Source organism: Anabrus simplex, chromosome X (genome assembly GCF_040414725.1).
Source record: "Anabrus simplex isolate iqAnaSimp1 chromosome X, ASM4041472v1, whole genome shotgun sequence".
Lineage (NCBI taxonomy): Eukaryota > Metazoa > Arthropoda > Insecta > Orthoptera > Tettigoniidae > Anabrus > Anabrus simplex.
This window is the reverse complement of record NC_090279.1, coordinates 130,856,756-130,928,844: the sequence shown is the minus strand read 5'-3', so window position 1 is coordinate 130,928,844 and position 72,089 is coordinate 130,856,756. Positions and strand designations below refer to the sequence as shown.

At 40.7% G+C, this 72,089-nt stretch overlaps 1 protein-coding gene across 1 annotated transcript; it reads left to right on the top strand.

Annotated features, from left to right (window-relative positions):
* Positions 1-43,434: 43,434 nt before the first annotated feature.
* On the top strand, positions 43,435-67,513 carry LOC137503351 (zinc finger protein 418-like; the record flags this gene model as incomplete). The annotated part of the gene is made up of 2 exons (XM_068230908.1): positions 43,435-44,004; positions 67,277-67,513. Coding segments are annotated over 2 exons (807 nt in total), but the record flags the coding sequence as incomplete, so codon positions are not given.
* Between the last annotated feature and the right edge of the window lie 4,576 nt (positions 67,514-72,089).

Below are 72,089 nucleotides of genomic sequence, written 5' to 3'. Positions count from 1 at the left end.
ACAAGGACAGATAGGTAAGGATTTGCCGATAGCTTACGCTAGCAGGACTTTAAATAAGGCCGAAAAGAATTATTCTGTGACAGAGAAAGAATTACTAGCAATTGTTTGGAGTGTGAAGTATTTTAGGCCGTATTTGTTCGGCAGGCATTTTACGGTAGTAACAGATCATAAGCCTTTGAAATGGGTATTTAATGTCCAAGACCCATCCTCTAGATTAATTAAATTCCGATTGAAATTAGCAGAGTACGACTTTGAGATAGTGTACAAGGAAGGCAAACGTAACTGCAACGCAGATGCCTTAAGTAGAATTCCAGTTAGGAACGAAGAGCCTGATCAAAAGGTGCGAGTAGTTAAATCTAGTAATAATAACCAAGAGACTAGTAATGAGGAGCGTGAAGCTAATGACCCCTTAGGAGCACCTGTTAGCTCAGATAATAATGTGCAACCACGGAGACTCAGCTCTGAATCCGAGGACGCCACGGCGGAGGTGACAGAGCCTGAGAGTGGAAGCGAAGAAGGTAGTGATAGGGAGGATGTAACCGGAGAGGCTAGGAACACTAGCCCGGAGCTAACAGAACAAGAGAAATTAGAGATTATTAAGGAATGTCATGAGTCATTAGTATCAGGCCATCAGGGCATATCCAGAACGTATGCCCGGATAAAAGACCACTATCAATGGGAAGGGATGCAAAAGGATGTAGAAAGGTATATACGCTCATGCCCATCGTGTCAAAAGAATAAGATTACTGGGCCTGAAGTAAAGGCAAAAATGGAGATCACAGATACTCCGAAAGCAGTCTTTGAGAAAATAGCACTAGATGTGGTAGGACCTTTAAATGTAACGGAAGCAGGAAACAGGTACATACTCACCTGTCAAGACCAGCTGTCTAAGTATTTAATTGCGAGTGCTATGCCGGACCAAAGTGCAGAAACCATAGCGCGAACTCTGATTAATAGAGTAATTAGTATATTCGGTATACCAAATATCATACTGACAGATCAGGGTGCAAATTTTATGTCAGAAGTTTTTAAGAAGTTATGCAGAATATTGCGAATCAAGAAGGTCCATACAGCGGCATTTCGACCGCAATCTAACGGTAGTTTGGAACGCTCTCATAGGGTGCTGTCAGAATATTTAAGACATTATGTATGCAGTTCACAAGATGACTGGGATAGTTATCTTCCTATGGCAATGTTTGTGTATAACACGACCAAGCACACTAGCACAGGTAATACACCATTCGAGTTAATATTTGGGCGAAAGGCAAATATTCCTGGTGTTCTCCAAACGAAACCAGAACCAAATTATAATGAATGCCAGAATGTCTTGGAGCAGTTATCCAGGCAACTGCAAGAGAGCCATGAGATAGCTAGAAAAACGTTAATTAAAACCAAGGAACGAGATAAGGAATACTATGATAAGGCTAAGAATGAAGTTTCATTCAAAGTAGGAGATCTCGTGTTGTTACGTAACGATGTCCTACGAAGGGGACGTTCAAGGAAACTTTCTCCACCATATCAAGGTCCTTATAAGATTACTAAGGTATCGGGAGTGAATTGCACGTTACAGGTAAACAAGCGTGGTAGACAAATTATAGTTCACCAGAATAGACTAAAAATGTACATTAATTGGAGAAGAATGTAAGGTAATGGTTCCTATTTAGGTCGCAGTGAGTTACACTTCCCTCACTCCAACGGCATTGTGGATTATCGTGTACCGCTGATAGAGTTAGTTGAAATACTCTGTCAGGTCGCGTCGAAATCAGGAAAGTACTAGAAATTTAAACCTAAGTAAGAGAGGAACCTAGGAATTTTGGTACGGGAGTACCATTGTGAGTACGTCCTAAGTACCCGTCAGAAAGACTACAGGTGACGAGACTGTATGTCCAGATATCAACTCGTCAAAAAGGGAACCGCAGGGTTCGAACTGAGTATAGAGAGAATTTGAGTTCATAATGAGGATTAAAATTATCTACACTTGCTATGTACACGTTCTGAAAAAGCCTTCACTTACTGTCACTAGAAATTAAATGAGTAAATTAGGTAGCGTTGTATGTAAAAATAAATGAGATCTGCTTGTAAATATTAAAATCAGAAGGGGCGTGATGAGTAGTATAATTGGATGGTTCGGCGGCCTCCTCCTCCTCCGGCTCTCGGGAGAGGCCTCCTCCTCCCGCGGGAAATTTGAATTTTGGCGGGAAATTTGAATTTTGGCGGGAAATTTGAATTTTGGCGGGAGATTTGAATTTGTAAACAAAGCCACGTGCTTTTTGACAGCTGTCATCGACAACAACGCATCGCTAACCTCAGTACTGCCATCTTGACGGGCCTAAACCTCACTAGTGCCAACTTAACCTAACTAGCATGAGGTAAACAAACCCACGTGTTTTTTGACAGCCACGTGCTTTTTGACAGACAACAACGCATCGCTAACCTCAGTACTGCCATCTTGACGGGCCTAAACCTTAGTGGTACCAACTTAACCTCACTAGCGCGAGGTAAACAAAGCCACGTGCTTTTTGACAGCCACGTGCTTTTGACAGATTTGTAAACAAAGCCACGTGCTTTTTGACAGACAACAACGCATCGCTAACCTCAGTACTGCCATCTTGACGGACCTAAACCTTAGTGGTACCAACTTAACCTCACTAGCATGAGGTAAACAAAGCCACGTGTTTTTTTGACAGCCACGTGCTTTTGACAGATTTGTAAACAAAGCCACGTGCTTTTTGACAGACAACAACGCATCGCTAATCTCAGTACTGCCATCTTGACGGGCCTAAACTTTAGTGGTACCACTTTACCTAACTAGCGCGAGGTAAACAAAGCCACGTGCTTTTTGACAGCCACGTGCTTTTTTGACAGCTGTCATCCGCCATCTTTGAGCACTGTGCTGCCCTCTTTCGTCACCTGTCATCGGCAGTGCTGCCATCTTGACGGGTCTAAACCTTAGTGCTACCAACTTAACCTAACTAGCGCGAGGTAAACAAAGCCACGTGCAGCTGTCATCCGCCATCTTTGAGCACAGTGCTGCCCTCTTTAGCTACTTACCTTTGAAATGTGGTGGCGGATAATTTGAAAAATGCTTTTTTTTTTTGACAGCAGCCATCTTGCATCGCAAACCTCAGTGCTGCCCTCTTTAGCTAGTTACCTGTGGTGGCAGGCAATTCCACGTGACAGCAGCCATCTTTGAGCACCGTGCTGCCCTCTATGTGGTGGCGGCAAATTCCACGTGCTCTTGTTTGGAAACAAACTCACGTGCTTTTTTTGACAGCTGTCATCTGCCATCTTTAATCAACAGAGCACAGTGCTGCCCTCTTTAGCGATTCCACATGACAGCAGCCATCTTTAATCAAGAGAGCACTGTGCTGTCATCTTTAGCTAGATACCTTTGAAATGTGGTGGCGGCAAATTGAAAAATTCCGCGTGCTCTTGTTTGAAAACAAACTCACGTGCTTTTTTGACAGCTGTCGTGCAGCTGTCATCCGCCATCTTTGAGCATAGTGCTGCCCTCTTTAGCTACTTACCTTTGAAATGTGGTACGTCATCCGCCATCTTGCATCGCAAACCTCAGTGCCGCCCTCTATGTGGTGGCAGACAATTCCACGTGACAGCAGCCATCTTTGAGCACAGCGCTACCCCTCTTTGTGGCGGCGGGAAATTCCACGTGCTTTACAAACCTATATGCTTTTCTGACAGCTGTCATCCGCCATCTTTAATCCAGAGAGAACAGTGCTGCCCTCTATTGGTGGCGGTAAATTCCACGTGCTTTACAAACCTATATGATTTTCTGACAGCTGTCATCCGCCATCTTTAATCCGGAGAGAAGAGTGCTGCCCTCTATGTGGTGACGGCAAATTCCACGTGCTCTTGTTTGGAAACAAAGCTATGTGCTTTTTTGACAGCTGTCATCCGCTATCTTTAATCACCGCGCTGCCCTCTATGTGGTGACGGCAAATTCCACGTGCTTTACAAACCCATGTGCTTTTTTGACAGCTGTCATCCGCCATCTTTAATCCAGAGAGAACAGTGCTGCCCTCTATGTGGTGACGGCAAATTCCACGTGCTTTACAAACCTATGTGCTTTTTTGACAGCTGTCATCCGCCATCTTTAATCACCGCGCTGCCCTCTATGTGGTGACGGCAAATTCCACGTGCTTTACAAACCTATGCGCTTTTCTGACAGCCGTCATCCGCCATCTTTGAGAACAGTGCTGCCCTCTATGTGGTGGTGGTAAATTCCACGTGCTTTACAAACCTATGCGCTTTTCTGACAGCTGTCATCCGCCATCTTTAATCACCGTGCTGCCGGGTGACGGCAAATTCCACGTGCTCTTGTTGGGAACTTGCGTCAGGAAGGGCATCCGGCCGTAAAACAATAGTTCGTGATTTAAAATCTAAGAAGTGGATCTAGCTGTAAATCCCCGATTCTCGACAGATTCTTAATCCGAGTTGTCAGGAAGGGCAACCGGTCGTAAAACTATGAGGTTAGATACTGCTAGTTTTGCATCAGGAAGGACAACTCAACACATTCATGTGATTTAAACACATTTTTATCCCCAAGAGAATCGAACCCGAGACTACCGGGTGAGAGGCATGCATACTGTAGGCTATAGATTTGTTCTACAGTCCTCGAAGTATCGGCACAGTCATTCTGAGCGAGTTGTGTGGAATGCATGTGTTAGCTGAAATTGTATACGTATCTTCCGGCTCGACCTTGAGCGAGGACACTGATAAGCGGCTTGTAACTCGCGAACGTCTTCTTATGTGAGTACCATTCAAGCTCTTAAAACACAGTACTAATTAAGGTTGTAAAATATTCTGAAATAGTCCTCCTCTGTAGTGCAGTAGTTAGCTGCTACCCTCGGAGGTCCGAGTTCGATTCCTGGCTCTGCCACGGAATGTGTAGCATTTAGCCTATGTAAGTTCCTAACGTAAAATATCATGATTGTACGGAGAGGTTAAAACACACACAGTGCCTACTCCTATCGAAAGAACCAGCACGGTACCGGCATGTAGGCTTCTCCTGGTGAAGGAGCCTGCACATAGTTTAACGCCTCCTATCAACAGCCCTTACTTAATGCTGGCTTTTTTTTCGCACACCCCGCCTCACACCATAGTTTTATACGACCGGCTGCCCTTCCTGACTAGGATTTTAAATCGCAGTATACGTGATAAATTTGTTGTAGCGGGTTTTATAACTAGATATCCCGGTACCGACACATAGCCTACTCCCGACTAGAAGAAGCCTGCACAAGGCTTATTGCCTCCATCCGACAAATGAATCACCGTCAAGTCATGTACTCAAAAAATCATTTTCGAAGGAGTCTGCACAAGGTTTAACGTCCCCATCAACAGCACTTACTTATTGCTAGCTTTTTTGCACACCCCGCCTCACACCATAGTTTTATACGACCGGCTGCCCTTCCTGACTAGGATTTTAAATCGCAGTATACGTGATAAATTTGTTGTAGCGGGTTTTATAACTAGATATCCCGGTACCGACACATACCCTACTCCCGACTAGAAGAAGCCTGCACAAGGCTTATTGCCTCCATCCGACAAATGAATCGGCATCAACACTCTTGTACTCAAAAAATCATTTTCGAAGGAGTCTGCACAAGGTTTAACGCCCCCATCAACAGCCCTTACTTAATGCTAGCTTTCTTGCACACCCCGCCTCACACTATAGTTTTACGACCGGCTGCCCTTCCTGACTAGGATTTTAAATCGCAGTATACGTGATAAATTTGTTGTAGCGGGTTTTATAACTAGATATCCCGGTACCGACACATAGCCTACTCCCGACTAGAAGAAGCCTGCACAAGGCTTATTGCCTCCATCCGACAAATGAATCAGCATCAACACTCTTGTACTCAAAAAAAATCATTTTCGAAGGAGTCTGCACAAGGTTTAACGTCCCCATCAACAGCCCTTACTTATTGCTAGCTTTTTTGCACACCCCGCCTCACACCATAGTTTTATACGACCGGCTGCCCTTCCCGACTAGGATTTTAAATCGATATCCCGACATAGCCTACTCCTACCGAAGAAGGCAGCTTAACGCCTCCATCCAACAAATGAATCACACTCAAACACTCTTCAATCATTCTCGCTACTTCGGAAGATAGCGGGTTCGAACTGGAAGCCGTAAATGCTAGGCGAGGGGCCTGCGCGATCGTCATAACATGATCTAGCTAGATGCCCTTCCCGACGGCATAAGTTACCAGGATTTGAATCGCGTACCCCGACTAGAAGAAGCCTGCGCATAGCTTAACGCCTCCATCCGACGAATGAATCACCCTCAACACTCTCCAATCATTCTCGCTACTTCAGAAGATAGCGGGTTCGAACTAGAAGCCGTAAATGCTAGGCGAGGGGTCTGCGCGATCGTCATTACATGATCTAACTTTAGCTCAATACCTACAGGTAAGGAATACCGCGTATGTACCCTCGAGAAGTCGAGGATCACACGCTAACTTTCCAAGGCTCGAACTCTTAAATTCTGACACCTCGGCATCAACAGGAGTTTCGAATACGTCAGCCTGCAGGTAGGAGCTCTTGTTTGCATTCGTCCCGACTGTACCCGCAGTTTGTCAGCGATTTTTTCACATCCGGTTGGTAACAAGCAGAATATTTAGCCGCAGCAGTCTGCGCGAAGTGCTCACAGTTCTCTGTATGCGTTTATTACATGCACACATCTCCCGTCTGCAGTGAATATTATTCTTCAGCCTTTATCTTAAGGTAAGCTAGAACTGTTAGTTACTTTTTTTATTTGCAAAGCAACTTCTACGCTAGACATCTACATTCATATATGTTTGTTCTTTTTTAGGTACCGTTCGAAAGTACGCAATTTTATTCATCCGAGTAACAGTCTGCAGCACGTGCATTTTTTTTAAAGGTATGTTTTCGAACTTTGAGTTGTAAAGATAATTAGGTTAGATGATGCACCCTACACTACATTCATATATGTTTCTTCTTTTTTTTTAGGTACGACCAGAATATTATCATTCGAGTTTCAGGCTTGAACGCACGCATTTTATACATCCGAGTAACAGTTTGCAGCGCGAAGATTTTAAGGTATGTCTGACCTCTATTCGTTGAAACTTGGTTTCTTCTAAAACATCGTAACTTTAGTCTATTGATAAATAGTTGTTCTCTTTAATCTACATACTATAGACGAGGTGCGTACATAGCTATGTCTGCCCTCAACAGGCTTAAACTTGGTTTCTTCTATAACTTTAAGCTATTCATAAATAATTGTTCTCTTCAACCTACATACTATAGACGTGGTATAATTTCAAACACGCACACATAGCTATGTCCGTCCTCAACAGGCTTAAACTTGGTTTCTTCCGAACATCGTAACTTTAAGCTAATCATAAATAGTTGTTCTCTTTAATCAACATACCATAGACGTGGTATGATTTCAAACACGTACACATAGCTATGTCTGCCCTCAACGGGCTGAAAGTTGGTTTCTTCTGTAACTTTAAGCTAATCATAAATAGTTGTTCTCTTTAATCTACATACTATAGACGTGGTATAATTTCAAACACGTACACATAGCTATGTCCGTCCTCAACAGGCTTAAACTTGGTTTCTTCTGTAACTTTAAGCTAATCATAAATAGTTGTTCTCTTTAATCTACATACTATAGACGTAGTATAATTTCAAACACGCACACATAGCTATGTCCGTCCTCAACAGGCTTAAACTTGGTTTCTTCCGTAACTTTAAGCTATTCATAAATAATTGTTCTCTTCAACCTACATACTATAGACGAGGTGCGTACATAGCTATGTCCGTCCTCAACAGGCTTAAACTTGGTTTCTTCCGAACATCGTAACTTTAGTCTATTGATAAATAGTTGTTCTCTTTAATCTACATACTATAGACGTAGTATAATTTCAAACACGCACACATAGCTATGTCCGCCCTCAACAGGTTGAAAGTTGGTTTCTTCCGAACATCGTAACTTTAAGCTAATCATAAATAGTTGTTCTCTTTAATCAACATACTATAGACGTGGTATGATTTCAAACACGAAAACATCGACATTAACTTTGAGAAAAATAAGTTTGGGATGCTCTATGACTCGTGTCAAGGTTAAGTATGACAAACCTACCTACGTCGGCTTCACAGTACTTGAATTGGCTAAAACACTCATGTATGAATTCTATTACGATTATATGATGAAGAAGTACGCGCTTAAGCTAATCATAAATAGTTGTTCTCTTTAATCTACATACTATAGACGAGGTGCGTACATAGCTATGTCCGTCCTCAACAGGCTTAAACTTGGTTTCTTCCGAACATCGTAACTTTAGTCTATTGATAAATAGTTGTTCTCTTTAATCTACATACTATAGACGTGGTATAATTTCAAACACACACACATAGCTATGTCTGTCCTCAACAGGCTTAAACTTGGTTTCTTCTGTAACTTTAAGCTAATCATAAATAGTTGTTCTCTTTAATCTACATACTATAGACGTGGTATAATTTCAAACACGTGCACATAGCTATATCCGTCCTCAACAGGCTGAAACTTGGTTTCTTCTGTAACTTTAAGCTAATCATAAATAGTTGTTCTCTTTAATCTACATACTATAGACGTGGTATAATTTCAAACACACACACACATAGCTATGTCCGTCCTCAACAGGCTTAAACTTGGTTTCTTCTGTAACTTTAAGCTAATCATAAATAGTTGTTCTCTTTAATCTACATACTATAGACGTAGTATAATTTCAAACACGCACACATAGCTATGTCTGCCCTCAACAGGTTGAAAGTTGGTTTCTTCCGAACATCGTAACTTTAAGCTAATCATAAATAGTTGTTCTCTTCAATCCTCATACTATAGACGTGGTATAATTTCAAACACGCACACGTAGCTATGTCTATCCTCAACAGGCTTAAACTTGGTTTCTTCCGAACATCGTAACTTTAGTCTATTGATAAATAGTTGTTCTCTTTAATCCTCGCGCTATAGACGTGGTATAATTTCAAACACATGCACATAGCTATGTCTGCCCTCAACAGGCTGAAACTTGGTTTCTTCTAAAACATCGTAACTTTAAGCAATTGATAAATAGTTGTTCTCTTTAATCCACATACTATAGACGTGGTATAATTTCAAACACATGCACATAGCTATGTCTGCCCTCAACAGGCTTAAACTTGGTTTCTTCCGAACATCGTAACTTTAGTCTATTGATAAATAGTTGTTCTCTTTAATCCTCGCGCTATAGACGTGGTATAACTTCAAACACATGCACATAGCTATGTCTACCCTCAACAGGCTGAAACTTGGTTTCTTCTAAAACATCGTAACTTTAAGCAAATCATAAATAATTTTTCTCTTTAATCCACATACTATAGACGTGGTATAATTTCAAACACGCACACGTAGCTATGTCTATCCTCAACAGGCTTAAACTTGGTTTCTTCCGAACATCGTAACTTTAAGCAATTGATAAATAGTTGTTCTCTTTAATCCACATACTATAGACGAGGTATAATTTCAAACACGCGCACATAGCTATGTCTGTCCTCAACAGGCTGAAACTTGGTTTCATCTAAAACATCGTAACTTTAAGCTAATCATAAATAGTTGTTCTCTTTAATCCACATACTATAGACGGGGTATAATTTCAAACACGCACACGTAGCTATGTCTATCCTCAACAGGTTGAAACTTGGTTTCTTCCGAACATCGTAACTTTAGAGTATTGATAAATAGTTGTTCTCTTTCAATCTTTCATGCTGTAGATGAGGTTAATCTTATAATTTCAAACTCACAGCAATGTCTGACCTGTACAGGTTCAAACTTGGTTTCTTCCGAACATAGCAACTTTAGTCTATAGATAAATAGTTATTCTCTTCAATCTTTCACGCTGTAGAAGAGGTTAATCTTATAATTTCAAACTCACAGCCATGTCTGACCTCTATAGGTTGAAACTTGCTTTCTTCCGAACATAGCAACTTTAGTCTATAGATAAATAGTTATTCTCTTCAATCTTTCATGCTGTAGAAGAGGTTAATCTTATAATTTCAAACTCACAGCCATGTCTGACCTCTATAGGTTGAAACTTGCTTTCTTCCGAACATCGTAACTCTAGGCTAGCACACTTACCCTTTTATATCCTATTATTACTATGTGTGATGCAAGTGCTAACGCTACATTTATTCTTTTTAGAAAAACCATGGAGAAGATTAACCAGCTAGGTCATATTTCAACTCCAACTACCAAGCCGTTAACAAGTCTACCGCTAAATGAGCAATTTAAAGTAATTTCACTACGAAGATTAAAAACGAAATTTGGAGAAAGGATTTTATGTGTCTGCGAAGACTTTCAAGTTTTTTTACCTCATAGATTTAGCATGCTAACTGATTTAGAAATAGAAGAACTAAATCAACGTTCTATTTTCATTATATATCACGGCATAGAGAACAAATCTTGTGTTATTAGTTTTACTGATGCGTAAAAGCATGTGCATACAAGAATTACATCGAGAAAGCAAAAGTATGCAAACATCACTACAAGTAAAATCATTCATGATAAAACTAGTACATACAAGATGTGAATAAATACTGTAGAATTGGCATATTCTTTTATTTTAGATTAGGTATTACCTTCTCCTCCTACTCCTTCCTCTCGAAGAAGAATAAGAGCAAGAAAGAAGATGTTGATTAAATTCGTAAGTATGTTATCGTCTAGCACAGTAAGTATGTTGAGAAGAGATTTTTTTCCTAAACTGTGCTTGATTCTAGTCTTGTAATATAGTGTACTACAACATCGCACTATAGTATGTGTATATATGTTTTTTGAACAGTGGTATGTATTCAAGTCTAAACTTGCACACTCTCGCTTTGCGATGCATGTTCGATAAAGATGTACCTTGACAGAGTAAGTAAAGGTAAAGGAAGTTATACACATCAATTAATGTTCTGATCACATGTTAAGGTTAACGACATCGAGTGCAGTGTTCGATTCTAGTCTTGATCACTTATCTAGTGTTTTGAGCACATCAATTAATGTTCTGATTACATGTTAAGGTTAACAACATCGAGTACAATGTTCGATTCTAGTCTTGCTATGTTTTAATCTCATTTCATATTCTAATCACATGTTGAAGTTAACAACATCGAGTGCAGTGTTTGATTCTAGTCTTGTTATGTTTTACAATCTTGTTTCTTTTTTGCAATGCATGTTCGATAGAGGTGTACCTTGAAAGAGTAGGAAGAGTTCGATTCTAGTCCTGCTATGTTTGAACCTGATTTAATGTTCTAATCACGTGTTGAAGTTAACATCAAGTGCAGTGTTCGATTCTAGTCTTGTTATGTTTTACAATCTTGCTTTTGCAATGCACGTTCGATAGAGATGTACCTTCACTGAGCAGGAAGAGCAGCTCAGTAAGTATGTTGAGAAGAGAATTTTTTGTTTTTCTAAACAGTGCTTGATTCTAGTCTCGCAATGCTGTGTTCTGCAACATCGAGCACTAGTATGCAGTTCAAGTTGTAATAAGTTTTGAACAGTAGTATGTGTGTGTTCAAGTCTAAACATGTGTCACTGCGGGTATGTGAGCGGATAACAGCTGACGAAATTGCCCCGCATAGGGCAGCACGGTGCTCTGTTCATTAAAAGATAGCAGATGACAGCTAACGAAATTGCCTGCATGATAGCAGCATAGTGCTCTGTTGGTTAAAGATGGCAGATGTCACCTGTCAAAAAGCACATAGGTTTGTAAAGCACGTGTAATTTGCCGTCACTACATAGAGGGCAGCACGGTGATTAAAGATGGCGGATGACAGCTGTCAAAAAAAGCACATAGCTTTGTTTCCAAACAAGAGCACGTGGAATTTGCCGTCACCACATAGAGGGCAGCGCGGTGATTAAAGATGGCGGATGACAGCTGTCAAAAAAGCACATGGGTTTGTAAAGCACGTGGAATTTGCCGTCACCACATAGAGGGCAGCACTGTTCTCTCTGGATTAAAGATGGCGGATGACAGCTGTCAAAAAAGCACATGGGTTTGTAAAGCACGTGGAATTTGCCGTCACCACATAGAGGGCAGCGCGGTGATTAAAGATAGCGGATGACAGCTGTCAAAAAAGCACATAGCTTTGTTTCCAAACAACAGCACGTGGAATTTGCCGTCACCACATAGAGGGCAGCGCGGTGATTAAAGATGGCGGATGACAGCTGCACATAGCTTTGTTTCCAAACAAGAGCACGTGGAATTTACCGCCACCACATAGAGGGCAGCACTGTTCTCTCTGGATTAAAGATGGCGGATGACAGCTGTCAAAAAAGCACGTGAGTATGTTTTCAAACAAGAGCACGTGGAATTTGCCGCCACCACATAGAGGGCAGCACTGTTCTCTTTGGATTAAAGATGGCGGATGACAGCTGTCAAAAAAAGCACGTGAGTATGTTTTCAAACAAGAGCACGTGGAATTTGCCGCCACCACATAGAGGGCAGCACTGTTCTCTCTGGATTAAAGATGGCGGATGACAGCTGTCAAAAAAAGCACGTGAGTATGTTTTCAAACAAGAGCACGTGGAATTTGCCGCCACCACATAGAGGGCAGCACTGTTCTCTCTGGATTAAAGATGGCTGCATGTCGAAAAGCATTTTTTCAAATTATCCGCCACCACATTTCAAAGGTAAGTAGCTAAAGAGGGCAGCACTGTGCTCAAAGATGGCAGATGACAGCTATCAAAAAAGCACGTGGCTGTCAAAAAGCATGTGGATTTGTTTATCTCGAGCTAGTGAGGTTAAGTTGGTACCACTAAGGTTTATTCCCGTCAAGATGGCAGTACTGAGGTTTGCGATGCGTTGTTGTCTGTCAAAAAGCACGTGGCTTTGTTTACAAATCTGTCAAAAGCATGTGGCTGTCAAAAAGCACGTGGCTTTGTTTACCTCGCGCTAGTGAGGTTAAGTTGGTACCACTAAGGTTTAGGCCCGTCAAGATGGCAGTACTGAGGTTAGCGATGCGTTGTTGTCTGTCAAAAAGCACGTGGCTGTCAAAAAACACGTGGGTTTGTTTACCTCATGCTAGTTAGGTTAAGTTGGCACTAGTGAGGTTTAGGCCCGTCAAGATGGCAGTACTGAGGTTAGCGATGCGTTGTTGTCGATGACAGCTGTCAAAAAGCACGTGGCTTTGTTTACAAATTCAAATCTCCCGCCAAAATTCAAATTTCCCGCCAAAATTCAAATTTCCCGCGGGAGGAGGAGGCCTCTCCCGAGAGCCGGAGGAGGAGGAGGCCGCCGAACCATCCAATTATACTACTGTGATGCCAAGCCTAGTTCCACTGAAACGAAATTCATTCATGGTACAGAAAAATATCACATTTAAATGTTGTACGTAATCCATATGATATCTAAATAAAGGTCGTTATCATGAGGGTAACCCCGTGTGGTGTCGGGGATTTACGCAAACAACACTCTACACTTTGGTACTCTTCTTCCCATACAGTTACACAGCCAGAATAACACCACGATTCGAACCTGTCTGTCGTAGGAGGCGACTAAATGTTCCACTTAGGGAATGGCCTTGTATTTAGTCCTTTATGCACGAATACGGGCGTCCTGAGTGAGGCATGGAACTCAGTGAGGCGGGTCCTGCCTGGGAAATATCGCCATTAGGCCGGTGATTTTCCACAACAGTGTGATTCTCCTGGGAACAGAATCCACTGAAGGGAATTTCTCACCACGTTGAGAACCATCCCGTGAGATGTGACTCCAAGGGTACGGAGTACAATCCCATAAAGATCACTTCGATAGGTTCATACCTGTATTTAACTTTAACTTCTGTAACCATTCCTGGAGGTAAATCCTCTGCAGTCTTTAACAGACGTTATTCAAATTTCTTAATTGCCAATGATGTCTTTCACATGTCCGTAAGGATAAGGAGAAGTAACGCAGGTACGTCAAACAGGGAGAGAATTTTTGAAATGGGCTAATGATGGCTCTAAAATTTTGTTAGAGCTGCCCAAGAGTGAAGTTTCACAGAGATATCAGTTACGAAAAGGAATTCGTAGATTTTATTAAAATTGCTCACGAGTATACTAGTAGACTAGTACAGAGCATAATTATGAGAAGACAAACGTTACAGTAAGACAGTCAGTCACATTAAGTGTGTATTCAGGTACAGATAAACAGTTGAGGGTAGGTTCCACAACACCTAACAGTATAGTGTGTAAGGTAGAGTAACAAAGAAAGTGAAAGTCGTGTTTACCTTGCAGGGAGGTGAGCGAACCAGGCACATGGAAGGGATGACAGGCCGCACGACCTGGAGAATACTGGTCGTCACAGTTATGTTGCTAGGGCTGTCCATACCCACCAGTCAATTGGATTTCAAGATGAAACGGTACCAGAATACAGCCGGAGTCTATTTTGATTATCAAGGAGAAGTACAATTATACACTGTAGAATGGAAACTGGTTACTTATATTAACCTTACACGTTTGGCAGATCTATTTGTGATAGCCCGTAGAAATTTACAGAAGACTAAAACCCTCTGTATTCAGATAGAAAAGGAAGTACATATTAAGTGCGAACATGAGATAATGTTAGTAGAGCAACAAATTCAAAGGATTCAAGGGATTAAGGACTTAATTAGGAAAATTACTAGGATCGAAACACCGGAAGGCAACGGGAAACGAAGCAAGCGCGGGTTAATTAATGCAATCGGTACCATTGCGAAGACGTTATTCGGAACGATGGATGAAGGCGACGCTATTTACTACGAAGGCAAGATTAAGAAACTAGAACAGGAACAATTGTCCATGATACAAGTAGCAAAAAGTCAAATGTTAGTTGTAAAGTCAACTTTGCAATCTGTCAATAATACTCTGTATGACATCACAGCAAACGAACTCAAGCTAAGTGAAAATTTTGAGCAACTTAAGAGTTTCATTCAGAATGAAACAACGGGTATAAATGAGGCTTTTAGACAATCAGAAATGCAAATATCATTCAATAAACACTTAATAGAATTGCAAGGATTTCTGATGCAATTGCATGAACATTATCAGATCTTATTAGATAGTATTGTAAGTTCTCAGACAGGCACGGTGAGAGTCCAAGTGTTAAGTCCCGATGATCTAGTAAGGGCATATAAGCAGGCCCAAAGAGATTTCCCTAAGGGTTATGATCTGCCATATGATTTGCAAGTCACTTTTGGGTACTTGATTCTGAAAATATCATCAGTGAGTATATATATAACTCGAGATACTTTGGTGTATATTTTACGCACCCCTCTTACTAACAAAATAAAGTACAATTTGTACCATTGTGTACCTTTCCCCTCTCCCATGAAGAGTAATCCAAACCATTTTGTGTATATATCTAATGAAAAACAGTATGTATTAGTTGATCAAGAAAGACAGACATATGTAGAATTAAGTGATGAACAAGTGAAACAATGCAAGTGGACTGACAATGGACAGAGATTATGCAAGGCAAATTTTCCTATTAATAATGTAATGTCAAAGGGTAGTTGTATTGTCAAGTTGTTAACTGGTGTTAGTTTTATTCCAGAAGACTGCAAGAAAAGTGTGATGTCGATTTATGAACTCATATGGATACCTATTGATGATAATATGTATATTTTTGTATCGCCTCATGAAACAAAGGTCACCAGTGTTTGTCAGGATATTACCAGTGATATAAGTTTAAATGGTGTGGGAATAATAAAATTCACAGACTTGTGTACAGTTTACAGTCCCACAAGTAAAATTCAGAGTGCAGGTTCAGTGAATACTACAACAAAGAAGGACTTAGTGCCAGAAGTAATGTTAATATATGATTGTTGTGAACAATTAGACAGTGATATCAAATTAGAAGATGTACCAGAATTAAATAGGGTTACAGTAGGAAGCTTACTAAATCATATAAGTGACCTAAGGTTAGCCACTCATAAGACTGAGGATGTAGAAGCACTGGTAATGCAGAAAGAAAAGGAATTTAAAATGCAAATGACACAACAGTACACAAGTGTATATCAAATTGTAACTGGTATTATTTTGTTTGCAGTACATATAATAGTCTGTTGCTGCTACTGTTACTGTTGTGGTTGCTGTAGAAGGTGTAGATCTTTAAGCAAATGCATAGAAGACAGTAGAGAGCGCTGTCCCAACTTATGTATTTTCCAAAATGTGATCGCTAATGACCACAGAGATAAGGTCTCTGATGAGGACATTACTGTCCATTTTCAGCATCCTCGACTGACTGAAAGGGCCCTCAGCCACTAAGGATCGCTGCCGGGATTAGAGTTACATGAACGCCCTAATACGGGTAGAGCAATTATCAGAGATAACTTGGCACAGCGCACCCACGAACAAGAGCATGGAGACTCTAACAGGATGTAAGAGTAAGAGTAAAAATGAATGCAGAGGTATTGCATTCATTTTTCCCCGAAGGGGGGAGGTGTCGTGTCGACCCCAGTTGGAGCTCAGGACTCATTCTTCCGAGGATCGAACCCTTGACCGGGAACGTAGGAGGAATGGTGTCGCTGAGACATACATTAATATTATGGGGAAATTATAAGCTAATAACTAATGATTATGTAATGGCAGTAAGGCCAAGGAATCATAATTATAATGCTGGGAGAAGGATATGAGTAAATTAAGAATCATTTAAGATTTAAGAGTTTGAAGGCACACCAAAAGCTGTAAGCAACAAGTTGTGTAATTAGAAGTAAGGCTTGGTCGAAGTAGGTGAATCACATGCTGCACCCTGGTATAGGTGCGTAGTATATCTTCAGAAAAGGTGGGTAGAGAGTGAACGGAAGGAGGCAATTCCGTTTTTGTGTGTCTGTGGACAGTCTCCATAGGATGAGAACTTCGATGGCCTTCTCGAAGGGAGGCGAATGTTAGTGAAGGTATAAAACAGGGGTACACACCCTGATCGAGGCTTTTTTGGAACAAGTCGACTAAAAGTGTGGGCGGAAGCCCTGTCAGTCAGGTCTCCGATAATAATAATAAAGTCCAAGTGTGGACTTAGAGTATTCACTTCAATACTTCGACCACGCCAAGTCTTCTATGTCAGCGTCATTTGAAGTTAGGAGAGAGATTGTAAATACTGTATATAATCATACATACTCATCAGTCTACTATTAAAGGAAGGTTATGGGAAACAGAGGACTTCGTCTCTTCACACGTAACAAATCCCCCAGGCCCATTGAACAATCCCTCATTACCGCTCGGAGGAAGTCAATCTGATTATTCATCATTTCTCGTCGTGGCAAAGCCTGTGTCACGACAAGTTCTTTGACAACACACAGAGCCACTAGTAAATCAATTACGCATACACTTCTGATTATATGAAGTTATTTACGATACGGACAATCTCTGTTATATACCGTATTGCTCCTTCTGTAATGGCTTGACCTTTATACAATCATAAGCATATCACCGTTATTTTAGGCCAGGTGCATTCGCTTAACTGCATATACATATCCCCTAATAACTTCCTTTTGCATACAATTTCTAATTTTTACGTATCATTTCCATACTACCATCACATTGACATTAACCATGAACAAGAATACTTTTAACGTTTTACACAAGTCATAGAATAACAAAATTAGATACTAGATGTGGAACTCTATCTTAGGTGTTTACTTACATCAACTGACACCTAGATGTCGCTACCGTTATTATTAACAAATATCGATATTTTATACTCCGTAACATTACCCTATGTGTTCAATCTTTGGTTTCGTCTTGTTTTCATACATTCTACATTTTACATTTGATTTAATTCTAACAATATTTACACATATATACATGTTTTCTCCGCTTAGAGATGAAAGTAAAGTCCTTTCTTCACAATCACTTCATTGCGTATTCGACATTTATAAACCAGTCCTCGTCTAAACTGCTCCGGCGCCATGTTTCCGGACCTCGTGCTAGTTTGTTTTGTTTGCGCTGTAGCATATGTCACACATGAATACGGCACACTAGAAGCCATAAGCTAATGATCTTCCCAGCATGGACTTATTTTAAACCCAAAACATCCCAAACCATAGCAGTTGCCCACTCAAGACTTATTTCCACTAATTACTGCATGTCCACTCCTCATGTATGACTTCAAAAGCAAGCTTTACTCTAAAAAGTCTCGGAGTGGTCATTGAACAGCACTTCTCGTGGACGGATCAGACAATATCTGTGAGTAGACGATTTTTCGCGATGCTGCTCCTATTGAACAATTTCAAATTTACTTTCCCCATTCAGTTTAAGGAAGAAACTAGTTGAAACCCTCGTTCTTCCAATATTCGATTATTGTGACGTAGTTTACAAAGGCATGAAAACCGAGCTTCGGGATAAACTACGATGTGCACAGAATGCCTGTGTAAGATTTATATTTAATCTGAAATTTTCAGATCATTTTACCCAGTCTTATGTCGACCTCGGATGGCCACGCCTTGAAGACATACGCAGGCTGCATGCCCTAACTTCATTGTATCAAATCCTTACCTTACAATCCCCATCTTACTTGTATCAACAATTTCATAGCCTTTCTGAACACCATGATAAAAACACCAGAGCGCTGAGCTCGACATTGCTCGCTATTCCTAAGCAAAAATCATTTTCCTACAATAATTCCTTCACTGTTGTGGCCAGCCGTGAATGGAAATTCCTTCTGCAGGAGGTCAGAGGGATATCAAACTGAGGAAGATTTAAAAGTGTATGCTCAAAATATCTGTATGAAACGAGCTTGTAGAGCGACAGATTTCTTCTTATTCACCTTCTTCTCCTCATCCTGGCCTTTCCTCCTCCTCTTCTTCTTCTCCTTTTATCATTCATCAGTACTGTTAGAGAGTACTCAGCTGTGGTTCCCTGCATAGTTCACCTTATCCCGATCCTCATTTTGAAATGCTTTTCGCCAACAATAAAAACACGAAAACTGTAACATTTGTTTGTGGGTAGGATTCTCCAAATTATTATTATTATTATCATCATTATTAGTGTGTGTTTTTTATGGTACTTAATAATTGAATAGCCGAGCTGAGTAGCTCAAACGGTTAAGGCGCTAGCCTTCTAACCCCAACTTGGCAGGTTTTATTCTAGCTCAGCCCAATGGTATTTGAAAGTGTTCAAATACGTCTGCCTTGTTTCGTTAGATTTACTGGCACATGAAGGAAAGCTTGCAGGACTAAATTCTGGCACATTGGCATCTTGAAAAATTGTTTAAAGCGGGGACTGAAATTTCTGCACTTAGCAAATTCATTGCGGAGCTGAGTAGCTCAAGAGGTTAAAGTTTCTTATTGTGCGTGAACGTTGACTATTCAGCATGAAAGCAGTTTTGTTCTTCAAAATTATTATTGCAAACTTTTCAAACTTTCGAGTGTAGTTAGTAAGAAGTAAAGATAATATTATTATTGCCCCCCCCCCCGTGAAAGGAACTCGAATTTGATGTGTTTCAATTAAACAAACAAGCTTTTAATGTACAGTCCTTTAGTTAGCATTCTTGTTTCTTGCCAATGTAAAGAAGCCACTGGTTCGATTCCTAGTTTGGTCCGTGATTTTTAATTTATTTTAGCTCGATGGTTGTGTGTATTGAATCCTTTTGCTATTATGATAGTCAACAGTCCAAGGGAAAGTGTGCTGAATTTGATTACCAGGTGGCCTGGGGATTTTTTAATTGCTCCCTGCTCTAATGTCAGGTGCCATGTGATGTAAACATTTCATCAGGAAATTACACATCTCCAGGTTTCAAATCTGCAGCCCACAGTTCGATGCGCGAACAATAAACTTTGTATTCCCTGTCTTAGCAATTAAGTTACTTCCAAGTCTGGTCAACTTGCTCGTACCGCCAATGTTCTTTTTCTAAGATGTGCATGCTAGGCTAATTGCAAAAACAATGAACTTTGTATTTCATGTCCACAGCAAATATTTCCAAGTCTAATCAGAATATTCCTACAATCAATTTCATTTTTGCTGAGACGTACATGTGTCACGACCTTACTTAATACAAGATTTGTTGCATTCTCTTTCCACATTCAGTTAACATAGTTTGTGCCAATCGTTCACACTTAGTCTTCAGTGAAAGAAAAGCTTGTCATCGACTCCGGGTCAGGTTGAGGTTTTTCAACATCTTTTCTTCTTATGAACTTAAGACCTTTAGTTCTGAGTCGAAGTTAGCTCCAGGTTTGAGAACCCAAATCAGCGATTGTTTTCTTTGCTCAGAATTAGAAGTTTGAATTTTTGGAGTTAGATATTTGAATAGCACTTCAGCTTTGGGTCCAAGCGTGCTCCATGTTCAAATCCTAGTATTGCTAGTGATTTTTCCTTTGAATCTTGTAACGCTAAACTAGGTGCTTCAGTGAAACACATAAGCTGTTAATGTACAGTCATTTAGTTAGCATGGTTGTTTGTTTCCCAAGTCAATGAGTCCCGGGTTCAAATCCTAGTCGGGTCGGCGAAATTTTCATTTCTTGTAGCTCAAAAGTTGGGTGTTTCTGTACTTAACACACAATAATTTAGTTACTATGGAAGACAGCAGTCCAACGGAAAGATTGCTGAGTTAGATTTCCAGTCGGTGTGGGGAATTTTTTAATTTGACGCAGCTCAAATGTTAGGTGTTTAGAATTAAATAGAAACTTTCAGCGTGCAGTCATTTACTTAGCATGATACTCAGCAGTCCCAGTCACATGTAGTGAACATTTTTTGATGTTCTGAACGCTTAAGTTTTAATCTCTTAAGTGATATCAACAGTATTATATTTCTAGAATTCTAGAAAATGGTTTTCCGTGGTTTTCCATTTTCACGCCAGGCAAATGCCTTCCCACTCCTAGCTCTTTCCTGTCCCATCGTCGCCATAAGACCTATCTGTGTCGGTGCGACGTAAAACAACTAGCAAAAGAAAGGAATTCTAGAATAATTCTAAAATTCAAATTTCTGAGCTCGAATTGTTACAATAAACATTTAGAGTTCCAAACACTAAAAACCAGCAGTACATTACGCAACAACATCTGTGACTCTGCAGCCGCTCAGCTTGAGGACCTTGAAATAGCTTTATAGAGGTATGTCCCTATGAATAGTCCACATGTGTTAAACCTTTCACCATCTCCACAGTCCCATACCATCATCTTGTTCCACATTCAGATCTGAGCCCTAGACCATACCTCATTCCCTTTTGCCCTTTAGTTTGTAGCCCTTTTGGCCTTTTGCAGTCACTCAGCTCCATGACCTGATGTCACCTTTCCGCGTTATGCCCCCATGAATAAAGCACATGTATTAAGCTTTACACCATCTGTCTTGTCTTATTAAAATAATGTGAATGGCCGCCATGCACTACGAAGCTCAGCTCCTAAAGCCCATGCACCATGTCTCATCTTGTCTAGTTACGTTAAGCCTGGGGTTGAATGTCAAACTCGAGTCTGTAACGCCCTTGTAAGGTTAAGCCGGGCAGCAAATCCGTGCTTGATAGCTTAAGCCAGCACTCTTGGACATCAAACTTGAGTCTGTAAAGCTAATGACCTTGTAAGGTTTAGCCTAGGGTTGAGTCCATGGCCTGTGATGTTAGGCCTCGAGTCGAATGCATGCATGTTAGGTTAAGTTTGCATTCTTGGCTAAGCCCTACTTTTCAAATACACCCACCCTCCAAAAGTTAGGTCATGCGAGGTTAATCATTTTAGTTAGGCATGATTATTACATTACGTGTGTTCTTCATCATTTATTGAACATTCGAGAACTTATGTCTATCTCGCTATAAGAATCATGATCGAATAACTAGAAGAATGATCACTTTAGCACATTAAGATGATTTATCAATCTATCTTCCCACATTATAGAAGATAGCCTAATAATGGTTTAATATTTGCATTAATTAGATACGTTTCCTTAATTAGACAAGCTTGGTGTTGTTGAGTGAGCACAGAGAGTGATTTATTACCTTGAACTGTGCTCTTCGCTTCATATGCTCAATAATATACTCTCCATAATGCAATATTGGTTGCTACTTCCTCACTGTTCATAAATATGAGCTATCATTCCATTGTGTCACTTAAGAAATCTAGGCTATTTCAATTGAGCACTAACCGCCTTCTTAAATAGAGCATCGTATGTTATTAAAGCCTATTATTAACACTCCTTCATTTACATCCACGTTCATTACTTTTAACATAACTTACCTTTATATCATAAGTTTAGTTCCTAATGTACATAAGTAACATTTGGGTGACAATTTATACTTCATTGATGAAATTATGCAAGATGAGGTGTAATATTATGTAAAAAATTCACAAAGGAATGCACCGTATCCATCCCTGTTAGTGTTTTAGGTTCTAAGTTAAACAAATTGGTCTGTGATTTTTAACACTTAATTTTTAGTGCACTACGTTGTTAATGAAATTCAAACAATAGAACTATTACAATATCAACACATTTCAACTCTTAGAAGTACACTCATCTTCATAAACAACAGAATACCTTGAAAGACTAGAGGTAGGAAGTTCATATTCACAGGACATGTTCATTGGTATTTTCTGCAGAAACGATTAGCATTTCAGTACCCCAGGTTCGGCATGTACCCCGTTGCCTAGTAGGCGCTGAGTCCTCCAGGGGCACTGATAACTTATTCCATGTGTCATGGCATCAACACGTATAAAGCACAGATGGTGTCCTGGGTTATAGTCATCCATGCTGCATTCACCTGGCTCCACAGTTCATCTTTGGTGGTTGGCATTGGGTCAGAGCTCCACACCCGTCCTTTCACCATATCTCACACATTTTCAGTTAGCGCCAAGTCCGATGATCAGGTGGGCCAGGGCAACCGTCTGACATTCTGTGACAACAAGAAAGCACGTGTTCATGCAGCGACATGTGGTCGCGCATTGACCTGCTGAAATAAGGCGTCTCGGGTGTTGTGCAGAAAGGGTGTGGCTAAATTCGCAGGATGTCATTCACGTAGGTCAAACTGGTAACATTGACCTGGACACACACCAACTCTGATTTGTGGTTGTACCCAATAGCACCCCACACCATAACGCCTTTAGTTGGCGCTGTATGTCTTGTGTGAAAGCAGTCAGTGTAATGCCTCTCCCCCTGTCTGCGGCGACCCAAAATGCGGCCATCATTTTCAAACAGAAAGGACCTGGATTCGTCTGAAAACACTATCTGCTGCCATTCCTGTCCCCAGTGACGTCGTTTCATACATCATTGCAGTCTAGCATGTTTATGTACACTGGTCAAAGTTAGGCGGAGAAGTGGAAGACGCGCTGGTAACCCATATCGTAATCAACGGGGACGGATTGTCACTCCTGGTAGTGAACGATGTGTTCCACTGTTGCGCCAGAGCCGAGGAAGACGCAAATCTGTTCTGCAATGCCATCCGGATGAGGTGTCGATCTTCTCTGGTTGGTGTGACCGGACCCATCTCGTTGTGATCTACGGCCTTCTATGAACGTTCTGTACACAACCGCTGCACTGCCGACACACTTCGCACACAAGCTGCAGGTTACCAGATACATGTATCACGTTCTCTCATGCCAATAATTCGCCTTCTTTCAAACTCACTAACTTGACAATACTTTTCTTGCATACGTCTGCGAGGCATCAGGCACGTCTGCTCAAGTCACGCTGATCCATTACCTTTGGTTTATAGTGACAACGAGAGCCGCAGGCACAATTTACGAGTCCGTGGTTGTGCGCAGGGATATCGATGTGGACCTTGAACCTGAGGATCGGCATGTTTCAAATGCTAATCGTTTCTTCAGAACATACTAATGCATATGTCCTGTGAATATGAACTTCCTATTCCTAGTCTTTCAAGGTGCTCTGGATTTTATGGACATGAGTGTATTTCAATCATTCACAAAATTTACCAACACCAATAAGCAGATGAGAAGCGGTAAGAATCTGTAACAACACAAAATAATAGAAGATATTATTTCAAGAATGAAGTCTTTCTGAAAAGGAAATTAATATCAAAAAGGTTCTCTACCTTTTATGATGGAAGTTGATTAAGTCCTGGCTGGCAACATCTCACGATTGGTCCCTTTAGAACCCTTTAGGGTGTCATGGGATCTCCCCTTTTAGTGGCACATTCCGGAAGTAATATCCCTTGCAAGGTGCACCATGATGAAAGTAGAGATTCCTCTTGCAAGCAGCATGATGATTCCCCTTTTTCATTGTCTTGCAGGCTTCTTGTAACAGTAGGCTTCCACTCACACACATATACACATACTGACACATACTGAAACTAAAATGGCACATTAATATGTGTTCCAACCATGCCTATTTAAATGTCAGTCGACAGGTAACTTGCGGGTTCAGATAATTTGCACACCACACGTGTTCTGGAATTAATATTGTAGTGGTTATGTCGCGCAGAAGACGAAATAATGTGTTCCCTTTGTAAGACATCACGGCTAATAAACGACGTTTGGCATTGAATATCTTGTCGAATTATAGTGGGAAAGCGAAGTGAAGTTGTGCTTTAAAGTAAAGCAGTATGAAAACAGTAGAGTAAAATCTGAGTAAGTTGAGCGTCGGTTTCACACTGATTTTATCAGTCCTCAGTCTAGAAGGTTTGATTAGTAGGAAACCAATCATACATTTCTTCACGTCTTCTTATAGTATCATGGTTCAAAACTGGTCTTGTGAAGAATTCTGAAAACTTGCCGGGCGGTGTTAGGCTTGAAAATTTTAACTGTTCATATCTGTCGCATGTTAACCTCCTGACCAATAAGAAAATAGGGACGGGTCGCCACACGACCATGCAGCTATGAGCTTAAAGGCGAATTTCTCCAAGGTTATCAGATCTTGGCCTTCACCAGAGCTGTTATAAATGACCCATTGACCGAATTAAATTAAGCTTTTGCGGCAATCTGAATTTTAACTCCAATTATGCCATTTTCGGGTGCAGTGTGTTGTAGATGAAAGATTTATTTCCACAGTATATACTGCTGTATTAATTATACAGAAGTATTAAAAGTGCATTATTTTGATTTATTGATGCCTTGTTGAATTAGTAAAATTGGTTTGCAGAAATCCTGTGTGTGGTGTGAAAATCGCATTTTCAGTATAGATTGTTGTGTAGAACTTTAAGGTGAAATTATGTGTAGACTTGTACAGTGCTTACGCAGTGTCATTCTACATTATTAACAGTTAACTTCTCTGAGATGCCCAGCTATCGTTTAGCTGTTAATGTTAATACTATAATTGGTTTTACAGTAAAATAATGATAATCATTACATTTACTATTTCTTAATTGATATTTCACCCATGTGTCATTGAAATGTGTTTGATCCAACCCAGTCTCCTCATTTTGGAGATAAATTGACCCGTGAGTATTTCTCTATGCCCAGATACCTTTGATGCATGATTCCCGTTTACAGCATATACCCTGCAATTTACTAGTATTTTCGTACACTTCTCTGAGTATTAGCTTCCAAATATTCCATGCGATAATTCTGGACGTCGGTTTATCTTCACATAAATTTGTACTTCGTTTCTTAATACGGATAGATCTGTGTTGATGTAGGACAGTCAAAGTTCATAGAACTATTGTGATAAACCTTTTTCTTGATTGTTGTCTCTTTTCCTTTGTCCCTCAGTGAGAGACTTTGCTTGTTGTATCGTTGGAAGATGAGGCAGTTTAAAGAACTCATTATCAACTGGCTGACAAGCTTATTCAGTGCCAGAGTTGACTCTGGCTCTGTTCCCAGTCATTGGGCTGTAAACATCCTTGTGCCTATTTTTGAGCAAAATGACGATTCAGCAGAATGTGCAAATTACCATCCAAATTGCACCCAATTGTACATGAGATGATCTTTTAGAGTAGCCTTCATTATTGACTGGGTGAAATCGCCGGCATTATTGCTATACAATGCATCTTCATTAAGGGTGTTGGAACAACTCATGCAATTTTCACTGCCAAAATGCTAATTGAAAAGCACTGAGAGCACCAGCCGGCAGTGTACATTGTCTTCCTTGATACTGGAATTACTTTCAGCCGTGTTACTACGGCTTGTTGCTGTGCACGGTGTTGAATGTTGACAGATTTAGAAAGGTATGAAGTAGCAATTACACAGCATGAGAATGTGTATACTTCATTAGTTGTTGGGCATCGCAGCCGTCACTCGTGACGCATAGGATATGTCACCAATGGTATGATCGTGTCCTTTTGCAGTACCTGACGCAGTTGACAATTTCACCTAATCCTTTGAAATTACTTTACAATATCCACTATACTGAACATTGAATGTAATACACAAATATTAAAAACTAGAAATGCTGCTGGGATGGGTAAAATTTCTGGGCATATACGAAAGTCAGTTCTTTGAGATATTGATTAGAGTATGTATGAAACAGCTATACCAGATGAATGAATGCTTAGTATATTAGCACTCTGTATATAGAGAAAATGTGCTAAACTTAGGGCTAGTAATTACACAATAGTCGTCTTGACTTGTGTTGCATGCAAGCTCTTGGAATGCATTCTTTCTGATTATGTTATACACATTTAAGAAATTACCAACTGGCTCGATAGAAGGTAGTTCAGATTTAGGAAACATTATTCCACTGAAGCTCATCTTGTGGATTCCAGCATGATATAGCAGATATATTAGATTCAGGAAGTCAAATGTATCACGATTGACATATCCAAGGATTTTCTTAGGGTAGATCTCGGGAAACTACTGACAAAAAATTAGTGCGTTCGGGATAGATAAAGATATGGCCAAATTATTAAACATTAAAATTTCGAGAATTGAACAGATAAGATGTTACCAATTTTGAAGTTGATGACATTAGTACTTTTTATGCACCCCCTTAGCTTTCATGAGCGACTTGATTAGACTGGGCATACCCTCAAACAGTATTTTACACTGACTCTTTAAATCGTCATCATGACCCCAGATCTGACCGAGCTTCTCAATCAAGCCAATTTCTGTCGTTATACTTTTTTGGACTTTTCTTTGCTATTTTCTGAGGATATTCTATGGGGTTCATGTCTGGACTGTTTCTAGGCTTTGTTCTTGCATAAAAATCTTATCTTGCATGAAAATAAATTCACTTTGGCCAAACTACTCTTGCACCTGAGCTACCAAACGGGTTCTTTATACTATACTGTTCACGTCTCATAGTTCCTTCTACAATATATAATCGTCCACAGCCATAGCAAGAAAACACACTGCAGACCATCACTAAAGTTGGATGCTTCACTCAATGTGGATGGAAGGCTTCTCCTTATCTTCTGACATATTGACTTGTCTCTTCTATGACAGGAAATACCGATTCGTCACTAAAGCAAACCTGAAATAAATAAAACAAATAAGCCTAGCATTAAATGCAATAAGCTGTATGGTTTAAAAGAAGAATTTTTTACATTTACTGTGCTGTACGGTTACATCGCTTAGATTGGGTTATAATGGAATAATGAATAGTAATTTAGGAATTACAGTAATTGTCATGGACTTGCCTGTTTCCATTCACCAGATGACCAATTCTGGAGAGTCGTGGCACACTGGAACCTCTTTACAGCCATAGCAGGAGTAAACTTCGCTTTGCCTTGATGTCATCTTGCTTTCATTCCAGCATTAAACAGCTCTCGCCTCAGAGTCCTGGCTAATACAAATGACCCATACTCTTCTAATTTCTTACGTAAATCCAAACTAGTAACCTTGCGATTGTTTACTGACAAATTAATCAGTTTTGCTTCCTCCTTGGGGTTGGTTTCTTCTTCTGCACACAGTTTCCAACACGTTGTTGACATTTTGTCTTGGGCCAATGACCTTCGATGTTAGGCCCCTTAAAACAACAAGCATATCATCATCACATTTTGTCTTCCCGTTATCTTCACATTTTAAAATTCTACTTACAGATTGCTGTGGTATTTGCAATCTAGAATCTATTTCTTGTTGTGATTGACGTTTCTCAAGAAGTAGCTCTCTGACAATGCCTTTCTTGGCGAAAGGTCTCTTCGTCTCCCCATAACCTCAAATTTTGACTGTTCTCTAGAACCACTCTTAAGAAATATCAACTGAACTCCTGAATAGTATCAATAATACATGTAATTTACAGAATGCACAGTCTTAATAATAGGTCACATTATTTACTTCCAAACAGCAACAATATGCAGGTAATAAAGATAAACAACAGAACATGCTCACTAACAAAAATGACACAAAACCATGTGAATAATGAAATTGCATTGTGGTTCTCACTGTAGCCACTGTATGAAAAACATACAATAGTGTGGACCAGGATATCCCAAGTGGAAACTTTGCCTCCAAACAAGTTCAAGGATTAGTCTATAAAGGTCGATAGCTTACATAAAGGTAGAAATATAACTTTCACCATTAAAATTTGGCCACGTCTGGTGTATTTCTACAAAATAGGACTCAGAGCATTAGAGTAGGTGAAGCTTTATTTGATCCTGTAACAATTATGGGATTGGGTCCCACAGGGCAGTATTATGAGACCTTTATTTTCTGATATATTAAACAATATGAATAATGAACTGAAAAAAGTGATGAGGCTCTGTGTAATAAATAAGTTTCAGGATTATGACTAACTGAAAAAGACCTTGACAATATTGTAAGATGGACATCGGGCAATGCTATATTTGTAAACATGGTGAAAAGTCAGTTTCTTTGTTTCACATATAGAAAGAGTCCTCTCCGGTTTTATTATTGTATTGATGGGTGAAATTTCTTCATGGGGATCTCTGTAAGTACCTAGCTATTCATAATAAGGATATAGCTTCATTATGGTAATCATTTAAACATATTGAAAATAAAATTTACAGATCTCTTAATATGATTATGAGGTTATTTAGGGGTTGTAAAGGATAGGGCATATAAATCTCCAGCAAAGCCACAATGAGAGTGTGAGACCATCACCAGTATTACTTGAGTAGAGAACATGAAATGATCCACAGAAATATCTCCATTTCTTGCAGGTGATTTCTAACAAAAGAGTTGTGTTACAGAGATGTTGCAAAGTTTCAGCTGGGGAGAATTGGAGAAAGGAGACAAGTTGTTTGATTAAGCAGTATATTCTGAGATGTCATTGGAGAGATGGCTTGGAATGACATTAGTTGATGAATACATTTAAGTCATGTTCTTTAACTGTAGGAAAGGTCACAACATGAAGATAAGTTTGAATTCAAGGGGACAAATTTCTGGCAAATATTCACTTATAGTAAAATGATTTAGTGATTGTAAATAATATGTTTCATATATTTCCACAATCTTTTTTCTATATAAACAACCAACAGCCCTAATTGCTGTTGTTTGATTGATTCATTGATTGATTCATTCATTGATTGGGACATTAACTGATTTATGCTTTTGGTCTTAATGTGATGTACAGATGGGGGATGATGGATATTTCTATGCTTATGATTTAAGCATTGTCCACTTGTTGGGAAAGTGGTAGGAGTACTGTGGGATTATTTGATATTACAGTGAAGTGTTTTTGGAAAGAAAGTATATAGGAACATGGAAATGAACAAAGAGGTGACAAGTCAACTCATATGTAGGAAGATCGGAACAGGGCAGTATGAATATAAGAGGATGAAGAAAATGGCTAGTCATTGTGGAATTAGGGATCAACAGAAAGAGAAACAGAAGCAAGGAATGGTATTGGGTAATGATTTGGAGATACTGCTTACTATTATTTATTTTTCTAAAATTGTACATGTTCACATACATGGAAGTGCCTCCACCCATACATGTATGTGTACATATACTCTGCTGAATATTCACAAATATGTAGGTGATTTTAAATTTACAAATTTGCAATGTTCCTCCCTTTCTATGCTACTGTGTTTACTGCTGTCCAACAGTGTGTTCCTTTTCATGTTCTTATATCTCATCAATTGTTTGAAAAGCAGTGCCAAAAGGACTCAGGTTAAAACACAGCAGGTCATTGTGCAAGTTAGGTTCCAAAAAGGGTAAAAAATTAAATAAGTAAGTGCAATGTAAATTTTAACCTAATAGAATTTGTATAGTATTATTTGAAGTAGTTGCACAAGTGGTATGTGTGTTGAGTGTGTTTGTAAAACAGAAAACATTATGAGTAAGAGTTTGTAAATTCTATACATTTATTAAGGATGAGCTGTGTGCTTAATAGAAAAAAATAGCAAAAATTATAGAATACTGTTTTTAGGAAATTGTCTTCTTCTCTGTCCTTTTAAAATTTAGTGCTTGATAATAATGTATTTTTGTGTACCATTTACCACCAAGGTAGACACCTCTCTTGCATTTAATGGGATTTTCATTTGATTGTTCCTTTCCATTATATATTTTTTAAATGGGGGATAAGTTAATTATACTCTTCTTGTGCCACTATGAAATTTATATTCTCAGCTGTTTATATTTTAGGCCTATATATTTTTATTCCTTACTTCTTTATTCTACTTGTCTTATTTCTTACTGACAGCCTTCCGAAGATACTAAGGAGGAAATATTCATAGACGAACAAGTTGATGAAAAGCTGTTGCCATACATCAAAGAAGAAACAAAGTACGTACAGTACAAGTTTTATACAATATGGAATATGTTGTACCTATTCACAGTTGTGTTCAGTAGTGGTTGGTTTATCTCCAAAAGTGGCCATGTTCATCAGTTCAATCCTGTCTTTACAAGGTTACATTTAAACACTAATATCTAAAAAAAATTGGTTAAAATTATCAAAAATATTCAGGAACTTTAAGGTCATATTTAATGTTACATCATGTACTCGTAGTTTTATTCAATATATATCTACAAAAAGAATCTCTGGTAAAGCTAGATATTTTTGAAGTGTATTTGTTTACAATACCTTTAAGCAACCATGAAAACGTGTTCTTTCTTTCACTTTCTCTGCATCATTTGTTCATCACATTCTTATCATCTGAAATGCTATCTGAAACTATTGCTTCCAGATATTCTGAGTAATATTTTTATACGTTCATGCCAACAGTGACACACAGAAAAAGCTATACTTGTAGATTAGAAATTAAATCTTCTAATTCGAAATTGTTAAGTTTTATGTACATTGTAAACAATAAATATTTCAAACTAACATAATCAGTTTCATTAATCAATATAATGATGGCTCAGTTCAATAATGTGATAACTCGAAGTATGTCATTTTGAAATTATTTGGTTAGATTCCTTTTTTCTGATCATTTCTGTTCTCTTGTGTGTTAAGTCAGATTCCTCCATTTGTGGACGCCAAAGCAGATAATGTGTTGTAGAAATGAAACTTTGAGGTCAGTTATGCTACATCTTCGGTATCATAGTTTTCAAATAAAACTTGTGCATTGTTGTAAGCATAAAAAATTGTGCTATTGATTTATGTTCATTCCAGTGATGTGGTCACACTTTCTGATTCATTTTAGTGTTCATTGTCAGTCAGGTGCTTCTAGTGTTATGATTGCAAACATAGTTACACAATTAGTATTAACTAATAAAATGGACAGGTACAAGTGGAATTTAAAATTTGTTCAGGTTGCCTAAAAAAATTCAGAATTCGTCAATACCACATGCCCGGAGGAACTTCAGAAAAACAAACTTGTCAACATTCACCACTGAACTGGATAAATGTGTTCGGTGGATTGTTCCCAAGCACAATTACAAGCATTTCGTAGATGCAGTTATGATGGAGACTAAGAAGAAGAGTATGCCATAGAAAATAATACATCCCTGGTTGGAATGCAGAGACTGATGCACTCTATAACGAATATCTGCATACTGGTGATGAAGACATAGCTGATGAACTTCTTTCCAGCATGGATACTACCCGGAGAGAACGGTGGATTGAAACAGTGGAGAATATCGACCTAACTCATTCCAGTAGAAGATCTTGGGGGCACCGCAGAAAACTTGGAGGAAGGACACATTTGGTGAAGGAACAGCCTGGAGTTACTCCGGATGAAGTAGCATCTCACATCGTCACAACTTCCCAAACTCTGCCGGGGTGAGTGGCTCAGACGGTTGAGGCGCTGGCCTTCTGACCCCAACTTGGCATGTTCGATCCTGGCTCAGTCCGGTGGTATTTGAAGGTGCTCAAATACGTCAGCCTCGTGTCGGTAGATTTACTGGCACGTAAAAGAACTCCCGTGGGACAAAGTTCCGGCACCTCGCCGTCTCCGAAAACCGTAAAAGAGTAGTTAGTGGGACGTAAAGCAAATAACATTATTATTAACTTCCCAAACTCCATCAGATAAGAAACATACCAAATACATACGGCGCCAGCTCCAAACTCTGGAATCAAGAACACCACGCACATCAAGGTATTCACAACCGCTTACGGTGCAAGACATCAATGCTGCTCTCAATGACGTTAAACCAATTACAGCTCCAGATTTTGACGACATTCATCCAGAATTTCGCATTCATTTAGGGAAGAATGCAAGAAGTTGGCTGTTAAGGTTTTTTACCGACCTTCTACAGAACAGACAACTCCCGGCAGAATTCAAACGAACGAAAGTGATTTCCATCTTGAAACCAGGTAAGCCTGCCAATGACCCAAGCAATTATAGACCAGTTGCCTTTCTTTTTGAGAGGCTATTCCACAACAGAATCAGCGCAACTATTTTTCAGCGTATTACAGTTGATCAAGCTGGATTCAGGCCAAATCTCAGCTGCTGCGATCATGTGCTTTCACTGATATTCCACATGGAAGCAGGTTTCCAGAAACAACTCAAGACCTCAGCTGTATTCATTGATCTTACAGCAGCATTTGACACAGTCTGGAGGGAAGGATTAATTTACAAGCTTCTCAGAATTGTACCCTGTAGGACCATCGTGCAGGTTATAAGCAATATGCTCGATGACAGAAGATTTCGAGTGTGTATGGGAAATAGTATGAGTAGAGAAAGGAAGCTAAAAAATGGATTACCTGAAGGATCGGTACTGTCTCCCCTACTGTTCAATTTGTATATCTCTGATCTCCCAGAAATATCATCACAAACATTTTGTTATGCTGATATAACACTAGCTACTCAAATTCGAGACCTTAGTGTGACAGAAGAAATGCTACAAAGAGACCTGATTTCACTTGAAACATACTTCAAGAAATGGCAACTGTGTCCTAACCCTAACAAAACAGAAGTGTCATGTTTTCACCTGAATAATCGCCAAGCTGGCATTAAACTTCACATACGTTTTTGTCACCAAGAACATCGGCATAGCAACTATCCCATATATTTGGGGATTACACTTGATCGCACACTATCTTACAAACAACATCTTATGAATCTGTCCAGAAAGCTCAAAACACGTAATATTATCCTTCAGGAATTGTATGGCTCAAGTTGGGGTTCATCAGCAAAGACTTTATGATCTGCTTTGGGACTGGTTTTCTCGTGTGCTAAGTACTGTGCACCAGTTTGGCTGGATAGCCCATATACAAGACTAATTGATACTCAACTGAATGCTAGCTTGCGGTTAATATCTGGTACTATCCAGTCCACATCCCTTTATTGGCTCCCAATTCTGTCAGGTATAATGCCACCTGTTTTAGAAAGATGAAATGCTCCCATCCGAGAGTTCAAGAAGATAGAAATGAACCCTCAACTGCCTGTTTTGGATGATATTCCTGTTCTCAACGTAACGAGGCTCGAGTCACGACATCCATCTTTGCATGATGCTGTCGCATTGGCTGATGGGAATTTTCACCCTTTAGAAGAATGGAGAAGTCGCTGGAAAGTTGCCACAGACAGTTCCTTACACAACATCTTTTCTGGTGAACATCATCTACCGCGTAAGATTTGGACCACTCTGAATCGGGTGAGAACAAATCATGGACGATGCAGGGATGCCCTTTATAAGTGGAAATATATCTCATCACCAGAGTGCGACTGTGGTGCATCTCGACAGATGATCCCCATATTGTAAGTGAATGTGCACGACGTTCCTACACAGGTAGCCCGAGTGACTTTTTGGAACCAACAGAGGAAGCCATACAGAGGATCACTCAACTGGACATTCTGCTATAAAACATGTTTCTTGTCTGTGTATTTTTGTAAATACTATATATTTTGTATATATGTATCTAACTTGTTGCCCTATGCTAATAATAATAATAATAATAATAATAATAATAATAATAATAATAATAATAATAATAATAGGTAAATAACGTAGTGATATAATATTCTTTCAAAATTGTAATTATTGTCACGGACCTTACAAAGTACCACAAGTGTATGTCCTGTTTTAAAACATTTAATGCAGTAGTGTTTTTGAACTGTAGTTGTGACATTGCTAATTAATTTTTTGCTGTCACACCTTTGTTGGTTACTGTGTGAAATGATCTTTGATAATCCCTGGGAAATGATTCTATAGTCTCGGATTGGTGCTCTTAACCAAGCCCTTGTATCAGCAGGTCATGCGATGGCTAGTCATAGCCTAAGGTTTGACTTCAAACCAGGTTTGTGATGGAAACTACGAATTCTGTATGGTTTATTAGATTTTGTGAGTGGTTAGGGTCTTCTCGGCTCTTATGTGATGCACTGACTTGTTCCTACTGTACTTTCACAACTAGTGGCAAGAAATATTCATGTCGGTCCTCAGAACTACCCAGTACCAGCTCACACTCTCTGTTTCTTTGTAATTCATATGTAACAAGACACAATAGGCTACGTTAGAGAACAATCTTGTATTATGACCACCAGCAAAAATGTTGCTTATGAATCCTTTTCACACACAAAATCATATTTCTATTTTTGATGGAGTCTAAATTAGCTTTCTACTTTCTAAACATATATTGTGCAGAGACCAGCAAAGCGACATGCATTTTATGTGTCTTCTTTTTTCTTTTTTCTTTTCTCTTTTTTTTTTTTTTGCTATTTGCTTTACGTCGCACCGACACAGATATGTCTTATGGCGACGATGGGAGAGGTAAGGCCTATGAAGTGCAAGGAAGCGGCCGTGGCCTTAATTAAGGTACAGCCCCGGCATTTGCCTGGTGTGAAAATGGGAAACCACGGAAAACCATCTTCAGGGCTGCCGAAAGTGGGGCTCGAACCCACTATCTCCCGATTACTGGATACTGGCCGCACTTAAGCGACTGCAGCTATCGAGCTCGGTTTCTTTTTTCTTGGCATATATGTCAGAGGACAGTCCATTGTCTACGTAGCTTAGTCCATTTTACATCATAGATTTTAGATGCTTCTGAAGGATTCAGTCGACCGGATCTTATCTGCTACTTCCCACTTTGTTTTATATCTCACCTCAGGCGCTATTGTTTCCTCACTCTCATTTCAGCAGTCCACAAATATCATGCCGCAACATAAATGACTTCCTTTAAAATGTCTAAAATATTTGCCATGCCAGTTGGGTATTGAATTACATAAGAAAAGATTTTAAGATTCATAAAATTTCCTAATTGCTTACTTGTGGAAATACACGTATTTCTGAGGTTACCAATTAGTGTTGAGATTACCTTCCATTTGTGGAGAGACACATCGTCCTGAGCTAACTAGTGATGAGGCTTACTTCCGTTTGTGTAGAGACACATGGTCCTGAACTAACCACTTAGTTATGTGGCTTCTTTCCAGCTTTAGAGCGTTGAGTGTCACATGGCCCTGAGCTGACCACTTTGTGCCACACCTCCATGGTCTTCATATTTATAGGCGTGATCGGAGTGAAAATAACAAACTGATTAATATGATCGTCTGCTGTCTATGACGTGTGTAAGCAGAAATATGAATTGCAAAATTCTATTCAGGCTAGTATACACTGATGGACTCTCCTCTTGTAGGTACTGAGACAGTATTACGGATTTAAAACTGCTTTCTCAAGGAACGGTTTTGATTTGGCCAATTAGCCGTAGAAAACAGTGTCACGTTTATATTCTCAACTTGGATTTCTCCTACTTGTAAACCATCATATTTCTTAAGTAATTAATTTATTCTCTGGGACTTGCTCTCGATACTTAACTCTCATTCTGCTGTGTGCAGCCATCTGTTATGGTGTGGTCGAAACGGGACCTCGCCTCCGACCAATCAGGGAGCTCCTCGCCATCTTTTTGAACTGCTCTCTTCCAGCGGGAGTAATCGGCCATTATGAAATGAGAAGAAGCTTGACCATGATGGAGGAAGGACATGCTACTCACTCGCTCCGGCTTTTGGCCTTAGCGCACATTATGGATCCGACATAATATATTAGTGCGATGGCTTTCAGCCATTCTAAAGGTTTAATTTTTAAATTTTGAAGACCGTCCTCCTTTCTGCAGTAAATGCAATATTTTGTGATATCATTACGTGAGTATGGAGCAACTGACGCTTTGATGTTACTACAAGCCTGATTCTGCAACTGTAAGTTTCTTCTTCATTTAAATTGAACTCAGTCGCCGGAGACCGGAATGATGTTTTGGAAAACATGCCCTCTTCTAGAACTTTCGTGTGTTTAAGACCTTTGAAAAAGCCATAAAGCTAGTTGTTGGTTCAAAAATTTAAAAGGCAGTAACTGTTCAAGTTTTTCGGGTTTCCTCTGTAAAAATTTATTTTTATATATATATATATATATATATAGTATACATATCCTAATGATCTGGATATGTGTGGTATGAAGGTGTATTACGTTTCATCTAGTTTGGGAAATAATGAAAAGTTATGATTATTATTAATGTGGAGTTTTGGGAGATAAGGTGTATCTCCTCTATATGTACTTCAAAGGAACTCTACCTCTTGGAAAGGTTTTAGGACCATGTGAGTTTTCTCCAGGGTATCAGAAATTTAGTTTGGGTCTCTTTTAATTTTATTCCTTCTTTTCCTTTTATTTTTTTCTTGTAAAATGAATGAGTTTTGGAATTTCCGGGTTCCTTATGTTTCGACCATTGTTATGCTTATGCTTTGTGATTGGTCATTGCCAACTGTTGATGGCGAATGTTGGTTACTATAGCCACTCTTTAGTGATGGTAGTGGTTGTTTTTGGGATTCTGTCGCTTTTGTAAGTATTTTATTTTGGTGTCTGTGTGACTTTAACACTTTATCCAAACTTTCTTGATTAGATATTTTCCCGGTTTGTGTTTGTTCGGCTGTCTTAACGTCTGTTTATTCTACTTGTGTTTATGTCACTCGAGACGTAATTACCCTGATCCCCTTGCGAAAGCTCCATGATCACACTATCCGGACGAATATAATAAGTTAAATGAAAGTAAGAGTAAATGAAGAGAAAACTTGTACTTTGAAGGTCACCCTTTGTAAAGCACCCCAAAGGCACTACTCACTTAAAGTAATTATCATGTAGTCATGTACCTTTTACACTTATTTCTGGTTGGCCGACCTCAGTTTTTCAGGAGTTTTCCTCAGTTGTTAATTACTTTATATTATTGTTAGTTTTTCTCTTCTATGGACGGTTTTATTTAATTTTATTTTTATATTAAAAAAAAGGTTGTTCTACTTTGGGTATCAAGATTAAATAATTTTACCTTCTTAAAGGTATGTTGTTGTTCTTTCTTTCACTTTTTGGTGTTCTGATGTCCAGTACAGGGGTTAATTTAAATTATCCACGGTTTGTTGTGACACTTCTCCACTTGTTAAGGTAAGTTTTTCTTGTTCTCTTGTTGTTGGAAGGAGTGTATAGTGTCTGATTAAGCTTCCACTTATTTCTTACGAACTGGTGCAGTTGTGTAAATGCTAGTTCATACCTTGGGCTGGCCGTTATGGTTGTTGTTGTGGTGTTTTACAATGTAACGGCACAGTACTCATAGAATTTCACCGGATATTCAAACTGTCCTCCCATTTAACACAGATATACCCATTTTTTATTTTGTTGAGTTATACATTTTTCTTCACAATGCATTTATAGGAGTCACTTAAACACGAAATCGAGAAGCTTTCAGCCATTCAAACACTATTTTGTGATAATAAGTTTTTATAGATATCGGACATAGGCTTTAGGGGAGAAAATTTGAACATACAATAAACTAATTTGAATGTTAGGATGTGTAAAATATCCTTTGCATTCCATTTTTGTAACAGAATATTCGTCAGTCTGCATCTGGTGGCAGGGTCCGGTGTTGTGGTTCATTGAATCCAGTTAGTTCGGTCTCGGGCCATGTCTGCTTGTAGTCTTCCAACTTTCAGGCCGTTGTGCACTTTATCAGTCTATGCTGTTTGGTTCGTCCCTAGCGCCTCTTTTCACCGACTTTCTGTGTAATACTCTGACTTTCCCAATGTATCGTCCTCTACACGCAACACTTGCCCAAACCAGCGCACACGCCTTTCCCCAATTTTCTTCTGGATCGCTGCAATGCCAAAACGTTTTCTAATAACATCATTTGAAATATGATCTAGTCTAGTTATGCCAGCCTTCCACCTAAGCAACTTCGTATCCATGATGCTTATTTGGCGTTCTACCTCTAGAGCTGGGCAGCATTCGTTGCCGTAGAAAACGACAGGATGGATAACGATAGGACAGATATCAGTTCGGTAGAACTTAGTTTAGAGATGGCCCTTCGTCCAAAGTTCGAAAGGGTGCCTGTTGTCATTCTCCACTTCAGTCAGGCTTTGTATATCCTTAAGTTGACTTCATCAGTAAGTCGGCCATAATCATAGATTGTGGAGCCAATATACTTAAATATCTCTACTAGTGCTATATCTTCAACGTCAACATGCATGGTTCCAACTTCTCGACGATGTAATGCAATGTATTCTGTCTTGTTCTTGTTTAGGCGCGGGGCTTATTGCGCTAGTCGATTGTTCCAGTCTTCTGTTTGACGCTGCAGGTCTAGCTTATTCTCTTCAGCCAAATGATATCATTTGCTTAGAGAAGTGTCCATGGTATTGAACTGCGCAGGTTTGTGGTAATTATGTCCATCACAAGAATAAGCTGCAGTGGTGATAAGCCGGGATCTTGATGGACTCCTACAGTTATGCGGAAGTCATCAGACGCTCCTGCGGCAGCTTGAACACAACTCATTTGTTCTTTGTAGAGCAATTATACCCTCTCAGCAAGGTGCTCTGGAATGCCATGTACTTGTAGGGCTGACTGATTAGGTCATGTAGTACCCGATGGAACGCCTTCTCAGGGTCCAGAAATTTGTGATGAAGCCTCTTATTCTTTTCACAGTGTTTCTCAAGTAATAGTCCGGCAGCATGGGTTTCTCCTATTGCGCCACAATTTTACACAAATCCAGCTTGGCTTGTTGTATGTTTGGCTAAATCGCTAATCCTTTTGTCGAAGATTTGTTCTAAGTCTCTCGTTGCGAGGCTCAGAAGTATGTTCGGGCCGTGATTAGAAAAATCGCCAGGGCTTCCCTTATTTCTGAATTGATACTCCGTCGTCAGTCTGTTTGTTTATGAACTTCTTTGATGGTATGGCTGAAAAGCTTGCTTTAGCCACACTGCTGCATCCCCCCATTGAGAGAAACAAAACTCTGCTGGAAGATAATCGGGACAGATGGCTTTCCCTGATGTCATTTCCTTCAGCATAGCCTGGACTTTGGTGACGTCATTTTCCTACGTTGGACCTTCAACAGCGGAGGTGATTAGGATTGGTAGATACGGAAATTCCATGATTGAAATTTACTCAAAATAGTTCCGCCAGTGTACTCGCGCTTCCCGCCTGTCCAGTAGCAAATCGTCTGTTTCCTCATTGATGCCGTAAAAACTTTGGACTTCTGACGTTTTGCGTTGGCTCGATTGGACTAGCCGTTAAAAATTCCGCTCGAATTCGCGCATGTCATGTTTCACATATAGTCCTGCCTACCGGTTTGATTATGTTACGGCAAATACCTCCTTCATTTTACGAGTGGCAGCCTCGTAGGCATTCCAACAAGCAAGAAACTTGTGGTACAGCAGCTTCTTCAACCGTACTGCATATTTAACATCTTCATTCCTTAGCCATATGTCATGTTTAATCCTTCGTTGTCGTCGCCCTGACTTAATTGTTCCAGGAATAGAGCGAAAGGCGTCTTTCAGTTTAGTCCGGCTCACTTCAACTATGGTGATTTGTGACTCTGTAACTTCTGCAACGACGTTAGTCTCCTTCTTCAGGGGCAACCATTTGATCCAAATTTGTCTATTTCCTGAGAAGTATTGGGCTCTTGGTGACTTTATCCGCAGCCTAGATGACTGGTCGGTTTTGCATCGCAAGGATTTAATAAGGGACAATTGTTATCTCTAGAACATCTTCGAGATTTCACTCTCTCACAAGGATGTAGTCAATGCGAATTGAATGGGAGCCACTGTAGTACTGAGTAGATGAATATCACTCTTTTTGAACCGTGTATTTGCGATGATCAGTTTCTGCATAATCGCGAATTTGTTGGGCATCTTCGTTCTTTTCGCTAGTCCATGAACGGCATGGACTGTTTGTTCTTCTTTCCTAGGTCCGACACGTCCATTCAGATCAGCGGCAGCGATAAGATAGTCAGCGGTCTTCTTGTCAGGCAGTGCCCAGAACGCATCTTTGGTTCCCATGAGCACGTCAGTTTGTGGAGCGTTGCTGTGAAAAATTGGAATTTCCTTCTTTCCCCAGTGCGGGCGAGTTACATCAAGCGATTGTCAAACTATTACACCTCGGAGACTGAACCGTCAAATTTAGCTGATATGACAATGTCAACACCATGAACTGTCCTTCGGTTTCTGTTGTACACCAGTTAGTAACCACACCTCTTTTCTCATGACTTTTCTCCATTCCATCTTTTTTTCCGCACCTCTCAGATGCCTACAAGCCTTCTCTCAAGTGCAGAGTCTTATTCGCTACTTCATCCAGGCATAATTCAATGATGGGATACAAAATGGGTGTACTAGCATGGTTAGCCGTCACAGCCCGTGCGACGGTAACCCTAGCATACTTTTCATGCTGACTGGGCCCTGCCAATGCGCGTCCCTTCCAGGGACTGCACTAACCTTGGCTCCGATACCATGAGAAATATTTCTGTAATGATATAACGGTATTATTTTACGGCCGGCTTGTCTTGAGCATTTTAGAACTCATCACAGAAGGGAGTAACGCAGCTCCGGACATGGAGAACAGATGCATTTTGCAGCCACTCCTCTAGAGAAGAAACGCTACCCTCTTTTCTGCATTAACTTCCAGAAATTTAGTGTACCTCTTCCGCCACCTGGTCCCTACTGAACGTCTCCATCTCCGCCAAAGTTGCCATTAAAGACTTTGTACATGTTTGGTACGCGAGAGCTTTTATATTTTGCTCAAGTTCATCGGCAGGCCAGCGGGGAACCCGTATCCGTCACCTGGGACGCGCCACGAGTTACAGCAATATAGCTGGTTCGTATAGAATATTTATCAATGCAAAATGAAACATTATTTTACTGAAAACTAATTGTGAACCTGATAAATTACTTGTCACAAGGATCACGTATTCACGTAAAGAAGAAGGGTTACAGACGTTTGCACCTTTGCTTGGCGTGATATGCCACAGAACGCATGACATACAATCCAGTGTCGTATTTTCTGCCCCCTGTTGTCTAGTGGTGTCAACATCAATATCTTGTTTGATGATCAAGAGATTTAGTCTGTCATATCTGGAATCAATGTCCCCCTTTCATTTGTCCACTTATTTTCTCCAAAGAGTGCAGTAACAATACATGGTCGAGCCTCCCATTACTTGGCTTGTGAGCCAGTCATGCATTCGACTGGGCCATGTGAATTCATTTCATACAGCATGAATTGGAAAGTACCTGTTCATGTTACGATATATTTTAGCCTGCGTGATCGAATTTCCCATGTGGCAGTTCTAAGCGGATCTCACCTATAACCGTTCTTCCGTAGAATATGTAGAACTACTCTGTGGTGGGGAGACAGGCACAGAATTGGATGCTATCCAACTATGTTATTAATCCACTAAAAATAATCACGTTGCCCGTGATCTTTTGAAATAAATAGAATAACATTCCTTCCTTTACATAGCAGCAATATCCACTACAGTGCAATTCAACGTCTTGTCATCTCGAATTTTGGCTCAAGCCTTGATTTTCATGCTCCTTCCATCCGTATTGTTAAAGTAATACTTGTAAGAATATTCAAGGGCATGATAGGTTGCGTTTGGATTCAAAATCAGGATATTAGAACATTGTAATAAAACGCTACCACCAAAGCCATATTCTGTGTTGCCTTCATAATGTCTATAACAGCAGTGTCTTGAGGAGAAAAGACAGTATCAATGCTAGGGAGAGAGCCGTCGTATACTTGTTATATTTCATCTTTTCCAGGATTTCATCAGTATTAATGGTTTCCGTGTTAAATACAGCAATTAAGACGTAGAGTGATGTAGTACATGGTAGTAATTATGAACGTCCTTGTATAAACCTACCGTCCTATATATAAGTTGGCTATGTTTGATTGCACATCAAAGATACATATTTCGGAAAAGCGACACAGTGACATAATAAAATGCTATAGTGATATGATTACAATGTACAAATACAATATGTATATTTGTGTGACAAAATAACATTCATAAAAGATTAGCCATGTTTCAACAGATCTTGCTGAATGTCGGCAAACGTTCTCAACTTTATTAATATCTACAACACAGACATTCTCTCAAACAACCTCAAGAACAAGGTCCTGTACAAAAATTATTACTTGCCTGCGACAAAGCGCATAGTGGTTCAACAAGATCAGAACTCCAAAGCATATGCCGTTCTTTATGTAGGAGAACAGACTACGGATTTCGGTAGAATAATATGTGCTGGATTAAAGAGCTTGTATGAGTATTTAAACTTTTAGGCTGGACCACTTCTCATGCTTTCTTCAAATGAGGTCTATTAACTCTTACATTTCTAAACCGTGACAAGTTTCTTGCGCGTGATATTGTGATTAAGAAAAGACGCAACACATTCTCGTTACAAGTGAGAGGTTTGAATTTTAAGCTCAGATAATGGTTACTCTCAGGAATGTAATGTTTATCAGTAACGAGCTCTCTGCACTGGATATCAGTGATTGGAATGTCCAGTAGCAAATCCCCTGTGTGAGAGTTGTAGTGGAGTTGGCTGTTGAACTATTGGTCACATGGTTTTAATTTGTCACTGTAGATCGAGACCCGAGGTGAGCTATAGAGATCATCAACCTCCGGAAGGCGGATCAGCTAGTTTTAGGTGTAGTGTGTGCAGTGACATCCTGGCTGGGAAGTTGGACCTCTTGCGACATCTGAAGAGACACAAGGAAGATCGACCCTTCAAGTGCGATTACTGCGGAAAGGTGTTATGTAGCCGAAGCAGCCTGTCGGAACACCTCAGGATCCACCCGCTCCAAGTGTGTGTATTATCTGATAAATGCTTTACAAAGAGAAAGATGCTAACAGAGGACACGCGATTGCATACAGGTGCGATTATAAACGAATGCTCAGTATCTCATAAAAATTTCAGGAAAAGGCCGGACGTTATGCGGTCTCACACAGGCGAGAAGCTATACCGCTGCAATATCTGTAACAAATCATTCATACAGATAGGCAATCTAACCAAACATATGCGGACCCATACAGGCGAGAAGCCATACAGTTGTAATGTCTGTGGCAAATCATTCATAAACAGAGGCAAACTAACCGATCATATGCGGACCCATACAGGCGAGAAGCCTTACAGTTGTAATGTCTGTGGCAAATTATTCGGGAAGAAAGGCGGTTTGACCGAACATATATTAATCCATACAGGGGAGAGGCTATACAGTTGCGGCGTCTGTGGCAAATCATTCATACAGAAAGGCAGTCTAACCAAACATATGCGGACTCATACAGGTGAGAAGCCATACAGTTGCGGCGTCTGTGGCAAATCATTCATACAGAAAGGCAATCTAACCAAACATATGCGGACCCATATAGGCGAGAAGCCATACAGCTGCCATGTCTGTAGCAAATCATTCATACAGAAAGGCAATCTAAACGAACATGTGCGTACCCATACAGGTGAGAGGCCATATAGTTGCGGCGTCTGTGGCAAATCGTTCATTCTGAAAGGCAATCTAACCGGTCATATGCGGACTCATACAGGCGAGAAGCCATACAGGTGCAATGTCTGTGGCAAATCATTCGGGAAGAAAGCCAGTCTCACCGAACATATGTGGACCCATACAGTTGTAAAGCCATACAGCTGCCGTGTCTGCGGCAAATCATTCGTACAGAGAGGCAAACTAACCGATCATATGCGGACTCATACAGGCGAGAGCCTTACAGCTGCAATGTCTGTGGCAAATCATTCATAAACAGAGGCAAACTAACCGATCATATGCGGACTCATACAGGCGTGAAGCCATACAGGTGCAATGTCTGTGCCAAATCATTCATAATGAGAAGCAAACTAACCGATCATATGCGGACCCATGGAGGTGTTAAGTCATACAGTTGCAATGTCTGGCAAATCATTCATGAAGAAAGGCAGTCTGACCGATCATATGCGTACCCATACAATCGAAAAGCCTTAGAGCTGTAATATCTGTGGCAAATCATACTTAAAGAAGGGCAGTCTGACCGATCATATGCGGAACAATACAGGCGTGAAGCCAAACAGCTGCAATGTTTGTGGCAAATCATTCATCCTGAACAGCACACTCACTGTTCATATGTGGACACACTCAGAAAGGAAGTCATCCTGATGCAAAGTCTGTGGCAAATCATTCAGCCGGAAAGACACTCTATCTGATCATATGTGGACCCATACAGGCGAGAAGCTATACAGCTGCAATGTCTGTAGAAAAGCATTCTAATCGGTCATATGTGGACCCATACAGGCGAGAAGTCATACAGCTGCAATGTCTGTGCCAAATCATTCATAATGAGAAGCAAACTTACCGATCATATGCGGACCCATGGAGGTGTTAAGTCATAAAGTTGCAATGTCTGTGGCAAATCATTCATGAAGAAAGGCAGTCTGACCGATCATATGCGTACCCATACAAGCGAAAAGCCTTAGAGCTGCAATATCTGTGGCAAATCAAACTTAAAGAAGGGCAGTCTGACCGATCATATGCGGAACAATACAGGCGTGAAGCCAAACAGCTGCAATGTTTGTGGCAAATTAATCATCCTGAACAGCACACTCACTGTTCATATGTGGACACACTCAGAAAGGAAGTCATCCTGTTGCAAAGTCTGTGGCAAATCATTCAGCCGGAAAGACACTCTATCTCATCATATGTGGACCCATACAGACGAGACTTTCTGTGGCGAATCCTTTAGCAGGGAATACAACCATGCTATTCACATGCGTTCTCACACGGACGAAAGCCTAACTCTTGCCATGTCTGTGGCAAGTTATTCGGCAGTAAATCCGTCCATGCTATTCACGTGCGGACACACATAGATGAGAAGCAATAATGCTGCAATGTCTGTGGCAAGTAATTCAGCAGTAAATCCGTCCAAGCAAGTCACAGACGGACACACACAGTTGAGAGGCCATACTCCTGCAACGTCTGTGGGAATTTCTTCTGCCAGAAGTCCATCTATGCAGGTCACATGCGTACCCTCACAGGCGATATACTACACTGCTGCAATGTGTTCGGCAAATCATTCATCCAGAAACGCAAGTTAGGAGATTACATGCGGACACACTTAGGCGAGAAGCCATATTGCTGCAATATCTGTGGCATATTCTTCAGCATCAAAGTCAGCCTAGTAGTTCATATGCTGACTGGCACAGGCAAGAAGCCAATCTCATGCAATGTTTGAATCAGGGTATTCAGCAGGAGATCCCACCTAGCACGTCGTATGCGGACTCACACGGGTGTAAGGCGCACGGCCGCAATATCTGTTGCAAATCCCTCATCCAGAAAACCGACCTACCAGTTCACATGCGGACTCACACAGCCCAGAAGCTATACTGGTGTTATGTCTGTGACAAATATACAGCCAAGAAGGTCCCTTTAACATTTCAGATCAGAACACACACGAGTGCTCTGTTTTGTGATAAAATGTTAAGAGAATCATTTAAGTTAACCACGCACATGTAAACCACACTGGTGAGATGCCGCACTCCACCGTGTTTCTTGGCAAATCGTTCGCACGCAGCACCACGCTGTCGGTTCACACGGGCGATACGGCGCACGAGTGTCACGTCACGTCGTGATTAAGCCGCACGTGATTTAATAACAATGTTATTTTGCTTAACGTCCCACTAACTACTACACAAGTTTCCGGAGTTCCACAAGACCTCCAATTCCGGAGATGTAGCAAGGCGCATGCGATCGCACACAGCAGAGAAGTAGTAAGCTCTTCAGCTAGAACAGCACCTTTCCTGCGACCTCATAAAATACATTGGGGAGCGGTCCATCCTTTTGTACCATTTTCTCTGAGAGAAAATCTTCAGGTAACATAATGCTAGGTCCGTGTACGAAAAGAGCAAAGGTCATTTCATGAATTATCTCCTCATCAACCACAGATATATACAACCGCTTGTTCTCAACCATGGACGACCCTTTTTATTTTTCGGACCAAAGTAGAAGTGTGCTTATCAACAATCGTTTGGGAGCCGTCCTGGAATTAATTCCGATGAACACGGAAGGATCCTATGACAAAGAAAACTGGTAAAAGACTAGAAGCGCATGAAAGAAGTATTCAGACTTATGGATAAACAATTCAAGGGAATTAGCAAGTGCCGAATCAAGTCATAATACGACGCAATTTAAGAAATTGTTGCTGAAACCTGAGCATATCTGTGCTCCCGTTTCCTACATGTCGTGTTTTCTTCTAATTATGAGTAGACCAGTAGCTCAAAACTGTACATGCTCCCTCGGCACTTGTACGATAATATTGTTTCTGTTAGCCGGTTCTGAATGCAAATTGAAAGTTCTACTTCAGTGCCCATAGCTATTCATGAATGTCACGTAATTCTCGAGGGGCGTCTTTAAGTAGGGACTCGTATGTTGACAGCTGCAGTATACTTTTGTCCATTTTAGTTTACCTGGGGGCAGTTAATTGGCCTCTCTCTTTTCTCTAACGGGGCCACAAGGAAGTTACTAAATATCTCTTATATCTCAACGTTGCAAGTGTTGAAGAGACATAGTGAGTAATGAACCCTTTTCGTCATGTCAAACTGGTGTTTGCCTGTTCCAGGTCTTCAGCATGAATTGTTAACTCTTGTATCTCAGGGGGTGTTAATGGCTCTTCGTCACTTCCAGACATGACTATTGGGGTATCAAGGAAGGCCTACATAAATTAAAAGCCTACATAATCTAACTATTTTATTCAATAAAATACAATGAAGAATGATGGCGGGTTTGTTAACAAATATGGCCATAAACAGTGTTCTGCGGTCAGTGATATTAATATAACGCTGCGGCTGGACGATTTCGAGTTGAAATTAATATCCACCACAAAAAAGTCTGAAGGGCTATTCACAGAAAACTAGTTTATGGTTAACTAGAAAACAACATGAGATTCAATCTGCTCAGCTCCATAAACAACTGTGCGTTATGCATCCGATTTCTCGATCGTCTAAATATGAGGAAGTGTTTTCGATACCTTCTTAATTTAGGCCATCCACTGACAGTCCATCAGCATAGGACGAGATACCTGGACCCTCAATGGAATCTGAGAAACGTCGAAAGTGACCAAAGTGACCTATCGTTGAAGTTAATTGAATGTGCGTGATGACCACAGTGACCCTCCAAAACAAGTGGACTTCAAGTGCCAGTGAATAATAGCGTAATATTATACAACATAAAATAGCGTTATTTGTATTGACTGAATGATGTTTCATGAACCGAAATATCAGGTTGAAGTCAGCGATTGGAATAAATTCATGAAAACCTGTGAAAAGAAATTCTGTTAACATTTAGTTATAACCGTCAGCCAAACCCCAAAATAAACTCGACTCATGTATAACCCTTACATATTTTAGGTCACGGAGTTCAACTGCATCCACTTATAGTCCTGCTAAAATATAAACACACAAAATATTACAACTCCTTTATAAACAACATGGCAAAAATCATGGGTATCCCATGGACTAATGGCAGGGTGCTACTACACCCTATGGAATACTAAGTGGTACTGACTCATTGTGTCAAACAAACCTGTCATCTAGGAGCAGTTGGCTAGCTACGTAATTTCACGATCCTAGCATGGGCGAGCAATCCCAAGAATCCCTTCCATGCACTTCAACCACCATCCTGCTTTCCACTGAAGGACACGCCATCGGCAGTCCTTAACACCTAGCTGCACTATGAATATATCAAGAAATGGAAATCTTAATATCTAAGGACAACCTTCTGACACCAAAGTAATTATTTAAACGCTCAGTGGCAATACGAACTATGACTGTGTTATGGAAACATCGAAACTAGAATACATAGTCAAGTGTTCGGGAATGTTACTGAGAATCCACTCTGTCATTTCCCCATGCAGTAGAATTGAAATTCAAATTACTCCCCATTTATTGTAACATCAATAATGTTGTAACACGGGCCTCTATTTCCTAAGAGGTTCCGCCGCATATAAATGTGAACACCTGTTATCTCGTCAAGCAGGTTTATACCTGCCGCTCTCCACTGGCTTACACAAGTGAGCAAACCGATCTCGCCACGGATGACCTTTTACTACAGCACAAATCTTCGTCCAAATCCTTGTATTATCACAATATATCGGTCAACATTATTGCCATCACGAATTATTTCAAGTCTAATGGGATCTGTAGAATTTGATATGCATTTCACTGGTACTAATGGAGTAATTGGATGAACAAAGAATCCCTCTGAATGTACGAACCTGCTCCGTGTTCAAACCACGGACCTTACCATATTTCAAAACACTCTGTCCTGATTTTTTCCGTCGAGCATTTTTACAAAGAAACCTCGGCATTATCTACACCATTACCTCTGGAGAATCTACTAGGAGCATGTCTCACAAACTGAGTCGCATGGTTTCATAACTACATGGACAAATAGAACTTATCTACCACCGACAGTTATGGACAGTTACGAAGTTTCTCACTTCACTTGGAAATACAATAGTCCAGACGCATATGACACTGACTTCAACATAGACCCCAAACCTCAATACACCGAACCCCGAGCTATCACCTCGTGACAAATGTATCGCAGACTGACACTTCACAAAAAAGCATACCACATGGATGGTAACTATTACTCATTCCATTACTTATTATTATTATTCTTTCAAAATGTTTTGCCCCACTAAGGAGCGCGATTGTACTTATTTTGCAGATGGTTGTGCTTTCTTCTCTTGCCAGAGTTTCTTCCCTCTTTGTTCTTTATCATCTGTTCTTCCTTCTGTGTAACTGTGTACTCATCTTGTGTTGTCAGCAAAATGATGTTTGTTCACCAACGTTCTAAAGCTAGCCGTGTCCCATATAATTTCATCTGGTATGTTGATTTCTTGAAGGTCCTTTTCAATTTCGATTATCCAGTTATTCTGACTTTAAGCGAGGAGGCATTATTAAATTTTTTAGTGAGTCTTTCATCGTCTATTCTTTGAATATGGCAATCAAACTTCAATCACATTTTCCAAAGATTGTATCTGATATTTCCTCAATATGTTGATATAATTCCGGAGACCTCCTATTCATCCACACTCCTATGCATACTGGGCCATGGTTTCCCTGAGGACTTCCCTATCTTGTTTTTCGATCATTTTAGATAATGATCTTTCTCGACTGATCAAGGTTTCTGACGTGTGTAATGTTTGAGGCTTAATTACGGTGTTATAATGCTTTAATATAGCGTTGCTTGATACTGATATTTTGTCGTACTTTTCCATGTGGTTCTATGGCCTACTTGTAATATAGAAATCTCTCTCTGTTTTCCTCATGATTTAATGCAGATTGTTGGATGATTTCCCCAAGTATTTGAAATTATTTACCTGAGTAATTTTGCGAAAATGAGTTACCAGATTTTGTTTGTGTAATTATCGAGTAGATCCTCCCATGTACTGGGTTTTCTTATAAGAGTTTTAGATTCGTTTTAGATGCAATTGCACAAAGTTTTCCAGGGACTGAATTCGTTCCTGCCTATTGTTGGATAAAATAATGAGACCTTTTGTGAAGGCCGAACATTTGATATGAAGTTTATGATTAACTAGCTTCACGGAAAGTGTCTTGAGGCAACCTCAGATGCTAAATATCTTAGTTATGCTGAGATACATTAAAATCGAACTCTCCCCTGTCTTCAACTTATTAGCGTTATGAAATCAATTATTGTTATTAGTATGAGATAATATTTGTAAATATTATTTGTTTTAGTGATGTAGCCACACGCCAAATAAATAAATAAATAAGTAAATATTGGAATTACTGACATGTGCAAATTAGAAGTTGACCAGAACTTTCCAATTTGCATACTCAACTGATCCTACGTCTGTGGACATACAATCTCACAAATTAACACACTTAAAATTCCTCTAAATTTCACTGCTATACTGCAAACATGTTCCTCATTACGTCTGAACAAATTTTATGAGAAATGCACTCAATCTAACGTCCCATCCTTAAAAAAATATGGATAAATGTCGGTTATAACACAGTGACACTTCTGCCATACGCAAGCATCGTAAATTTCTACTTGTGTCTTTTCAGCACAAAAATTAATAGCTGAAACTGTGATAAACATCCACTAAAATATTACAAGGTCAAATCAGACCTACACATAGCAAAATACACCATGCTGCGTTGTAGAAGTTACTATAAAAATAATTTCGTGTGGCTATTTCTAGCCGAGTGCATCCCTTGTAAGGCAGACCCTCCGATGAGGGTGGGCGGTATCTGCCACGTGTAGGGAACTGCGTGTTATTGTGTTATGTGTGGTGTGTGAGATGCAGGGATATTGGGGACAGCACAGACACAGCCCCCGGGTCATTGGAATTAACTAATGAAGGTTAAAATCCCCGACCCGGCCGGGAATCGAACCCGGGGCCCTCTGAACCGAAGGCCAGTACGCTGACCATTCAGCCAACGAGTCAGACTGTAGAATTTACTGGAATACACAGACTATATTTAACTCTTATCAGCTCCCATTTTCTGCTCAACTTCGTCCTCTGTATGTACAGGTATACTGGTTTATGTTACTCAAGTTTTCATAATAATATTTTGCACTTTGATTATTTTATTTCTATTATTCACTTAATTTTAAGAATCTGAAAGACAACACAAAATATATAGCCTTGCAATTTACTGGACACACTAATAATATGCATTCAGGAAAGTCGCCGAGACTAGAATCTTCGCCGTCCAAAATTCAAGGTCATGTGTTTAGTGTTTGAACACCCTCAGTGCTATACAACATCCAGATCATCTCCCGTGATGACATTGAGACTCTCACAGTAGAGCTCAATCAATAAGCCACCAGTTACTGTATTTAGATTTGTGGAGCCTTCCAGCATCAACATGTGAATTTTTTGGTTGGTGACATCAAGAGTCATAATACAACATGGGGCTACCCAGGTACCGAAGAAAGAGGAGAAGCTGGCGTAGAATGGACAGATTCGTGCAATCTATTTCTACAGCATGATAACAAACTTCCAGTATCATTCAACAGTGCGAGATGGAGGATGGATATTATCCAGATATTAAATTACAGTATCTGCGTAAGCAAACACATATCTCGGTTTTCAGCGAAATCAGAGGGGCAAACAATCCCTCATCGTCCTGTTATATGCCAGATATATGCTGCAATCAGACCGCAGACAGTTCCTTTTCATACATACATCTTCATTGCAGACTTTTATGCCTTTCATCGTTCAGTCTGCGACACTCTGTTAATTTACAAAATGCCACCACAAAATTATGTTTGCAACTAGTTCTGTGGCCTCGTCTAAGTTCAATACATCTTACCTTTAAATCGTTAGAATCTGAGTGCCTTTTCGAAGATGATGTCATTTTAAGAAGGCTGATTGCGGGAAATGTATTATTTCACTGCACGAGAACATTCTGAATATGGAGCATTTTCCTTAATGTGATGATTATGTAAATATCGTGAAATTTTTCTCGTATCTCAATTCGCTGACGGTGAACACTATATACAAAAACTATTGAAATATTGAGAAACTATCGTGATCTCTTTGACAACGATCATTTGAGATCCGATACCGTCCAAGCTGGGGAAGATTTCTTAAAAGCGATATCTAATAACAGGAGCGATGGGGACACTGATCTAATCAAGGATAGCCAGAAAGGCTGGAGGTTTCTTAAACGTCTGAGTTGTAACCAACCAGTTACAGAGGGTCATGCGAATGTTACAGCTAAACAGATTGCCCACCAGCTCGTGGAAAATGGTAAACCTCACCAACAGACTTCAAAATGTTACGGTCAGAAGAATTAGAGTCTAGTCATCTTATGTGGCTTTTCTGTATGGCAGCCATTGGCAGTTGTAAGAGCGGTAAGGGAGTGGGGACACACGACATCAAGTAACAGCAGATTATCCACGAACCTACTACGCTGCCGTAGCATGGGGAGAGGTGTTACTCCCACGTGCTGCGTCCCAGGTGGCGTGTAGGGGGTTCTTACCTGGCTTTCCAGTCGACGTGAGCGAAAGAATATAGCTCTCGCGGACCAAACACACAGATCTCTGTGCGTGGAAGACGAGACCAAGGGATGCTGAATTTTGAACCAAATTACTTGTGCTTAGTTCCACTATCCTTGTGATTAGTACCACAAACTGAGGAATACCATGGGTCTGTTAGAGGATCACTGTGTATTTACAGTACCCATCACTATGACGGAGGCTAACCCTTTGCCTAGATTCGGTTAGAGGACCCCAGGGAGATAAAAGAAGCTAACGTCGCTCGGGTGTTTCAGCATCTGGTTGTGGAGACATGGGTGTGCGTTCCGAGGAACTCCACCGGATAGTACGAGTCCCAGAGATTTGTACAACTATATGACGAACACCATGGGATAGGACGGGTCCCTGTGATTAGTTCCCACTCTGTGAGGAACACCACGGTATAGTACGGGTCCCTGACACTTGTACAACTATGTGACGAACACCATGGGCTCGCGTTCTCAGGATCACCACTGGTCTGTGTTTTACTTGTCATTAGTACGCACTATATGAGGAACACCACGGGATAGTACAGGTCCCTGTGATTAGTACCAATATGTGATGAACACCATGGGATAGTACGGGTCCCCGTGATAGGTAACACAATGTGAGGAATACCATGGGATGGTACGGGTCCCCGTAATTAGTTCGCACTCTGTGATGAACATTACGGGATACTACGGATCCCTGTGAATAGTACAAATGTGTGAGGAGCACCACGGTATAATACGGCTCCCTATTATTAGTACCGCTATATGAGGAACACCAGGGTATAGTACGGGTCCCTGTGATTAGTACCACTATGAGAGGAACACCACGGGATAGTACGGGTCCCTGTGATTAGTACCACTATGAGAGGAACACCACGGGATAGTACGGGTCCCTGAGATTTGAACAAATATGTGAGGAAGACCATGTGCTTCGTTCCGAGGAGCACCACGGTATAGTACGGGTTCCTGTGATTAGTTACGCTATGTGATGAACATCATGGGTCCGCGTTGCATGGAACACCACTGGTCTAGGATTCACGTGAAATTAGTACCCACTATGTGAGGAACACCACCGAATAATACGGGTCCATATGATTAGTACCACTATGTGAGGAAATCCAGGGGTTTGCGTTTTGAGGAAAACCACAGGTCTGCCGTTTACCTGTCATTAGTACCACAATATGAGGAACACCATGGGCCCGCGTTGCATATCACACCACTGGTCTAGGATTTACCTGAAATTAGTACCCACTATGTGAGGGACACCATGTGCTTCGTTCGAGGAGCACGACGGGATAGTACGGGTCCCTGTGATTAGTTACGTTTTGTGAGGAACATCATGGGTCCGCGTTGCATGTAACACCACTGGTCTAGGATTTACCTGTGATTAGTACCCACTTTGTGAGGAACACCCCTGTATAGTTCGTGTCACTGAGATTTGTACAACTATGTGAGGAACACCATGGGTTTTCATTCCGAGGAAAACCATGGGATAGAACGGGTCCCTGTGATTAGTACCCACTTTGTGAGGAACACCCCTGTATAGTTCGTGTCACTGAGATTTGTACAACTATGTGATGAATACCATGGGTTTGCGTTCCTAGGAAAACCAAGGGTCTCGTGTTCACCTGTCATTAGTACCACAATGTGAGGAACACCATGGAGAATCACGGGTCTGGGATTTACCTGGCATTAGTACCCACTATGTGACGAACACTACGCGATAGTACGAGTCCCTGAGATTTGTACAACTATGTGACGATCACCGTGGGTTCGCGTTCCCAGGAACACCATGGGTCTGGGGGTCACCTGTCATTAGTACCCACTATATGAGGAACACCACGTCATTGTACGGGGTCCTGTGATTAGTACCACAATGTGATGATCACAATGGGTTTGCGTTCCGGGGAACACCACGGGTCTGGGGTTTACCTGTCATTCGTACAACTATGTGAACAACACGACGGATAGTACTGTTCCCTGAGATTTGTACAACTGTGTGAGGTACATTTTGGGTTTGCCTCCGAGGAACACTACGGGTCTGGGTTTTACTTCTCATTAATGCCCATTATGTGAGGAACACCACGTGTGTGGGTTTTACCTCTCATTAGTACCACAGTGTGAGGAACACCGCGGAATAATACGGGTCCCGGTGATTAGTACCAACCATGTGGGTAACACCACGGTATAGTACGGGTCACTGTGATTACTATTCAATATGTCAAGGAATACCGCGGGGTAGAACGGGCCCTGTGAATATTACCCACTATGTGGGGAACACTATGGGTTTGAGTTGCCTATGGGTTGCGCCCTTTTGTGTGGAACACCGAATGTTTACGTTATTTTCTAGAAATACCGTTCTCACAACATAAGGTAAATGTCAAGAGTGTTAGCACGACCAGGGATAAAATAAGCAAAAGGACGACTTACGAATTATCCCAACAGAAGGCCGTCGCTGATTGAGGAAGCTCTGGACACAAGAGGCCTAGCGAATCAACTAAAATAAGCTTAATTAACTAATTGGCTGAAATAATAACTCAAATTAAATTGATCAAACAAAATTTAATTAGGTAAATAATTTAAGAATCTTCGACCTCAAAACTATTTTTTTTTAAATCAATTACCACTGCACAATGAACGTGAACACCTTTCAGAATAATTAATCAAGGATATCAATTGAAAATAAATTATTTTAACACTAACTCAAATTGCCAGGAGGCAGAAAATCTTTTTGAACAATAAGCAAACGTAGATCAATAGAAGATTAAAATCTTAAGACAACTATTACTGAATGAAAGCTGAAATTTCCTTAATGAATTTCTCGGTTACTCCAGGGCTGCATTAAAATTAAATTAAATCCACCAAAAAGCATAACTTCAGTTAACACCATGAAATCATCCGAAACATGGACATAAATCCATAAATAGGATAAATAACCCTAATATTCTCCAAGGTACGGTAGCTTAAACCAAATGAGTTAATCAAACTCATCAGAAAAACCTTCCATATGCACGAAGATCCACACCAAAAATCAGCTGAAAATCAAGTTACCAACAATAATTCGATACTCAAATGTCAAATTCAACACAGCATGGCCACGGTATGTTTTCATTCTGTTACACAGAGTGTAACAGATGACGAGCACCGAAATCAAAACAAGCACTTGAAGTACCGAGGAAGTCATTAGAAGCCCTACATTAAAGGCACAATGTTTCTCTATTAGTAGCCCGACATTTGATTGAAAATATTATAATAATAAACATAACTTGTTTTGTGCACAAAACCTTAATTAACTAAAGTAAAGAAGATAAACAAATGCCATAATGACCATTACAACTTGAAGCCCGAAAATATTACCATATTACAAGATTATTATGAGGACCTGTTTTAGGAAGTCAATTTCTTTTAAAACCACATGCAGAATTTCAATTTTGAGGTTAAATATCTCCGCGTATTAACACTATTAACTAATCCATTCCTTGGTAGCTTAGTTCAGTACAGAAGATGGATGCAACTTACTTACGAGGTCGAAGGAAACAAGATATATTAAATATTCTAAAAGGATAACCAAATGTTCAGGCCTATCGCCTAGATGGACAATCCATCATCCAGGGTCTAATTTCTCAACCCTCTCCTCTTCTTGCATCATGATTTTCTACTCTTCTTAAGGCAAAATCAGCAGAGAATAGGTTCCAGCGTCTTCAGGTTAAGAAGCAAAAATCAGAACAACTGCTATCTGCATTGTCGACTGACTACGACTGAGAAAGCTTCACTTCTAGCGCCCAGATAGCAGCACAACTTAGCTACCTCGCTGCTTAAATTCCAAGTCGACCGCTAGATAGCACACCATCACCAATTAGAGAAAGTCCATGGAATCCTGAAGTTTGAATACACGGTGGGCCAGACAAGAAAATGGACACATAATCAATATGCATCGTATCATCGCGAAGATTAATTTTAAATCCATTACACCGTGGTTCTTCTTTACTAGCGATAGGTACCTTTATGAGGGGCCATTCACCTAGATTTTCGACCTCTTTAGACACAAAGCATAATCGATTCAAGGATGTGCTTTGGAAGCAGCTCCTAAGTCAGTATATACCATTGTTATAAGTTAGCTTCTGGATAGGTGCGCCATTTCGGAGCGGATCCGCTGATTGTTTTAAGTTCATAATAATTGTTCATCGTCGTGTTTTTATTTGTATTCGTAGGATTGATTATTGGAATTCTTCTTAATGTTTAATATTCGAGTTGGATCCGCTGATTATCTTGGTTTCGTATTAGTCCGTTCATTATTCACAATCAAGATATGAATTCCGGTCAGAGGTTGAATATTTGGACATTTAAATTGTTTTTACATTTCGTATCATTAGGGGCCAAGGAGCTAGATGCTAGGCCTCTTTAAATAATAATCATCATCACATCACGAAGATATGGAGTATACTTGGCTAATTGTTACTCACGTTGCAGTTCCGTCATGAGGAAGGTAATCACTATACAGCTCAGGAGATTTCTGGGTGTGACTGTTGTATGTTGAGTGCAGATTGAAGTATGTATAGATGGCCGAGTAGTAAACAGTCCTCCCTCTGTTATACATAACGGAAAGGCGAGGTAAGCTGAGCCACAGCTTGTAGGAACACGTCATTCCACTCGACGGACACAAGCGTTACCATATTCCCACTTTCACGGCAGTTTCATTTTGCTACATCTTCAGAACTACACCAACAAAGTGTTTTATGTTTCCTTTCAGGTAAATTTCTTGCCGCTTCGGATTGCTCTTCCATTTACTGGATGCCACACCTTCAGTACTCTACCGACCTTCATACGGACCGGATTCCTGGGAATGCCCCGCTCAGTTTCCGGTGGGCCATAGGCAACTACTAACGATATTCGACCACGGCATACAGCCAGGACACCGGCCGTGAAAAGCTGAACCGAGAGTCTCAAAGAGATCAGGAAGCTCTGGAGCCTAAGGAGCAGGCAGTGGTGAAGTGACTGCCCGCATCACCAAGGACATCTTAAAATATCTTCCTTCCAACATATTGACACAAAACTCTACATTCCCTTGGTTTCTTGCCTGTAGCTCCACATCTCCCTTGCTAGTGTCCTGGCCAGGCATAGTTCACCATCTTTCGGGTCCCAACGTGTACGCTCTGGATGCGCCTCAACTCGCAATGAGAACGAGACGCCCCGGGAATGCGGAGCCGCACAGCAGCGCGGTCCATACTTCCCTCGGTCCGCACGAGGCGGGACCTTCACTTTCATTGCGTCTTTAGGTTTAGTGTCAACCCAATGACTCGCGCACATGTTAGACTCCTTGGTCCGTGTTTCAAGACGGGTCGTGAAATTACCCGAAGCTTTTGCGCCGCTGACGCGAGTCTAAAAGATTCTTTTGTCCGAGGCATCCCCAAACCAACAGCTGAGCGGGGCCGGAGCCGGGCCGGAAGTCCGTCGTCCATGCCACGCGCCCTCGCTTCTTAGGGGCCGGACGCCTGCCCCGAAGGGCGGCGAATCAACTCCGCGCGCGCACACACACACCGTCGAGCCGTCGGCCGGAACACTGGGGGTCTGTCCGACGAACACGCCTTGCGACGCGGACGAACAGGCTACACACCCAGGCCTTAGACCGACACCCAACGGGTCGCGACGTCCAACGAGGGGAGAAGTGCGGCCCACCGACCTCCCCACCACTACCCGGCCGAGTAGAAACCCGTTACCACCCTGACGCCGGATTGCTCCGTGCAGGGGGACAGACCCATCTGGCCAAAGCAGGGGAAGAGGCGCGGATAAGGCTTGAATCTCCCCGGTTGAGGTATTTTCGGGCTTCTCACGTTTACCCCCGAACGGTTTCACGTACTCTTGAACTCTGTCTTCAAAGTTCTTTTCAACTTTCCCTCGCGGTACTTGTTCGCTATCGGTCTCGTGGTCTTATTTAGCCTTAGATGGAGTTTACCACCCACTTACGGCTACATTCTCAAGCAACCCCACTCTAAGGAGATATCCTCCCGGAAGCCGCAGCGGTCTCTACGGGCCTGGAACCCTCTGCGGAGCGTGGCCCCATTCAAGAAGGACTTGAACTCGCCGCAGGTTCCCTGTTAAGTGGACCCTCCCAAACATCACATTTCCCGGCAGGGTGAACCTGCGAGATTCGGTGCTGGGCTCTTCCCTGTTCGCTCGCCGCTACTAAGGGAATCCTTGTTAGTTTCTTTTCCTCCGCTTAATAATATGCTTAAATTCAGCGGGTAGTCTCACCTGCTCTGAGGTCGTGTTTGGCTTGTGCGTGTCGCACAAAATGTTCGGTCGCTGCACACACAACACACACTTTCGAGCTTGGTCGCGGGGCAAGGGCGGCGAACCGGCGCCAGCAGACACAAAGACGCTGCGCGGACCAACCCTCCCGTCTCACACACTCTCAGTGGTGGTGTCGACCGGTCCAGCTCCACCGGGGTGAAGCTCTTTTCAGGAGACGCGGCGGCGGCCGTGGCCGCACGAACCGCGACGCTCCCACCCTTCGAACACAATGTCGCGTTCAGTTTTAGCAACCGACCCTCAGCCAGGCGTGGTCGGGGAACGGAATCCATCGAAATGGTGCCTTAAATGAAGACATACAATTTTGACACAAAGTAGAGGCCCATTTCAACCAGGACCGATGTTCCTATCATAAGGGTATTGCTGACTTAATTTGACGATAAAGATCAGGGGGCTTGATAACCTATTATCATTGTCACTGAGCTGGCTGCGGTTGGAGTTCTGGCCACGGAATTCGGGAGTTATACGAAGTACGTCCAGAAAGTAAGTTCCGTTTGGTAATAAAACTAAATTGTGTACAGATACAGAAAAAATATGAATTGCACAAAATTCTACAACTCTTAAACTACTTTTCCCCGTAACTGCCGAAATTTTGCAGGCATTTGTCATAGCGGGGCACACGTTTTTGTATACCTTCTTCATAGAAGTTTGGCGCCGGTGTCTTCAACCAGTTGGAAACATTTTCTTTCAGCACTAATTGTAAACCTGCGGTTTTCCCGGATCTTGTGAAGCAGTTCTTCTGTAACCAAAGATGGACGCCCACTTCGTTCTTCATCGTGCACGTCACTACGTCCTTCATTGAACTGTCGGACCCACCTTCTCACCATTGAATAACTCATCGCATTTTGTCCGTAAACGTCGCAAATTTGCCGATAAATTTCAATTGGTTTCACTTTCCTAGCATTCAGAAAACGAATCACAGACCTGATTTCACAAGCGGCGGGATTTTCAATCAACACCGACATTGTAAACTAGCACAACAAAGCGTACGTGGCTGACAGCGATCTCAAAATGGCACACGCTTCTTCTCCTTGATACAGAGCGTCTACCGTGCATGTGCGGACCTGCGATCGCAGCGCAGCAGCGGAGATAAATTGAAACGGAACTTACTTTCTGGACGTGCCTCGTAAAATGAAGACATCCTCTGGTTCGGATTCCACATTACACTAGAAACCCTTGGTCGTGATCAAGGTATATATGTTCATGAAAGACAGGAAGTTTCCTTGCAGAAGAGACTAATTCATCTTGGTGTTGCTTTATTCCCAGTTGTCCAGAGACTTCTTCGGTTACATGGTAAATTGACTATACTATATGATATTGGTCTGGATGGAAAAGATATACGAACCGTTGCCAACCTGTATTAACATCAGTTCGCATCTCTTAAGGTTGATAACACCAACGCCTGTGCTATTGAAATAAAGCAAGGGATGAGGCAAGGCTCTGTTATAACTCCACTCCTCTTCAATAACTTCTATGAAAGGGTGCTTTTCTGATATCAGTATTGTTAAAGGAATCGTGAAAAATAATCTGCCATATGCGGATGATACCCTTCGGTTTGCAATAAGTGCTGAAGGTCCACAGATATTAGCGAACTGTGTGATCAAACAGAGTTGTGCGTTTAAACACGAAAAATACTAACTTAATGATCGTAAGAAAACATGTCATTCAACCTATAAAGTTGAGAGTATTGTTGGGAGATCAGAAGAATGCACATGCCCGGTGAGGTACGGGGCGAAGGGGTTTTCACCAGAAGAGCCCGTGACGCAATGGTTACCATAGTAACTCCGCTACTACCCAGGCGACTTTACATTATCTTCTACTAGTAGCTCTTCGCTCTTGTTAGTTGTAATCCAGCAAACTGCAAAGTGTGAGTCAATGTTTTCGTGTAGCAGATAAGAGCAGATAAGAGCCGATCTGTCTAGGAAGAACAGGAAGTTCGTGCTTGCAGACCACATTCCTCATTCGTGCATTCTTCTCATCTCCACACAGTAGCTGGCACATCCCTAAAGCAAGTCCAGTACTTTAGGTCTCTCACCTGCGTACTTGATCACAGCTTGAGCAGTCCTGTTGAAACTGGGTCCCAAAGACTGCCTTCAAGAGAATTATTTAAATCCTCTGTAACAGGGACTTCATTTTCTCCGTCCATGTTTACTTCGGTGTTGTGTATCTCCTGCCTTACTTAATGTTTTTGAGGCCTGAACACCATCCTTTGAGATGTGGGGCTACAGTACTCCGAGCTGGAGTTCACGTACAATATCATTCGAAATTTTGAGGTAGTGCAGTGGTTTATACGTTTAGAGAATTATAAGTTAAAACCAAATCCATCAAAAACCCAGATCCATCCTTTTCACGTGAGGAATGAAGAAGCATCTTGAAACTTGCAGGTCAAGTAGATGGGAGAGCTACTGGAACACAGTGATACACCTATGTACCTGTGACCACACTTTGCAGGTATCACTGCGCCAACTCCGAGGCAAAACTCCTCTCTCACGATGCTTTGACATGATCAGGCAGGGCTGCTCACCCAGCTCGCCTGAAACTTGCGAAACTTGAGTAGAAGTTGCTCCGTAACTACGGAGAGCCCTGGACGACGTGGAAACCTTCAAAGAGAGTGCGAATTGCGACAACGTAAAGAATAACATCCACCTGATACTAGTGCTCATATCTGGCACTATGCAGCACCACTGTAATATGTATTATCTCTCTTGTAATTTTACTGTATTATGCGACTGACACAAATAAATAAATGACCTCCTTCAGTTTATCTCAAAGATATACTTTAAGGAAAGAGGTGTAGGAGAAGAAGGAGAAAATCTTGGCTACGGACTGTACGAGAATGGTATGGACTCGGTACCCCAACTTGCTGAGGACAAGGGTCAGATCGCCCCGATGACAGCCGACATATGATAAGGATATTGTAGAAGAAGAACTAGAAGATGAATCATTGCTAGATTTATATTGTGAATATATCTGTACAACGTAGAATGCAATAAGCCTGAATTATTCCGCCTCGTGTGGCTTAAATACTGTTTTAATAATAGACATGTCACTGCTGAATGTTTCATACGGCACAGCGACACACGGCGCACCTCCGTCTCGGAATCTAAGAGAAACAGTGCTTCGCGATGGCGAGGTGGAACATGAACCACGTTTCATAGCTAAGTCTAATTCACGGACTAAATTGTTCGACGTTCTAATATAGATAAAATATGAGGATCAAGAAGTATTTAATGAGCAAATGTACAAAGTTCAGTATGATAAATATATGATGCACAGTATTGTAGTACCAGTATATAGTACCGGTAATATACAGCGTTTCCTTCATCATTACGCGCTTACAATGGTCCTAAAAGCAATCAATTTTCCGTTAAATGCACATTAAAACAGTAACTAATGTGAATATTTATAAAATGATTAATGAAATTTAAAAACAGTTCAAAATAGTTATTCTATGTATACGTAATCCAGTTGCAAAAGTAGTCTAAGTAAGTGGACCAACTTGAATAATTATAAAATGAGTAATAAAATCTCAGAAGAGCCCAAGATCGGTATTATGTGTATAGTAACAGACTTGGTCTATTCCAGTTTAAAATTTTACTTCAAATTTAAGTTTTAAAAAATTATTTTAGAAACATTTGCGACTTTCTCTTATAATGTGACCCTGCTTTGAGAACAATAATGTAATGTTTCCGTGTGAAAGACCTTACATTGTGGAGTGCATTGTTAATTTAATCACTTGACTCGCGATTCGGAATATAAAGAGTCTCGGCTCCCTAATTACAATTTTTAAATCAGCGCTACTGATCCTTTCAATCAATTGTCAAGGAGACGGATCTACTAGTTTCTACATCAGGGGAAGAGCTGTTTGTTCTACAAATTCACTTTTTTGTAGACTATTCTCGAAATTTACAAGTTCCTGGCCTATCCTGGCACAACCTACATTTAACAAAATGAAACAGTACTCACTGCCCTAACTGCTCAACAGTCTAATTGCCTGAAAATGAAGTGAATGATGTTAACTGTAACAGGGGTAACAAGTGCCCATTCTACCTGGCTTTTAATAAAAGCAAAAGGTAAAGTTACTGGCCGAAAATCAAAATGGTAAGGAGGCGAACACATTCACTACTTGATACTTACATGAAATTCGTAAGACTCTATTTGGGCTTTTGGCCCGACGTTAGAGAAGTGACTATATGGAGAAAATATTTAATTACAGAAATGCTAGGTGGATTTTAACGGTTACAAAATCATGGTCACCTCAATGTCAACTTGAGAGGGAATACATGAGAGTTACTCACTCTCTATTCCCTGATTATGGTTAAGTTCTTTTGACTTGTTTGAATTTTACATTTGAAGTTTGAAATATACGTTTGACAAAATAAAAGTTACATTGCTAACGGTTTGAAACTTTCCTCTCAAGCTAGCTCTCAAAAATATCACATAGTTAAGACGAAACTGCCATTATCTCGAGCTTGTGGACCTCCAGAAGATGGACGTACACGCTCTAGACTGGAGCGGTCACAAAGGACATCATGGCTCATCAGCCCTCGGCTTTTATAGCGGAGAGGAAAATCCAGAAAATTATGGACCAAGGCCCTGACAAACCCCGAATTCGTATTGGTTAATTTAATAAATATCAGAAAATTTTTGATTGGTCGATAAATAAACATACAACATTTTTCAGCGGCCAACCCTTTAAGCGTGTGGGAAGAGATAGCAGTGTTGATAACCTTTGAACATCTAAACCAAACACTAAATATTCCAGTTTAGGAAACCTTAACGCACAAAAATTATCCTGAATTTGAATAGTTCATCTTCACCCCACAGGGCACAACATAAGTCGATAGTAGTGACATATGTCGAGAAACGTTCACACTATTTCCAAAATGGGTTTCAGATTTCATGATCTTCATGGACTTCTACAAGTCACTAGTTTTAAATGCACGAGTCGGGCATACCTCTGGTACAGTAACCATGGCATGGATCTGTTATGTTCTACCACACCAGTGGGTGCGAGATGTGTCGTACATGTGGATTTGACTCTTGTTTGCGATCTGATGCTCTTCCCGAGGCCAAGCCTACGTGATAGAATGTACCGGTAATCCCTATTGCGTGTTGGTAGTGTTGCGTAAATATGAAGAGGAAAATTCTGCGACAAACACAAACACCCAGTCCCCGAGCGTGAACCAAGACCAATTACAATATTATAAGACCTGAATGCATACAGTAGCGGCTCGGGATCAGTTCCGCCAGTGGGGCCCGATATAGAGTTTTCGGCCATGGAAATGGGATTGCGGCAGGTATTTCTGAAGCACGGGTATCTATACCGTACCACAAAAACTCCAAAGGAGAGTACGTATAGCGAAATATATCGGCCTAAAAATATACACTAAATAGTTAATAATGAAGAAATGGAAGTGAACTCACCAAATGGCACATTACTTATACAGTGGTTGAGCACTGGCTTAAATTTCAATGACTCTGCTGTTGAAGTTGGGCATTTTACCGGTGTTCTCCTAATGAATTGAACAAACAGTGAGTGAATTCAGTCTGCTTTGAAACTTCGCTCTGATTTCGCTGCTGAAACTGGCGTAGTTAGTGCAATTTGTAGAGTTTTGTGTTCCTCAGAGAACGATTCTTCGGAGGAATGCTTCATGAAGATTGTGAACGAATCACAGGCAGAAGGAAATATCCTTAAATTATAATTGCCATAAATCACTGAAAGTTCATTTCTCAATTTATCTTGGTAGATAAATGAAATGAAACTTAATGAAAAAGTATTGACTAAATTCGTTGGGAAAATTTCTCCGAACGTAGCAAACTTTTGGGAACAAATTTTCGAAACTACTTAATGTATAAGACTGTGGCAATCGGTCTATCACTTGGTTGATCCCTATATCCCACACTACGTGGGCATCTACAAAGATTTAAACCAGAACTGTGTTTAGAGATTTTTGTTGCTGGAGTAGAACATTCATCATCATCTATCCGATACCTTTCATTATTCTCTTATTTCTGAAACAGCTGATTCAGAATGTTGTAGTGCATTGGGTATGGTAACTGCTTTGGCACTCTGCATCGCAATCGTGTTATGCAAAATAAATATATTTTATAGTCTCAAAGAAGGATTCCAGAAAAAAATATTCTGAATTGTTAAAGTAATATTTTAAACCAAAACTCTCCCTTATTGTTACATCATCCCAACCATATTCGTTCTCAATCCTCTCAAAACATTACAATAAATGTGATTTCTTTTAAGACCATACGGCATGTAGTTGAATTGAAATAGTCCAAAAGGGTTGATTACGGCCGAGATTTCTTTATCTTCATCTGCTAAGCATGTCTGCGATGGTTACCACACACACACACCAGTTTAAACTGCCAATGCCCACACAATGTACGAAATTGATCTATGTATTTCATTTTAGATTATGTTAGCTACATTACTAAAAACAAAGCAAAACTAAAAATCTAGAGGAAAAGTGTTCCACAAAAAAAAAAGAAATACAGGGATGCCACCTGTAGATTACATTGGTCAGTATAGTTACAGTTTGCAGCCTGCTGGTAGCCTACTTTCAATTGCGAAGACAGCTGCTGCTCCTAACTCATATTGGACTGTCGCGGCTGCTGGGCCGGTTTAGATCCTTGGTAAGGGTCAAAGGCTACGAGGTAAGCAAATCGCGTAGGAATTGATCACAGTTTAAGTCCGAACCTTAGAGGTGTCCCCTTGCTTGGTGCTGTGACGGCTGTAATAGGAAACCACAGCTTCATCCACTGCAAGATCACTTGAACCGATTCCCTCAAATTGCTGCCCTAAGTTTTGATTAAGAAATTTGAAGTATCTTTGTACCTTGCTAAGTTCGTATGTTTTCCAGATGCGTTTTGCCAGTCAAAAATAGTACAGTGATATAAAACCTTATGCCATCTGAATTTATGTCTAACATATGGTTCCTGTGCACAACGTATATTTTTGACATTTTCACAATGAGATTCTTCTTCTGCAATGAACTGTAACTCAAAACACTGAACTGGAGACAGTCGCGGTCCGTCATATTCTGAAGGTTCCTCATGCCCGTCCCTCACCCAATCGGAAAATAAAATTCTCCTCCGTAGCTGCCCACAACTTGTTGTATTTTTCCTTAGAAGGTGCTCGTTTATTTGCCCCAGAAAAACCAGGCGCCTGCTTCATTTCATTAGAAGGTACCGGCGTACCATCATCTGCTGATATATTTATTTCCACTGTCAATCTGAACATTCTACCGGGAAGGGGATTGAGATCGACAGAATTAATTGCCTCACCGCCACTTCTCTCATCTGTAATATACCTGTCATTTTGTAGAAACATAGTAATATCATCTATAGATCTATAGATCATCCAACATTTCTAGTACCTCATCCAATGTCAGACTGAAAAGGGAGAGAAAACATGAAGTGAATATCAGATATTATTCACAACTGAAACTGGACAAAAGTGCCTACTTTATGTGACCAATGACACATATAGGTAACATCATGCCTTTCATGTCAAAAACACATGTTTAAATTATAATATTATGCTTAAGAATGTATCACTTTCATTTCTGACCCTTTAAGCAATATACAAGCATAAACTGCAAAATATAATTACATTTTATCACACGCTTTCCATGCCATAATAACGCGCAGTTGCAGTTGCTTCTCCTCTTCAATCCAGTCTGTTACCTCTTGTACTTGAGCGTGAGCTGGCTGACCAGTGCAGGTTGCGAATTTAAAATGTTCCATTTCAAATTCGAAGACCTTTCTTTGAGTACTTCCAAAAGGCAGAGAAGTTCAAACAGGAAATTTGATTAATATTAGGTCTCACCTGTAGGTGACATTGGGCTTTGACAGATTAAGAAAGGATTTCAGCTTCGTCATTCCACAAAGAGAAATGCATTTTTCTGAATGATTCCTTTTTGATAACTCGTTGAGAACTTGCTTCACAATTTGTTACTCCAAATGTAATGTAGACTAATAGACCGCCTCAATCTTGATTCGCAGTGTAGCTTTTTCCTTCACTTTTGAAGGGAATTCGACGATGCACACTTTCTAGGTCAGCGGGATGGGCTTTAAAGGTTGATACAGTCACTGGGTTCTTAACCAAAATTTCCGAGCTATGTATCTCTGTGGAGCATGGTAAGAATTATGAAATGAAAAATCGTGTACCTGTTGTTTGAAACCGACATAAATCTGTAGCTCTCAAGGTTATCACTCCCTTCACCAAAAGCAATAAGATACGTAAGAGACTAACATCATCACCCTAAATCGAATTGGTGAGGGGAGATCGATTTGGCTAAATTTGATGAGAGGGAGAGATAAAATGTTATACACCCAGCACTTGTTCAGCATGTGTAGCCAGTAGGCCAAGGTGTGAATATAAAAGGCAGATTAGAGCAGAAGTAGGGTGAAGCAGTTATGTACAGTTAAAAGGTTGGTACAGAATAGGATGGCATCAAACCAGTCTATGGACTGATGACTCAAACAAAAACAACAACAAATGTAGAAGGACATAGCAGGCTTGTTGGCACATGTGTTGAAATGTACAGGTGACAATTTTGAGAAATTATGGAGGACTCCATCCCAAGGGTTTGGTGAGTGCCCGGACCCTACCCATCCAGACCAGTGGTCTTGTCATTAGCCAGACTAGTGGTTTCGTCACTAGGCATACCCCTGGTCTTGTCACTATTCAGACCAGTGGTCTTGTCACTAGGAAGACCAGTGGTCTTGTCACTATCCAGACCAGTGGTCTTTTCACTAGCCATACCAGTGGTGATGTAACGTAAGGTACTAGAATCCTGAGGGCAGCTTCGCGGCTTTAAACTTGTGGTATGCCCCCACCCCCCACCCCCCACCCCCGTCCCCAAGCCGCCTTGGTGAGCAGTCATCCCTAAGATTTTCTCACCAGCCGGACCTAACCCATCCAGCCAAATGGTCTTGTAAAGATTCCTAAGTTGGCAGCCTTGTTTTGCCACTGTTCGAGCCACGCCATATTATACCTGTTCGTGAATGGTGGAAATGTAGATGTGTTTACACATAACCATCTTAATATATTCATTGGGCTGTATAAAATAAACCCATTCATCTTGTTGTTGTAAATTATCCTGTGCCTTTCGTCGGAAGGAAGATGTTCGGGATCTCCTTAAGTGTTCTTCACACAACATTGATCAAGGATGCCATTCAACCTACCAGTAAATATTGGCTTTTGAATTTTGCACAAGTTGCTTCATAAATTGTGTTTCTCCAGATGGCATATCATCTCAGTTCTTGTATGAATGGTATGTAGTTGGAGCAGAATGAGTGTTGTCCTTTAGTAAGTTTGCAACAAGGTAAGAAGCTAAACCACGGCTTATAATTTACTTTTGTTATACTGAGTAGCGCTGCATTAAGGGCTCATTTGTTCATAGGCTGTCTGAGCTTGGCTCCTTACTCATTGCATTTCCCCCATATTATTCTCTTGGAATCCTGAAAGTTAACTGTGAATTATCCTGTTTTAGAAAACAAGACGGCAAGAAGTGGGTACTTTAGGTGTGTTTCAACTTTTGTTGTAATTTTCATAATGAATTGATTATAATTTTTACGTTAACTTTGTTTAATTAATGAATTAACCTTTCCCGCAGTATCATAAATGTGTTTGGAATAAAGAAATGGGTATAAACAAATTAACCTAAATTAATATGACATGCGTTGCGAGTTTTTAGAAGTCTACTCAATAATCTCGTATGGTAAAATACAATCAATCATGAAGTTTATGTCTTAACTTACTTTTCCATATCCTCGTCTACGGACTCAGTGCCACAAACAAGAAAAATCATGAAGGTTTCTAATATACATGTAATATGTATCACTCAAATGTCCTCGTTTTCCATATCATACCAATATTATATGTTATTTACATGTAACAATACTTAACATTTTTATAAGTAAAAACTCTCCCTTCGGCAAACTCGTGCCAGTGTACATGCTTCATAGAGATTTTGAGAAGAGGTGAAGCTCGTTATTTAATGAAACCGATCTCCGCTGGCAATAGTTCCCCTATACATGACAGCTTACACTGATAAAACAGAAGGATCATGGTGGATCAGAGCTATCCACGGGCTTTTGTCTCTTTGTGTCTCTGCTCGTCTGATAGCGATCACATGATTTCATTGGTACAAATTGAAACATACAAAGCTCGGAGTTTCTATGGCATGGTGTAGCTGGTCTGAGCGCAGTTGCTGTTGCTGTATCAAAATGGACAGCAATGCTGAGAGACATGTTAATTAGCAAAGTAGAGATGAGACCCTGGTTATGGCAGCTTTCCAATAAAGGCATGTAGAGAAGTGTAAAAACACCCTTAACAGTTCGTTGGACAACTCGCTGATGTATCCGAAATGTCTCCTTCGCTAATTCCACCTCCTCATATGTTTGGATAGGCACTGAACAGCTGTTACTTCATTTTAAAGCACTGGCACGGGCTGATATACACTTCGCTGTGCAAGTCCGTCAAAATGTGCGGCGCAATGCAACACGCCTTGTTTCTAAGATTCCTGTAGATTGTGGAACATCTGTTTGAACACTGGTTGCTGCAGACAGTCTTCTCTCGTAATTCATGTGCATTCCTAGATAGAGTCGTCTGACCGGTAAACAAATTATTTCGGCACGTCCGATATGTATGTATCTACAGTTGTGAGATCCGGAGTACCGAACAAAGGACCATTGTGAGGTAACACATGCTGTACCAAGGCACATTGACACGTGACTCCCTGGACACCTTTCATGTTACAATGAGAAATTTGATGTTCATAGCTTGTGTGTAATTCCAGCATTGTTTGTTTCTTTCTACTCAAAATGTATTTGTTAGTTCTTTTACGTCTGAAGTTGTCTACCAAGTGATTGAGACTGATCCACACGTTCATCTTATAGGGTTTTTTACACAAGTCTGCGTACTTGTGAATGTAACAGTTATTGCGAGAGAAGCAATTATCTCTGTAACACGTGACCTAGCTGTGTATCGGCCATCACTTCCTGCAGCTTGTCACACTCTCTCTTCTCCGTATACTTGGAAGGAGTGATAAGGTAAGTCTGTAAGGCTTCGTGGCCTCATTAAATTTCATACCTTTAATGTTTACCTCCTTAGAAACTGAGTCTAACCATCGTCGTCTTAGTCTGCTACTTCACATACCCTCTATGGCTGAGTCCATTATTCCCCTCGATAACACATCATCCTCCATTCGCCTTACAGGATCCCAAAAATAGTCAGGTTTACACATTTATCGACTGAGTTCATTCATAACTTGGCCTTTATCTCCCTTCATTCTGAATAATCTCCTGCCATTGTCTCCACCTGTTTGAACCAGCAATCATTCTCGCTTATTTCATGTCTGTTACTTAAAACTCATGAATAAGATATCCCACTTCCAATAATTTTACTCCCTTGCAGCAATGTTCCTCTGAAAACAGACCGATGTAGAGATACTGTCTCACAACTGCGAGCTACTTGCAGTAACTTTTCACAAGCAGGGCCGTGACTCACAGTTTTCTCGAGATGTCCACTCCTATTCTGTAGCAACTGGTATCCAGAGTCTCAGTTCCCTTTACCAGGTCATTCAGCTGTTGTTCCTGATTCACAAACTGACTACAGTAACCTACACCACGAACTATTAATATAAATTTTATACCATGATAACAGGTTTAAGACTTAGTAGGATAACTGCAAGGACTCTGTAGAAAGTAGGCCTATTTTTCACAAGCCCACAATTCAGTAAAAGTGGTTGTTAACATACTGAGTATCCGTTCCCATTAAAAATATTAAAATCGTATGATCATCATGCCAATATTTATATTAAATTTTTGTGTATTCTCAGTGTAAATTCAGTTTGGTCAAAAGGTTGTTTGAGGAGAAATATTCTCTTCTCTTGCATGTATACTTTATTTTATTGATAAACAAATTTTTGAGTGCCTGTAGATAATTGTCGATGCTCGTTCTAAAGGTTTACTTATTTATTTAATCGTATGGTGATTATAACTACAAATTTATAAGTCCAGGTCCAAGTGTTTCAGCCACTATACAGCACTTTCTGAAAGATGAAACAGGTCGCTGGGGCTTCCGGAGTAGGCATGAAGAGGGCAGTGCGGGATGACATGGTCCATGGTCTGGTCCTCTTCATTGCATTCACTTATTGGAGAAACCATCCAACCCCACTTATGGCGTAAGAAATTGCAGCGTCCATGCCCAGTCCTCAGTCTGTTGAGGCGACACCATAGTTTTCTTGGGAGGTCGAATCCCTTCATTTTCAGGGTTAGATTTAGGTAATGAGCATTTGTTCCAGATGTTGAAATTGACCACTCATCCCGCCAGCTCTTGTTTAGATTAAAATTATCCCTCAAGAGTCGGACAGCGAGTATACTTTCTGGTCTCCTAGATCGAAGTCGTCTTGGCGATGGGTAACAAAATTCCTGGTGAACTGGTAATGAGGGAGATGACCAGATCTTCTTTCCTTCACTCAGCAGAGCTTCCTTTCTCCTCAGGTGAAGTGGGGGATATGACTAAGTACGGGTAACCAGTGGCGAGGTGTTGACTTTACACTACCAGTTATGTCCGCCTCCGTAGCGTAACGGTTAGTGTTATTAGCTGCCGTCCTCGGGGGCCCGGGTTCGATTCCCGGTACTGCCAGAAATTTAAGAATGGCAGGAGGGCTGGTATGTTGTTGAAATAGTACATGCAGCTCACCTCCAATGGGGGTGTGCCTGAAAAGAGCTGCACCACCTCGGGATGAGGACACGAGTTTACTTTACTACCAGTTATGCAGAGCATGGTATCATTCAGCTTAGTATCCACTTTATGCGCATGTGCACTTTCCAGCCATACTGGGGCACAGTATTCCGCTGAAGAGTAGACAAGACTGATACCCGTTAATCGTAAGCAGTCAGCTCAGGCTCCCCAGGAACTGCCACAAAGCTTGTGTAGGATGTTATTCCTTGTAGCGATTTTGTGAGAGAGCTTGGTGAGACGTTCTTTGTAGCTCAGAGTTCTGTCCAGTGTGACTCCTAGATATTTCGGGAACGGGTTGTACTTTAGTTTCTCACCAAGGAATAAGACAGATGGCTCATAGTTTGCGAGTCGGTTGCTGAGATGAAAACATGAAACCTCGGTCTCAGAAGCACTTGGGATCAAACGCCAAGACTTGAAGAAAGTTGCCGTTTTGACCAAGTCTGTTGAAGGAATGCCTTCTCCATCCTCAAAATTCCTGCTTTGAGCTGCCAATGCAATGTCGTCTGCATAGATGAACTTAGTAGATGTGGTTGGTAGTAAGTCAAGGATGTATAGGTTGAAGAGAACTGTGGCCAATACTGATCCCTGTGGCAGACCGTTATTTAATT